At 35.2% G+C, this 72,089-nt stretch overlaps 4 protein-coding genes across 4 annotated transcripts in view; 2 read left to right on the top strand and 2 right to left on the bottom strand.

Annotated features, from left to right (window-relative positions):
* The first annotated feature begins 8,627 nt into the window (after positions 1–8,627).
* LOC108192313 (protein EXECUTER 1, chloroplastic) lies at positions 8,628–16,546 on the top strand. The gene is made up of 12 exons (XM_064085549.1): positions 8,628–9,049; positions 10,381–10,497; positions 10,593–10,658; positions 11,228–11,334; positions 12,579–12,660; positions 12,913–13,569; positions 13,670–13,790; positions 13,948–14,121; positions 15,421–15,491; positions 15,649–15,735; positions 15,820–15,940; positions 16,215–16,546. Exons 1-11 carry the CDS (start codon positions 8,747–8,749, stop codon positions 15,925–15,927), a joined length of 1,893 nt encoding a protein of 630 aa, XP_063941619.1. The 5' UTR covers positions 8,628–8,746; the 3' UTR covers positions 15,928–15,940; positions 16,215–16,546.
* Positions 16,547–32,175: 15,629 nt separating this feature from the next.
* LOC135149479 (uncharacterized) lies at positions 32,176–35,394 on the bottom strand. Its single transcript, XM_064085205.1, has 5 exons — positions 35,110–35,394; positions 34,522–35,035; positions 33,895–34,308; positions 33,215–33,825; positions 32,176–32,238 (listed from the first exon to the last, which is right to left on the bottom strand). The coding sequence occupies exons 1-5, from the start codon at positions 35,392–35,394 to the stop codon at positions 32,176–32,178; spliced, it is 1,887 nt and encodes a 628-aa protein (XP_063941275.1).
* An 8,170-nt stretch (positions 35,395–43,564) lies between these two features.
* LOC108204125 (uncharacterized) lies at positions 43,565–46,604 on the bottom strand. Its single transcript, XM_017373425.1, has 6 exons — positions 45,849–46,604; positions 45,563–45,805; positions 45,183–45,341; positions 44,464–45,096; positions 44,307–44,369; positions 43,565–43,957 (listed from the first exon to the last, which is right to left on the bottom strand). The coding sequence occupies exons 1-6, from the start codon at positions 46,602–46,604 to the stop codon at positions 43,565–43,567; spliced, it is 2,247 nt and encodes a 748-aa protein (XP_017228914.1).
* A 24,611-nt stretch (positions 46,605–71,215) lies between these two features.
* The window catches only part of LOC135149480 (uncharacterized), a 1,488-nt gene continuing 614 nt past the window's right edge, over positions 71,216–72,089 (top strand). Inside the window, exon 1 of the mRNA XM_064085206.1 lies at positions 71,216–72,089. This exon is cut by the window's right edge and continues 614 nt beyond it. Within this exon, the coding sequence (XP_063941276.1) occupies positions 71,216–72,089 (874 nt within the window).

A 72,089-nucleotide genomic window follows, 5' to 3' on the forward strand; every position in this document is an offset into this window, starting at 1 on the left:
TATATGCAGTTAGACATGAAATAAAATACCAAATAATAAAGCATTAAATATCCAACACAAATAGTTATGCTTCGAGTATATACACTAATATAAATGGATTCAGCCTAGAGAGAATCTAAGTAACTCCAAAAATACTAGTATATCATGACTAATTCTAACTAGATTCTAACCACATACCAATTACTGATACAAGTCATAAGTCTAGAAACAAATAAGTCATGCTACAGATCATATACAAATATAAGTGAGTTCAACCTAGAAGATAATCCTAAGTGTGTTCACAAATACAGATATATCGCAACTAGATTATGATAAATTTCTCTACTAGATACCAATTGTTAAAGAGGTATAGATCAAGAAAGATAACATAATTAAGTCATGCTTCATGTCATCTCTAATCATTTAAATCATGAACAAATAAGTCACTTAATTGTCATGCAACACAATTTAAATAATTTGAAATAGCAAATACTCATGCTAAAACATATAATCACCATCTAAGCATGCAAATCAATAAACATGGCAATCATATAAAATAGCAAAAAGCACGAGGTACTGGATTTTAAATAAATTCACAAGTCCTATGTATAGACAATTTAATACTCATGAATTCATTTAAGAAATACGATAGACATGCTCATGAAAGAAGTAATACCTTATAGAAAATATAGTATGTGATCTACTTGCAGTTAAGTAAAGTGATAAGTTGAATACCTCTGAGACTTGACATTTCAGTTGATGTACCTTTTATTGTACTGATCAAGTTCAGTGGTTGTTGGTTTAAGTCTTGGCAGGTCTATAATCTTCCAAAATGCGCATATTCAAAAGATTCCTGACTTCCTTTTATTGCCATCACTCTTTAGGCTAACTAGTAGACCATAAAGAATTGCAACTTTCCAACAAACTCATCATATCACTAATCTACATTCACTTAGCAATTATCTTGCACAAGTAACATTAGTCCACATATAATATAATCATGGTATCACAGCACATATAGTCGTATTGTCTGTGCCTTGTATCATGAAAGGTAATAATTTGGATACCAAATATGACTCTAGCAAACAGATATTAAAATAATATGCTAGTCAGAAGTCATACCATGTTCGTGACGATCATCAGGTGTTGGACAGCAACTCATAGAGAGCTGGTGAAGAAAGAGAATACAAATTCCGTTGGATCTGCAACTGCAAAGTCCTTGAAATGTTGCATGAAGCTTCATCTTCTAGCTCACTGTAATATCCTGAACCCGAGTCTCGTCAATGGTGCCTTAGTTCAATCATGAAGGTCGTTGAGTCCCCTAAGATGTAGAGTCCTGAACTTGAAGATTATATTTCTATCATCTTCATAACCTTATCCTTTGAAGTAAATTTAAGCAACCAAATTGGCTTGTCCCTCGTAACAGAGCCAAAAACATCCAGTTGGAATCTAAATACCCGACAAATACTAAGTACTGAATTGTTATTAGGTCAGGGTATCAGACTCCGCATAATCTGCTTTCAAACTGACTGAGATCATCTTGCTGTGCAATCACTCAATCTGGATCCCATTAAGAGCTTTTGAATCTTCCCCAAGTTTCACTTCAGATTGAAACCCAAAGAAATAACATCCTTTCACCATAGCTCTCCTAGTCTTCACTTCACCATTAGGAACATTTAAGAACTAGAACCCGAGAATGATATTGATTTCAAACCCTTTGTCTAAGCAGATACGTTCTTGATATGTCCTGTTCATCTTCAATTTGGTGTTGAGTTTGACTAGTGGATCCACCAAATGCTCCCCCTAAGCTGTTGTTGGGATCTCCTTAATAATCCTTATCCTTGCAAAGAGATTCTGCTTGGATATGAATCATTATTAAACCAATACTATCCCCTTTAACAGCTTGGAGCAAAGTGTTGTTCAACGTCCCATCCAGACTTACAATCACCTTCTGTTGATCAATCATAATCACCCTGTAGACTATAGACTCCATTGAGTAGCTAAGGAAAATATTCTTTGATTTTCAAATGCAAGACTTTCAAAGAGGCATTTTCCTCCAAACACATACCAAGAGTTAGTGTTTGCTTCTGATTGGCCACTGGAAAGAATGGTGTCTTTCTGGATTTATCAATGATCAGGGTTCATCTTGATCAACCTTCATTTGTGACATCTTGTCCTTCGAACACATATGAACAACACAAAAGACTCTAGAGTAGTCAACGATCATCACAAAAAGATATCTGGCTTTGTTGTAGATATAACATTAACTGATCCGTAGAAATCCATATGTATCATCTGAAGCGGCTCAGAAATGTTGATCATATCTTTGCTTCTTTGTGATGCTCCTTCGACTTCCCTATTGACATACCTCATAAGCTTCATCCATATAGAATCCCAGATGAGGTAGTCCTCTCACTAATTCTCTTCTTACGAATAAAAAGAGCTCCTTGTTTTGACATACAAGTGCGAGAGCTTCAAGTGCCATAGCTAATACTCATCTGATGAGGCTTCACTATCAAAACAGCTCACTCCATCTTCAGTTGAAGTTCCATATTAGCTACGAGCAAAATTCACATCCTTCCTGATTTGAGATAAAACACTATTCCATGAACTGACATACTGTCATTTGTCAGAGAACAGTCTGATACTCAGAATTTGTGTGCTTTGACTCTTTTCAAGAAAGATATGCTTCCATGATGACATTCCATAAAACAGGCATGTCCCGAAAGAGAATCTTTGTCGTCATCTTTCAAAGACTATTGACGGAACTGCTCGCACGATCACATTTGCTAACAGGGTACTTTTGTGAATCATATGATTTCAGCTACTCAGAAAATAGAGTGCACCAAAAATCATATGGATCATATGTAACCTGCAATCACAAATGGAAAGAGTTCTATGGTCCCCAATCATAACTGGGTCCGGATGGATTAGAGATTTTTCTTTAACAGTGGTAACAACAGAAGCAACCTTAACATGCTAATTCTTATCTAGACATTGCCCTAATGTGATTCTCAAACATGCTTTTCTAAAATCAATGCAAGTACAAAGACATGCATTCATGACATGAAAATAAACAGACATGATGTTGAGTACACATGGCAAACAGTCAAAGATAAGACAAGAGCAAGACAGGCAGTTATGCAATTCAGAAGATTCAGTACTCTCTACTTAAACCAATTAACACAAGTGCAACAGGTATCAAGTAGAATTACATATATTCAATAATCTTCTAAGAGCATAAGAATCTGACTCCAATCTGTTGTTATATGGCATTATACTATCTCTATTACCTAAGTCAGTTTTAGATCTCACATGAAGTTCTAAAATTTCTACTGACACAAGGTAGACATTCCATCATAGAACAAATAAATTCCTTAACAAACAATTCAGATAAATAAGCAAGTCTAATTGTACTAGGGAATCTGAAAGTAAGTGTTTTAACAAAGTTATACATGCTAGGATCATAACCCCTAAAACTAAGAGTCGTGTTCCAAAGGAAAGCTTCTAATCTCACCATTGCAAATAATCAAATCCTAAATATTCATACACATGTTAAGAATCTGCTAAAGACACATGCACAAGATTATCATCAATCCTAGTTACCAGAACAGTGATCTAGCATACTAGTCCAATCATTATCTATTGTGATGCTATCATGCTTGTGCTTGTGTGTTAAACAATTCTACTCAGAGATTTATAACATGCTTTGAATATAAAGAAATATGTATTGCATAGTTAGAAAGAATTCGTACCTGAGATGTGCAAGTTGAGTCATCTTCAGAGAATGCTAGGATAGCCAGATAACCATAATCATCCTTCTCATCAGCAACTGATCCAGCTCACACCTTTCCTAAAATAGCATAAGAACTTGTTGTGATGTTTCTTTCAAAACATCCACTTGAATTTCAGACAAGCCCTATCATCCTTGTTTGTCGAGGCTTCAATATATATAGCAACCTTCTTTTGCTAAAGATACCAAAAATATTGTGTGCGCTGACCAACTCAGTTTTCAAACAGCCTGTTGAATTGAACCCTGAAGAGTCTCCACTTAAAACCAATAGATTCCATCTGAATCTGACATGACTAAACCTCTCAGACAGTGTTATGCTAATCCTTGAAGTTCTGTCCTCACATTCTTCAAAAGTGTTAACTTTCGTCGACTTGAGCTTCCTCAAATTCAGCAGTTACAAACTCTTCTGTTCAATCCTAAGGTTCTGACATAAATGCACGAAACTGATTTGGTGCGGTAGTAACTCGATAATTATATCCTTAAACCTCCACAGTTCTCTGTCTTTGGTTCAGTTGATTCTGGATGGATTTAGCATTGGTACAATTCACTGAGTAATTGTATATCCCTGAATCACTGAGTTAGATTGAAATCCCTTGAAGATTCTTCTGCAAAAACTTCTCTTTTCCTACTACTAGTGGTGCCATTCAAAGTTGACATTCCGAGCCCTGGAAAGATGCTTCATTGTAGATGTAGCAAATTCCCATCCTGATCTGGTGATCTGATAATCAAGTCGGAGTAATTACTCAGATCAAGGCCTGAAGTACCTTCTTCAAAATCCACTTTTAGTAGTACCAAATTAGTCTTCAATAGAATCTTCTTCGAATCACAATCAGCTTTGTCGAACATAGAAAACTGCTTCTAATAATCCTTTGAGAAATCAATTGGATTGGGTCATCAATGTACTTCCATTACCGGTTCTGAGAATCTGGTATTTGAAAGCCCGGTGTTTGTCTTGTAATCTGTCAGCCTGATCTGTCTCAACTAAATGTCAATCTGATTTGTCTTGGACTAGAATAATTAATAAGGTTACGGGACACTTGATTATTTAAACTATGTTTAAATTATAAAGAAAATAAATTTAAAAATAAGTTTTAAAAGATGAAAGAAAATAAAGTATAAAATAAACTTAGTTAAATCTATAAAGTAAATTTATTTATATTTAAAAAATAAATTCAAATAAATTCATAATAAACTGAATAAGTTTAGAATAAATTTATTTCAAATTCATTTAGTAAATATATTAAAATTTATTAGATAAATTTAATTTTTGAAAATATTCAAGTGTCTCGTCTCCAATTAAATCATAGCTTCCAGAACAAATGAAATTGAACCCTTGAACTTGAACTTATATCCATAATCAGTTAAATCCTCTTAAATTTATATTTTATATTTTAACTTAAATTTAAATCATAAACTATACAAATTTAAATAATAAATTTATAAAAATTTATGATAAACTTGATAAAGTCTAAGAGTAAACTTTACAAGTCTAAAATAAATTTAAGCAAATTTATTAAATGAATTTAGCAAAGTTTATAAAGTAAATTTAATTAAGTTTATAAGATAAATTTAATTAATTCATAATAAACTCAATTAATAAGTTTAAAATAAATTAAGTTAAATTTATAAAATAAACTTATTAAAATTTAAAGTATAAATTTATAAGTCCCGGTCCAAAGTTCAGTATCCGACAGATAATCCTTGCTTAGGCCTACGGACAAATTTAGCAACACAAACCGGAAGAACATTTCCCCTAATCAAATATCAAAAGCTAGGTTCTTGATTTTCCGTACGATAAGGATCCTGATTTGTATATCAATCAGCCTGCTCTGATACCAATTGTTAGGTCCAAAGTATCGTAGAAGGGGGGGTTGAATACGATACTCACTACAATTTAAAATTCTTTCGAATCTTGCGGATAAATAAATTGCAGTCCTGTAATGGGTTTCGTGTTCCGGATATTTATTGGGTCGGTTTATGAGGATATGAAAATATTAAACCAACACACAATATTTTCCAAGGTATATCTGTATATTGATAAATACCTCGAAGGTGCTATAAATCCAAACCCGAAGGTTGGCTACAATGACCACTCCTCTAAATATTACAAGCCCTATCCACTACAAATATTTATGGTACAAAACTAGTCTAGGGTGTGTATATATTTAAGAGATATGTGTGTATATATTTATATATACTTTTATTTATTAATATAATAACAACATAATATATTATATTATATATATTATGCATGCATGTGATGATGTCAGGTGTCAAGGGCACCCTAGGGTTTGCATGTGTCCATGGAGCTAGGGTTTCACTCTCTTTAAGCTCCTGCGTACACTGAAGCCATGCAACGTCCCTGAAGGAGAGACAACAGGGGAATTGATCACTGTATAGCGCAAGTTCAACATGATGGATTTGTTTCTAAGTGGTTACACTCTGAGAGGACCAACTGTATGTGGCGCAAGGTTTGACTGGCGCCATGTTTGACCCTCCTAGGTCATGGCGCAAGTTGCTTGGATTTTTCTAAGTCCCTTACTCATCCACTGTGGAAGAACAACAATGAAGAAGCGCAACATTTGACCCGGTCAAATGTTGCGCCTCTACTCATCTCCCTTGGGCCAACCATTACAACTTGGAATTCTTCCAAGAACACCTCACAGGGACACACTGTACTGGCGCCAACTTTGACCATGGCGCCAAGTTTGACCACAGTAGCATATGTATACATTTGGGGCGCAACTTTCATATATATATATATATATATATGTATATGAAAGTGGCGCCACCTCTTTGTACATTCTAGAGTTAGATTTATTTTGTTAAATCAAATCCGTCCAGGACGAACTCAAGTCGTCCAGGACGAACTCGTTAACCATGGTTAGTTTATGAAAGCCTATAAATATGTGATTGTGGTTCTCACAATTAACATCATCCTTCGGGATGGATGGCCAAGTGCTATGCACAAACTCTCTTAAATATATACACACCCTAGACTAGTTTTGTACCATAAATATTTGTAGTGGATAGGGCTTGTAATATTTAGAGGAGTGGTCATTGTAGCCAACCTTCGGGTTTGGATTTATAGCACCTTCGAGGTATTTATCAATATACAGATATACCTTGGAAAATATTGTGTGTTGGTTTAATATTTTCATATCCTCATAAACCGACCCAATAAATATCCGGAACACGAAACCCATTACAGGACTGCAATTTATTTATCCGCAAGATTCGAAAGAATTTTAAATTGTAGTGAGTATCGTATTCAACCCCCCCTTCTACGATACTTTGGACCTAACACACTATCTTTATTTTATAATAATAGTATAAACACTATTATACCCACTACTTTCCTCCACTATCACAAATCTATAATTAAATACAAATGGGTCCCGCCACTTTACCTACTTTTCATCTAACTTTACTCATTTTTTACTCTTTTTCTTGGTCTCTATGTCCACACCAAATGTATATAACCTGTTGCGACGGAAGAAGTATTAGTTTTGAGATATAGCTAACAATCATAGCTAACAGTATTTGAGCAAAATCACTCTTTCATCATCTATAATATAGCTAATTATTATTATATAATATTTTAGCTAACCAATTTACCTAATAGCATTGGAGATGCTCTTATTCTGTTTGTGGGGGGGGGGGGGAGTCCTTATATTATTATCAAGTTTCTTCCAGCAAGAGTAACATTTTGAAGGGGTTAAATGGCGTTTTGGTCACTAAACTGACCTATAACTTTCACTTGGATCATCGTACTCAAAAAACTGTCAGTCAACTGATTATACTGATAAAAATTTCAATTAGGTCACTACCCGTTAGTAAAGTTAAAATTTGGACGGAAACGATGAATCAACAGGTGATGTGGCTTGTTATTCACCAACGTGGCAGTGTGAAACGTGGCACATTCAAACCCAAGATGATGTCCCCAGTTGCTCGATTCCCATCTCCGCCATTTGATTCTTCACCACAAGTCTCCGATTCAACATCCACAACATCATTAGCTCCACCTCTATTACTGACTTCGTCTTCAACATCGTTTGGTTGAGTAACACGAACCTCGATACCCGATCGATTCCGTACCATGGTTGCAATTAGGGTTTAGATCAGTTAATTTAGGGTTAATTTAGGTGAGAATGAAATGATATGAATTGGGGAGATAGGTCGGGGGTTTTATTACTTGGGTCGGGTCATAAGAAAGTTGGGTGGTTTTATTAGTGGGTGGGTTAACCCGCTGATGTGGCTGCACAGACGTGAGAATTTAACGGAGCACCGTCTAAAGTCAAAAGGATTTAACGGCTGTGAAATTTTTATTATGTTTGATGATTCAATTGAATATTTTTACTAGTTAAGTGACCTGACTGACTGTATTTTGAGTACTATGACCCAAGTGAAAATTATAGGTCAGTTCAGTGACCAAAACGCATTTTACCCCTTTTGAAGGGTATCACCGAGTAGGAATTTACTAAAAATGGGTACTCCCTCCGTCCCCCTCAATTGTTTACATTGGAGGGGGACACGGAGACCAAGACAATGTATGGAAAATGAGTAAAGTTAGATGAAAAGTGGGTAAAGTGGTGGGACCTATCAATATTTAATAATAGATTTGAGATAGTGGAGGAAAGTAGTGGGTGTAATAGTAGTTTTTATTGTTAAATATGAGATAGTGGGGGAAGATAGTGGGTGTAATGATGAGAAAAACTTGCTATTTATAATAACGTAAAGAAATGAGAGGGACATCCCAAAATAGTAACTGTAAAGAAATGAGAGGGACAGAGGGAGTAACTGATTTCGTAAGGTGGACCCCAGTTTACTTATATTTCCCTCCCTTTCAAAAGAAAAATGAGGTGGTTCCTGAACTTGTACTATCAGTAGCAGAGCATTTCCCATTTTATACATACAGTCTGCGAGGCATAATTTTGTTATTTTCTAGACAGATCTTAAACAAGGACCAAAACAATGTATTTTCTGAGAAGGAAGATGTGCAGCAGTTTGAAAACGGCGTCGTTTCATCTTCCCTCTCCGTCTCATGCTTTTCTTAGCTCTACTGTCAACCCTGAATGCTCCGGTTTGCGAAACCCTGACTGGGTTAAAGCTCTGCGTACGACGTCGTTTTGGTTTTCCAGGTTTTCAAGTGCTCCGATCACGGATGACACGAAGTTCGAGGCGAAAGAGAGTTTGGTTAGTGCAGAGGATTGGAACAGGTGGCTTAAGGTTTTTGATGAAAATGATCAACAAGCTAGACTTGTCTCTGATTTGAAGGTACATTTTACATCTCTCTCTCTCCCTCTCCCTCTCTCCCGCTCTCTCCCTCCCTCCCTCTCTCCCTCTCCCTTTCTCTCCCACTCTCCCTCTCCCTCTCTCTCCCACTCTCTCCCTCCCTCTCTCCCCCTCTCCCTCTCCCTCGCGCCCTCCCTCCCTTCCTCTCTCTCTCTCTCTCTCTCTCTCTGTCTGAGAGTGTGGTTAGTGAAGAGGATTATGCGTGTATTTAACTTACTTTTGCTGTTTGTTTAGTTAAATAAATTGATTGTGCATATATATTGTTTCATCACCTGTTATTATGTCTATATTTAACAGATTGTGTTGTGTGTACATTTTTTAATTTTTATTTTGGGGAATAAGGCTTTATAGGAAGAGCGGATAACGAGAAAGTTGCGAGTGAGGTAGCTTTATTTTATCTACTCAGTTTCTTAATAGAATCATATGAGGGTTTGTTGGTGTGATATTACTGGTACGTGAAGGTCGGTTGTTTTGATGAAAACAGACGCTCGAGCCTCAGTTAGGTATTTGTACATCGTTTGCCCTTCTCTTATCCTGTGAAGTGGTATAAACTATGTATGTTTGGCTCTCTGTGGTTTAAACAACAATATTTGGTACTTTCCTTGTTAGGAGAAAAAGAAATCTGGAGTGTCTTGTTGAATCAGATATTTTTTTTGGGAATCAGCTTTTTTTGTTCTTGGTTCGTTAATTTGATACGCTATTCTTGTAATAATCTCAAATTTGTGCTATACTAGCATAATTTCCTGGTGTGAGATTGGAGATAATCAGTTTGTTGAACTTGTTTTTTAGTTAGCAAAAATTATAAAGGAGAAGTTGTGTTTGACATAGCAATTAATGCTAGGAGAGGAATCTAAATATATATAAACTATTTAAAGAGCACATGTTAAATAGATTACAACCTATTTCTTATATAATACAAAAACTTTGGTTGTCAATTGTTATTTCTGATATTATATTTCTCATTTTAGCATTATTCAACTGAATATAGGACCACAATACTCCCTCAGCTCCACTTCTAGATGCAAGTCGGAATTTGTTTGTGCTCCTCCACCCTTGTTTCCTACACTTATGTAGCATTTTGTAGCATCAGAAGACATCAGTTTATATATATTTCACTATTAGTTGTATTGCTATGAATTCTGTCTTCTGACATGAACAAGTCACAAGAAGACTGAACTTTTGGCAATTTTAATTGTACAGCCTCTTAAATGTACCAAGTAAGTTTGACTCAAATTTGGAATATTTCTGGCTATAATTCTGCATGTAGTATATATACTAATACATTGATTTATGCTTACATTCTTAATAAACAGTCACAGTATACTTGTGCTGCTGAGAAAGAAGATTATGAAACTGCTGTTCGGCTTCAAGTAGAAATCACAGCAGCTAGTCAGAATGATGGTGCTGCCAGATTAATGTCTAATCTGAACGTAGGATAATAATCTATTTAAATTTACGACATGTGATCATTTTAGGACTACGTTTAGTTACTTGTCTTATTTTATACATGCAATTTTAATTGCAGAAAGCCATCGAGGAAGAGCGTTATGAGGATGCAACATTCTTGCGGGATCAAACTGGTGCAGGTTTGGTAAGTTTTCTAAGAAATCCCTGAAAGAGTCACCTATTTTTTTAACTGTATTCATCAACCAGGTTGCGGGTATATGGTCATGCATGACCAGTCAGCTTGTTTAAATTCATTATTGAAAAATAGTTTATCTGAACAGTCTCTGTGTTAACCTGAAAATATATTGATACGGAACATGGTTGCTGATATTTGGTTACAAATGTCAACACTGGACGTACACTTCTGTGAGTTTGCAGTTCCACTACTCTCTGACCTTTATTGTATCATTATTTCAATTATACACAATTTTGTGTCAATATCGCCTGCAGCATGGAAGTGCCACTTTCTAGGCATAGATGATACCCCTGTGTTTGCAAAATACGTAGCTACCATGAAGTAATTACTTTCTGTGATGTCTTACTATGAGAGAAGTATAGCACTGTTTTTAAATGTAGCAATTTCTGTTTCAAAATTAGTCACCAGAAACAAATTCCACCTTGTATAAATTCAGTTTAGCAGAAAGCATGTCTATTATTGTCTCTGTTTATATCTGGTATGACATACATTGTTTCTAATTCATGATATTTTTGCAGTTGGGGTGGTGGGCTGGCGTTTCGCAAGATCATAAAAATCCTTATGGTCAGATTATTCACATAAGTCCAGAGCATGGAAGATTCGTAGCAAAAAGTTATAGTCCTTGGTATGGTTAATAATATTGTAATTACTTATATCTATACCTACATTCTTTGACATAATTTATTTCATAGTAACTTTATTACCACAACAGCAACTTTATTATAAAGAGTAATAAACCAAACTGGGTACTTGCAATTCAGAAGTAAGATCTGTGAAAGAGAGATGTACGTTGATCTTTCATATTTTGTGATTAAATTATTCGCGAAAAGCAGTAAAAAAGGCATCAAACGACATTGTGAACAGTAAGATAGAACCCCTTTTGGCCAGAAAGACATAATAAAATTTGAAGTCTACAAATTATTAATTATCATCCACATAATGCACTCCTGATTCACAAATATGGGCATGAGATCATCCCATCCCCTCTGTCCTATATCTATATATATCCTATTTGGGGATAGCTCTCAATGTTTAATTAAATTTTAATTCCCTAGTCTAATGTATCTGAAAACTCCTTTTGGAGTTTATGTTCGTGAAAGATCTAAGGTGCCATGTCCAGTCTCAGCAGCACGCCCAGTCGATACTATCCTCTTTTCTTATCTGTATTGTGCTGCCCTCTGCTGCAAAAATACTGCTATCTTACCTCTGTACTTGTCTTTAATACGTGTCTCTTCAAGTTTTGCTCAGGAAGCCTTATTTTGTGTTGTTGCGCCCCATGGATCACATACTCACTATAATCTCTTATTTCTAGAACTTACAACTTCTACCAAAGCGCTTCTCTAGTGCCCCAACTTGGACCATACAACTTTATTAATAATGTATTAACATATGAACTAATTTTGATAGGAGACTAAGAATTACCAGAGGGAAGTAGGAAAAAGGAAAATGATAAAAATGAGAAGACGAGGAGGCTTAAGGTTTAGAGATTTGTATTTCCGAAATATCTCTTAAGCTTGAAAGGTTCTCTTTTAGAGAGATATATGACCTAGTGATGCAATTTTGATTTATGGATTGTGAAACAAACCCTGAAATTGACCTAATTAATAAAAAAAAAAAGTAGAGAATTGTCTCACCTCAACCACATGTTTAAAAGTATTTGTTTACAGTTACTGTCGCTTATGTGTTTGACTGCCTATACCTCTGAGTACAGCTTTGATGGTTTGGAATAACAATTTTATCTATGCAGTATGTTTATTTTTGCCACTAATTGATTTTTTTAATATCTATCGGAGTATTCTTGTGTTGAATTCGATAACTTGTAATCTGTTTTCGTGATTGTTATATTTTGGCCATTGTGTTGGGTTTCAGGCAGCTTGCAACTGCCAAAGATGGGACCCCTCTTTTTGAGATATATGTTTCAACCGGTAAAGAGGCCATGCACAAGGAGCAGGTAGTTTTTTGTTACAAGCTGAGCCTTTTAATTATATTTAGTTTTTCGCATCAACAACAGTTCCCTCACATGTAGGAGTATTACACAGTATGTAATCTTTGAATTTTTTTTGATATAGGCAGATCTGCAGAATCATTTTAATATTACGTACTAGCTATAAGATAACCAAGGCAGTTCAAGTATATCTCCAGGCCATCTATTAATATTTGCTTTTCCAATCAAATGATACTTCCATATGCACATGTGTTACAGGCTACCTACCTTAAGCATGAGGCAGTTCCTGAAGAATTTCGTGGGGTTGCGGACAAGTTGTATTTAGATTTTCGTCTTTCTCACTTGACGCCCTATGCAAATCAGGACATGTGGGCTGAGACTCTTAGGAAATTTGCGGTAGCATTAGGAAAGGATGCTACAAAACAGACATTTTTAGACATGTTTGAACATAGTCGGGTGAAAGGAAAATATGAAGGCTATGAAGGAAAACATGGAGGTTATGAAGGAAAACATGGAGGCTGCGAAGGAAAACATGGAAGCTATGAAGAAAGATATGGAGGCTACGAAGGAAAACATGGAGCCTACGATGGAAAACATGCAGGCTATGAAGGAAAATATGAAGGCTATTTTCAATTCGGGAAGGGTTCAAAGAATATAGGTGAAGAGAGAACTGTAATTCACCATAAATTTGCTGTTGGTAGCATAGTTCAGAAAGCAAAGGGGAACCTTAAAAATGATTTCCTCCGAGTACCAGCCAGGCTGGATAGAAAAGACTACTTCTCATTCTCTCTGGGTGTGGAAGAAAACAAAGATCAAAAGGTTTCTAGTGACTACAGGCTTGAAGATGATCATACTTGGGACCATGACATCCTTCGTTATGTGAACTGTGTTGGCAGGGGGATGGTATACAATAAGGTTTATTCCACTGCTTTCACATTGAACTTCTTTGCTAATGAAACTACATTTATTTTAGAGACTACTTACTCTAGCAACATATCTTTTTATTGTTTTACAGACTGGATGTGATAAATTACAGTTGTTTGCTCTTAGCCAGGCTGAAAATCAGCAACCTTTACTATCTGGATTAACAACCTTCAACCGAATTATTATTCCAACATCTTCAGATCCTCTAAACGGTAGTGCATTACAATAGAATCTTAAATTGTTTTATTTGAAAGCTATATTATTAAATTTATCTTTTTATCACAGCGCTCTAGTAATTTTCATCTAAATTACTTTGAGATCTCACCTTTGTATTCTACGAAGGTAACTTCATTGATTTTGCTTTCTTAGGGCTGTACATTGGTTCTAATGGTTACCTTGTGACGGAGGTGATTCAGATTAGACGTCAGTTTGGTCAATGGCCAGGAGGTGATGGGATAGATGACCTTTCAAGGCTTGAGCCATGCAATTATGTAGAAGTTGTGAAACTGACTGGTGATCCCAATGTGCCAGCTGGCCAGGCAAGTCTGTTTTCTACCCAGTATATCATGATTCTCAATCTTTTACATTTTTTTTAATATTTATTTCCATGTCACATTCTTTTCCTTTTATTTGTGTGATCAAGTACCATGTTTGGCTAGGAATCGTGTTTTTCTTATCTTATTTGGGGATTAGTGCATTTTATCATGTAAGTTCAACCTAAATGTACACAGGTGATGTATGTGTTCCTTTTAATATTTACTAGCCTATAACCCGTGCGATGCTATAAATTTTTTATATGATTTTATTCATTATTATATATTTATATGCAATTCTAATTGAATTATGATGTATATAAAATATAACTTTTTACTATAATTATGATGTAAGAATTACGCTATTATGGTGTAAAAACTACACTATTCACATTACCAACTCCAACCCATTTACACTATGTATTACTTTACAGTAAAAAGAATCTTTGTCTATAAAAAGACATTTTTCTCCAACTTTTTTAGAAGAAATTACTCTCTCCGTCCCTTTTTAGTTGTCACATTTGGTTTTGTGCTGGTCAAATTGACTAAAGTTTGACTGAAATTTATTAATATTTTATCAATTGACGATATAAAAAAAATATGTCACCGGAAATAACTTTTAATCTACTTTAAGATGTAATTTTCAGTTTTTTAAAATAATGAAAAAGTGACTTATAATCTTTGGTCAAAACGTAGTCAATTTGACCGATAAAAATAGAAATGTGACAACTAAAAAGGGATTGATGGAGTATTTTGTTCAGATATAATAGGATATAAATGGGATACAGGGGAACAAATCTGTTTTCTTAACTAACATGAGGGTATACTTGGAATTTTGAGAGATGGCAACCATTCTAGTGTAGTTAGTTGACTCCAAATTTGTTGTGACACTATTAATTTGGCGTAAATTTTACACTATTATAATTTTACACTATATAGATTATAGTATATATTATACAATAGATTATAGTGTAAACTATACACTATTATAGTGTTTGGTGTTGGGTTGGATATGGTTTTAGTTCTTGATTTCAACACGTAATTTAGCAAAGAGAGATGGATATGAAAACACAAACACAATCAAGCACATGATGAATATGTTGAGGTTTTTTAACGAGGTGACATGAATGTCTTTCTTTTTTCTCTAACAAAAACGTTACAAGAATTTCCACATAAGATATGCGAAGTTTCTACGAATCTACATGGATGCCTTTCTTTGTTATTTTAAAGGACTCTTCATTAAGTATATCTTCTCTTTATGTTTTTTATGCTATAAATTTGCTGCATGTGATATATTATTTACAGGTAGCGTTTAGAGCAAAAGTTGCGGAAAAATACAAGCTTCCTTTGTGGTCCCTGCTAGAAAAAGAATATGGAGCGGTAAGTTGATTTACTACATAGCTTGAAGCTTTAAGTGTTATGTTTATAAGTTTAATATGAAACTTCATGCATTTCTCCACTCGAAATCTAGTACTCTTCCTTAACTTGTCTTCTTTTGTATCTCAATTCTCAATTGCCTTGTGGTCCTCATGGATAGGTTGCTCGCTATAAAGGAGAAGGCAGGTTAACTGGTTTTCAGGAGTCTAAATGGGTTGATGTTGAAATCTTTATTCTCGGGGAAGAGGTTTGGTTCGTTCGTTGTAGTTGATTGCTACTGTATTGAGTTATTCATGGGTTTGTTCACTTCTTCTATAATTGTGTTATGCAGTGTCGCAAAGAAGGATTTGCTATTGGATTTCTTTATCCTACCCAAGATTATTGCTTCCTGAAATTGTTTAAGCAGCTGAGATTGGAAAGCTTTGGGGGACCTCCGTGATCCATATTTTGAAGTACTTCCTTTGCTCTTTTTAACCTTGTATATTTTAAACAAATCCGTTTTGTTTGGAATGAGAGAGTAAATTTAAGTACTTGTTTTCCTCTTGGCTATTCATAATTACGATGTGCACATGAGTCGAGTTTTCAACGAATTATACACCTTAATATTTTTAGACAGATGATAGATGTAAAACCTCTTGGAGCATGCTCAACATAGGTCTGGCACAATTTTTTATGAATCAATATAAACTAATATGTATATGTCCACCTGCTTTTGTTTTGTTGCAGATGAGATCATTTGTTTTTGCGCTTAACCATGGAGTGGAACTGCATGCTGAGCGATGGAAGAATCGTAGATGTAGTATGATCATTAAAAGAACAAAAGCTGGATGGTTGTTTTTGGAGAAAGTTAGCATTTTAGTAGGATGATGAACTTCTTTTTCCCTGTGAATGTACACATATATAGCCTGGGTGCTTAATGTATTGGGATGGTGTAGAAGGGAAGGACAAGGAAGTTGCACACGGGTATGAGTCTATGGGAATTAGTTTATCTGGTAAAGTTTAATTATTGAAAACTATAATCAGAATTAATTTGAAAGTTCTGAACTAAATTCCATTGACGTGCAGATGTAGTATATTTTTTATTATTACATTAGCACTTGTTGCAAAGGAAAAAAAAAAAAAGAAGAATTGGTTGGCGATAGGTTTGACAGGAAATAGAGGTTCATGTTTTACAAAATTCGACGAAGAGAAATTTTTTTTTTGCCCCAGAAAACAAGCAGAAATAGTGCAGTATTAAGTGGTAAGTTAAACGTTACTAAAAAAAAGTGGCAATTAAGATATAAGGTGGCGGCAATTATTAAATAAAATTATATTAATAAGGAATTTAAATTTTGTGAAAGATACATTTTTGAATCAGATAACTAATTTAAAGTGATAAATTGTTATTTTTGAGAAATTTATTAAATATGAAAATAATATTAACAAGATCCGGGATAAAACAAACTGTGTAAATGCATGATATATTCCACATTATTGAAATATATAAAATATGGAATTAACATCTTATTTTAAATTTTTAATAAAATACACATATTTTAAAAATTATAAACGAGTTTAGCACGTAAATTATCATGACTTTTTACCCACTCATGCATGTAAACAAAACTAGACACGTATATTAATATTTTTTATGATATATATTAGCACGACAACTCAACACGCATGCGTATATTTAGAATTATTTTTTCAGTTAATGATAACTGGGTGAAAGTTTATTTATTATGATTATGAAATCAACCATATCATATATAATAAGAAGTCATCTTTACTTGGAAAAGTGTCAGATATGTCTGCAACAATTTTATCAACTTAAAATTTTTTAACATTTGTGACACAAAATAATAAACAATTGTTTGTTGACAAACTATTAAATCTTGAATTTTTTGAGAATATTTATCCAGGTGCGGAGCATCTATATCTATATATATATATATAATAAATCCTGAATCCTCCTGCTAACAATTTTACACCCCATACCCTAAAACTTAATACTTATTTACAGTAGTTGCCATTGGTTTCAAAACAACTACTACAAGCAGTCAAACTTAATTAAAGACATTGACTACCATTTTTGTTTTGTTGCTGCTACTTTCCCCTACTTTTGCTGCGTGTCTATGCATACAGATATTAAATAAATCAAAAATTCCTCAATTGGAAGGATATTCAACTGCTGCAGACCGAGCTCCATATTGTTTTTTCTCAACTACGTTGCTCTGCTGCGTACTACTCCTGATTCAAGCCAGGATTTCAAATTTAGATCTCATCCACTCTTCAACTCCTTCAATATACGAACCCTAATCAGCCATTATTCACAGCCACACCAATTTCTTATTCAAACATGTGAAGCTTCGGGAAGAAGCTCACCGATTCAATTCAAAATCGATGAAATTACTTAACCTAATCGCTGCGCGAGAAATCAGATCGATCGGACCGGTTTTCACCAGTGAAGCTCTGAGGGAAGACGGAGAAAATACAGAGATCTGAAGGTTAAGACGCAACTGATGTGTATGTATAGGTGTATGTATCTCTTATATTTCAAATTTCGAATCTGATTGATGTTTGTATTTTCTTTACGCAGATTCATCCTTCATAAGCTTTATTACGTTTTATTGTGAGGTACGAGAGCTTTTCTCTGTTACTACGTTTTATTTGTTAACTGCTTTTTTAAAAGTTGTGTTATATATTTTGTTTGCACACCATCTGTTTGCTAAAAGTGTTAAAAGAGTTTAAATGTTAATATGTTTGTTTATATGTGATGAGCCTAAGTGACAAGGAGGGAGTACATCGAATTTAGTTTTGTTAATTTGTTCTTTCTTGCAAAATTTTTTATCATTTTTATTTAATGATTCTTTTATTAATTTTAACTTTTACGTGATGTCTTAAGTTCAAATTTTAGGAAGCTATGATGATACCGAGATAATGTTCATCAGCTCTTCATAGAAATTGAACTTGGACATGGAGATACCGAGATAGTGTCACGGGTTCTTAAATGTACATGGATCCATGTACTGAATTATGTATTCAGACTTCTTTGACTTATTACTGTTATTAGTAGTTTTTCTGATTATAATTTTTAATATTATGATTATACGAACCCTAATCACCCAAATTGAAATTACCAGCTCTGAATTTTCTTCTCAGCTAACGATTTTGCCGTGGATTTATGAGAGAGGTATGTATTTTGCTGGCAGTTTGGTACATTGTTCCCTTCAGTTCAGCTCCTTTGCCCATTCCATCTTACGTTTCTGCTTTTTAACTTCTTCAAATGGTCTCTCATCTAAACTTCATCTGCTACGATTGTTTGCTTAATCTGGTAATGTAATATTCCTCCGTTTGTCTTTATTTGTTAATTTGAATTTAAAATTTGTGTATAGTCTATTTTGTATTGAAAATGAGTCTCTTCTCATACCATTCAAATTTTTATGAGCTTTTGAGTATTACACCTCCTCTCAACATGAAAGAGGTTGTCTTCCACTTACGGTCGTTCATTTTTAATTTTCATAAATGTATGTAGTTTGTGTAAGTTTAATTCATCACAATATTGAATTCTTATTGTTGTTTTTCAGCTTAACTATAATCATTTGAAACTTGATAACTTCTCATCCTTTAGCAGTGATTTGGGTATGTTCTTTACTTGCACCTTATTATTGATTTCATTACTTCTTAGAATTTTTTAAAAGTGTTTGTGTTATATTTTGTTAGGTCCTGAAGACCGAAGAAGAAGAAGTTTAGTTCTTGAAGGCAAGGAATCCACTAAATTTAATACTACTCAATTTCAAGGATCTTCCCACACTCGTGCACACTGTATGTAATCTTTCCTGTTCTGTTTTTTTTTCACTGTTTTTCCTTTTATCTTTTTCATTCAACTTTTCTTTGGGTTTGTAGTTGTGCAAGAAAGAGGGAGTGAGAGTACTTGGTGACTGTAACAGAGTAAATAGTGCGCATACAAATCAGTTTTTGGGAACTAATATCATTCCTCCACATTCCACAAGGTAAATTAAGATTTTAAATTTATTATATGTTATTAATTTTGTTTGTGTTTCTTGAAATATCAATGTTTCCTGTCTGGAGCTGATGGTGAAACATGATCAGATTACCATCAACATCTGATTCAATATAGGAATCATATTGAGTCGAATTGCATTTTTAACATCTGATTACCATCAACACCAATGGATTTTGCCGCCGATTTATGGAAGAAGTCTGTTTTTTGCTGTGATTTCTTCATGATTGACTCCTTTAAATCTACTTGATTTGAATCTCACATCTTTTATCTCAAGTTTCAGGCTAATTGCGATCATCTTAAACTTGATAATTCCACCTCCTTCCAATCTGATTGTGGTTAGAATTATGATTTTTGTGCATTTCTATTACCATTTTGTTGTATTGTTGTTATCTAATTTATTACAACTGAAATGCAGGAGACAATGCTCGAAGGAGAAGAAAGATCGATGGGTCCAACAAAGAGAATCATGGTTATTGTATTGCAGTCGGGCTTCGTATAGAAACTGTTCGATTTTCTTTCCAAATGAAAAGAATTGATAACGTATACTATTAAGGTAATCTTTTGTTACTACAATATTTGTTTTGATTAATAAAATGATTATTTTCTATCAATTGAAAATTTTCTTCATGTCAAGTGTTCGTTTTTCAAATATTGATTCATGTAGATAGATTTTTTTTATGAGTGTTATTTAATTATGTTTTTTAGATTATTTTTATGAGTGATTAGGGTCTGCTGTCATAAAGTAGATTCGATTCAGTCAGATGGAATAATTGTTAGTACCAATTTTATGGATAACATCTTGGCTGAAGACTGCCTGTGTATCTAATTTATTGTTTATCCATACTTTTTAATCATGTTTCAGCCAAGATTTGATTCAGTTTAATGTTCTATTTCATTAGTTTGTTAGCTCTGATGTTATTTTTTGTGATATTATGCACAAGAGCTACATAATGAATAAGTTTTTTACACATCTGAGGTGCTTTGTCTAATTAGTTCCTTAACTTTTTGTTGTTATTTATGTGTCTTTTATTGGAATAGACTTGGGGGAAAAAATGAATCATGGTACTCAAAACTGTGGATCTCAAGACTTAGAAAATCAGCTTATTAGTTCAAATGTCTGGTACACAGATGAGGGCCAAAGCCAGCAACCATTTTTTCAGTTCAGTCTCCTCCTGCTGCAGAAACACAGGTTCTTGATTTCTGCGATGAAGAAATTATTATCTGGAAAGACGGATAAGCATAGTGGTAATAAACTATGCTAGACTGACCATTTTTCCCAGAAATGAAAGTAACTTGACTACTGTGTAAATTCCAATAATATGGTACATGTATGATGTACCCACTTTTTCAGGCAGATGATGGCATGGGATTACCAGAGGAGATTCTTTATGATGAATCGAACTGTGCAGATGCGGAGAAATCGTACTTTATGTTCATCCGGTTCTGATCTCATCTGGACCTTAAATTATTTTCCTCTGTTATTTCTCAACTTCTTGGAGGTTGGTCAAGTTCTTTTGTGCTATTAATTTGTTCTCTTTTTATGGTGCTATATTTGCTATGATTATTCACATGCTTCATTTATTCACTACCATCATATATTTATCAAGTCGTCTTGATTATATTCTTGCAGATGCCATTGTCTGGTACACAAATGAGGGCCATAGTTATTGCTATTGTTGTTGGAGTGATAAATCCATAGAAATAATGTTTCTCTATAGAAGTATAGAACTCTACTCATCCTGGATCCTGACTTCCTTTCGAAATTCTGTGTTGCCTGTCATATCTCTTTACTTTATATATCCTCGTGCCTAATTTGGTACAAAATTCTGTAAGTGATTTTCAATAATAGATGCACCTTTTTCTTAGTTGAAGAACTGTTGATCCAGCTAAAATATTAATTTCTCCCCCTGAATTTCCTTCTTTTCTCGGCGCCTTTGGCCTAGAAAATGATAGCTTGCATTATACTGATTAATATGTTGTACCCTGCTGCTAGGAATTTTGCATTCTATATGTTCTCATCGTTAATGTGTGCATAGACCGTAGATAATGAGAAAGAAGGATCTGTATTGCGTATACGAGGAAAAAACATTCTGGAAAATGAGCATGTAAAGGTATATACAAATATTTTCTCTTGCATATAGATGTAATAGTAATATTTGTTGAAACTCTTCCAAGATTTGTAAAATTTCAAGTTTGTAGTATTATTATCTTTTCCGGGATGTATGTTTACCGTCTTATTTTAAAGTAGTGTGAGAACTGTATGATGTATCTGTGTGTATACATTTGTAGATCAAGTGTTTGAAAGTGTTCCACCAGCTATCTGATATAATGCCCAAATCAATTTTATTGACGGATCTAAAAAAATTTACAGCAAAAAGAGTTTAGGTGAATGATAGGCAAGGAAGCTACTAAATGAAAAACTGAATTTGATTCAAAGAGAAGAAAAGGCAAAGAAATTGGCAACATTGGAGGGTTGTTTGGGAATATTAATGAAAAAAGATTCATTTCACCGACTCTCAGATATCGGACAATATCATTGGATTGATATTTGCTGGTCATGATACCGCTACAAGTGTTTTGGCATGTCTGCTCAAGAAAGGTAGAGACTCTTATTTACAGTTTTCGAGTTTCCCAATTCATATTATTTATGCTTTTTTAGCTCATTTATAATTTTCAAGTATTGAACTTGCCACATTTAATCATGCAATGTCATAGTATTAAATTTAGTTTCAACTCATATAGCTCATTGATAGGATTGTAAGTGCTATGTGGATGTAATGATTTTATCTTTGCGTTGTAACGATGTAGGATATCGAACATGTTATGTCAAATAAAGTTAATGGAAAGATTATATGTACTGGCTGCGGAAAACTGCTGGATGTCAAGATTTAGTAAGCGGTGGCAACTTTGAGAGGCTATGGCACTGACTATACCCTGCAGCTTTTACAATATCACAAGAATGGATAAAAGAAATCTGGATTCTGTGTTACCAAAATGGATTGAAGGGCTCATTACAAAAGAAGTAGAAGCTTCAATCCAGGATAATGAAAGGTTTCAAGACCCTGGGACATTTGTATTGCAATCTCCTACATCAACGAGCTGGCTCCATCCAGATGCCGGTAGTTTCGTAATCACTTTGTTGGTTGTGAATTTTGATTATAGTATTCACCACAAGTGTCTCTCGATCTGATCTATTGGTGTGTTTTTCTTCCCTGTTTGTTTTTCACTATTTTTGCCAATCATATTAATTGTGTGTCTAATTTGACCTGAATTATCCCTATTTTTGTTGATTATCTATGGTTCTGAGCTTAATTTTTTCCATTATCAATTATTACAGATTTTAGTAAAGAGTTTTTCCTCTTGACTAATCAGCTCTGGTGCCAAAGAAACAAATGTGAAGTTCACATAAAGAAATGCTACTTGAAGAGCCCGAGCTTTTTTGATTATGGAGGTAAAATTTACTCACTATATATATATAGTTAATACTATTGAGTTCCATATCAGAAGAATTTTCTAGCTCACCTGAGATGTATATATGTACCACTTTTTTGTTGGGGGAGAGTGTGCTCCTTTTTGAGTGGGTAAATATTATGATCTATTATATAAATTTCGGCATCATGGTTTTGTGTTTTTGCGTTCTTACATTATCTCCTTGCATTATTTTTCATATTCTGATTGTTTTTAGGTTTCATTTAGAATTGATAGTAAAATTACACAAACTACATATTATGAAAAAATTAAATATAAAAGCATAGAAATACCTTAAATTATCCATTACAATTATAATTTTATTTAATATAATCCTATTAGTTATGCAAATCATTTATTTTATTAATTCTTAAACACTTAGTTTATATCACATTTTTTGAATTTGTTAATTCAAATATAAAGTGAAGTTGAATGAAAAATGATTTTATTACCCGGAAAATATGGAAAGCGTAGTAATTGAATAACAATCTTGAGTATATGCCAATTTTCTTATTTCCAGCGAGACGTTGAGTATAAAAAAAGTGTGGAAAATAAAAATGGGTGATATTCATAATTAATAATCAATCCGAAAAAAGTTGACAAAGTTAATGTGAATTTTGTTTTTACATATTGGAAACACAAATGTTTTTTAAAATTTTGGAAAAATATAGAATAAGAGAAATGTCTTACAAAAAAAATGTAAAAACTGGATAAAAACGGAGTAAATATCTCTTATGTCTCTAATAAGTACTCCCTCCGTCCCATTTTAACTGCTTTTGACTTTTTTACACGTAGTTTAAGGTGTTAAATAAATCACCTTAAAACTTAACTATTCCTTATAAAATTTATATCAAATAAAAGTTTAGAATCTAAATTTTTATTTGGTATAAGATTTGAAATTTTTTATTGAGTGTAGATATTATTTTTTTGCACCTCAATATACGTGTTAAAAAGTCAAACATCAGTTAAAATGGGACAGAGGGAGTAATAACATGGAATCTCATTTTTTATATTATATTTTAAAACTCACATTTTATTTAACAATAAAATTTATAACTTTTAAATACCCATGCAAAACGGGCCCGTGAAAAACCAGATTACTAGGTAAAAACTCTCCATGTTCAACATAAAAAGGCAACAGAATTTTTTGCATGTTAAAATCAAAACTCATCCAGGGTATGATATGTGAATAATATGAAAACGGACACAACGTTAGCAAATCTTAATGAAAAATAAAACTAAATTCATCTCAGTTATCATTGCAACTCCAAACCAATAATTACTGTAATAAGCCCATCTGCTGATAAATAACAAAACGCACAGATAACCCAATAATAAGCTCAGTTTAGGAATATACGGACAAATTACAAGGTAGCAACTCAAATAAGCTAATTTAATTTTTTTTAATTATATTTATTTAAATAAATAAATTAATTTTAAATATTTAAAAAGCCTTAGCGAAGCGGGCAAAAATACTAGTGAACATAATTGTTTTAAGCGAAAAATTATGAAAAGAATTTTACAATATTTTTTTGGATCTCATTTCGTTTCGAACTTTTAAAAATAAAAGGTTGATTATTTTATCCATAATTTAAGGTTATTAAAAATTATAATTTTTTTACTATTAAAGAGAACTATATTTTCAAAACTATAATTTATAGTGCTACCTGAGTACCTGCAGAAGAAATCACTATAGCCATCCTTAAGGAGGTCACCAGTGGTGCAATGGGAGTTCGCGAATCCCCGTCCTTGCTTACAACAAGTTGCATGTCATCAGAAGATGATTTTTCCAGAGTTTGAATCTCTGGGAGAGTCACTGAAGTCGTCATTTTAGGCATTAAACTTCTCTGTTGGCTCACCAGTGATATCTGGTTCATTATCAGTAGGTTGCTGACTCACACCTATGTCGAGTCCACTATCCGCAGATGCATCTAGGTTTATTTGTCCTGGGGAGGTAGATGTTGTACTCTTGATAACAGTGACAACAACATCTTCTCCTAACACCTGTGAAGGCAAGGAATCTTTTGAAGGATTAACATCAGATGAGAGCAATTCTAAAATGGATGCTTACTCTTCAGCCGTCAATATCTCCTTACTCCTTAGTGTGTGCAACCTCACTGTGAATAGGAATATTTTGAGTTTGTACAGGTGGTGACACTAATTCAGATGCCATGACAGATTGGTGAATTTCAATAGAAACATCTTGTTGAGAAGATGATTCTAGTAACTATTTATGTGCCTTTTCTACCAAGTCATCCTTTTGAGAAGATGCAAGAGGGTTAACAGTTGTCTCAATATGGATACTACCTTGCTTCTGAGGAGACAGAGCTACAAGTGCTCTCAAATTTCCATCCTTATTTGTTGCACTGAAGGCAGTATCTCCCTCAAAATTCTCATTAAACATTTGCTCTTCAGACACCATGGGTGTAGGATAGAGGATATGTGTATCAGTGTTTGGCTCTAGAGACTGGTTATGCATCTGTAGGTTTTCAAATGCAATGTCTCCCCTAATAGCTTCTGTGAGCAAGTGTGTGAAAGAGGTATCTACCTCTATATCATTAAAGGAAAGAAGATTGGTAAGGAATACAATGTTTGAGCTATGAACATTACCTGTAGACACAGAGGGCCTATACTCACCACCAGGGATATAAGGCTTAACTTCTGATTCTTTTACTTGAGTTTCAGCTTCAGTGGGAATGAAAACTTCTTGTTCTGGGGGCTCATTCTCCACTGGCTCCTCAACATAAGCTTCTTGTTCTGGCACAAACTCATTTTCTTGTACATGTTCTACTTCAGAAGCTTCCTCATCATCATCTTCTTCAGAATTCCCAGCTTCTTGATTGCCAATAGCTTTTTGCTCTTCTTCCAGCAACCTGTCTATCTGTGCAATCACAATTCTGAGATGTTCAGTTAGACGAATGACAGTTCTACCTCCATTGTTGTTAGGGTAAGGCTGTTGAACCAGCCACATAGTGGCAGTCTTCCTTGGAATCCGTGGAGGTTTTTCCATGTGAGTAGTTGGGAATTGAGCTCTTTGCTCATCAGATAGTTTCCTGTTTAGTACAATTTGAAGGAATCTGGCATATAAAAGATATTTCTTCCTGGCTAATTTGTTGGCCAGAACTTGTCCATGAGCATTCTTCCCAGATTGATCTTCAAATCATGAACTACAGCTACTCCAATCTTCTGGACCATTGAATTGAGTCCATGGAACCCTCCAGTCTTGGGTGAGAACACATATGAAATGATGGTGAAAAAGATGTTCCACTCCTTTGGAAGATGATTCTTGTAGAATCTCCTTGGAATCTTGCCATTCTCTAGAGTAGCATGAATGTCTGTGAAGAATTCCAAAAGTTCCTCAAGAGTAGGCTCATCAATCAGATCTTCTCTTGGCAGCTCCAAGAATTCATTCAGATCATCCTCTGATATTCTGATCTCATCTTCTCCAATCTTGAACTTGAAACCTGTGTTTTCCCCTTCTGTAGCTACTTTGCAAGTGGTATGCACATGCTCTAACAGACGTTTATTTAACAAGGTATTTGCAGTTAAAGCATATTTCACATAAGAATGTTCATTCAAATAGCGAATCCACTTACAAAGACGCTTACATCTAGTAGGATTATTACCTCTAATAGACAGATAATTATTCTTTTTAAGGGAGAAATGATTAGCCATTTTAACAATTAAGCACAAAATTATCAATTCACACAAGCACAATTGAGCAAATAATATCTAAAAATTCAACTTTCTCAGAATTCAGTGAAATCACAGTATGTTACTCACTTTGTAATGGCTAAACTGATTATGAGATTATATTCCAAGAATTGTCAATTATTTAGCCACAAATTCAAGTTAATTTTAGAGAAAGTAGTAAAAGTCACACTTAGCAGAACACAAGTAAACCTTACCTAAAATCTGTAAATCTGGTCTTAAAAGATGGGCAATGCAATGGGAATCAATAATCTACCAACCAATCAAAAATCTAGCAGAGTAACAGTACAAAAATGATGCAATGAAAATTCTGAAATCTCAATTCGGTTTTCAGAGAAAAAATAAACTGTTGAAAATGCTAAGTGTTGGAAGCGGCAACTATATATATAATGTCAGGAGGCAGCAGCTTTTGGGCGCGGCAAGAATCATTATAGGGCGCGACACGAATCACGTGGGATGCGACATCAGCCATGTCAGGGCGCGGCACAACTTTTGGGCGCAATATTGACTTGTGGCTGTTGTAGCCTCCTAGATCAACTTGATTCATGCCGCCTCCAAGAGATGTCGCCTCCAGGACTTAGAGAAATGTTAGCCATTTCCAAGTTTAACAATTCCATATATTTAAAACCAACAATTATCATTAAATTGATAATTACTAATTTTCAACAAATAGAATTATGCTACATTTTATTTTACTAATAAAATAACTTCAAAAAATAAATCAAATAATTTGTTTTCTTTAAGGTTATTTTATTTTAAAATAAAGACAGAATAGTTAATGTGCTTAAATATTTATCAAGAAATTATTAGCACATTAATGTTTCAGGTGATTAAAATTCAAAATAATTGTTAAAATATATATATATATATACACATATCTCAACAACTAATTTTGCTTCAATCCAAGGACAATTTGTTATTTAGACAATGCAAACAATAAGTTAGATTGTAGGGGGGGGGGATTGAATACAATCTACAAAAATTTCAATAACTTTTGCACAACAGATTATATTCAAACTACAAGAGAATATAAAAGCTAAAACAGAAATTTAAAGAACAAAGAACAAGGATCTTAAAAATTTCAGGTGGATTGTTTGATCCACCTTAGAGATTTTTATATCAAGAACCTTCCAAGTAAAAATACTTGGCTATTTACAAAAGAATGAAGAGCAGAAGCTTACAATTTCTTGCTAACTTTCTCTAGTGCTTTGCTCTTCAGTTCTTGGTGTTTGGATACTTTGAAATGTAAAATTACAAAGAGAATATATACTACTACAAACAAAACTAGTCTGTAAAAGTATTTTCCTACTCACTTTCTAACTAGTACAAATATAGAATTTCTTGGACTTGATAATGCATTTGGCAGCTTGAAATTCTTGTTGCTTTGCCAGAAATGGTAGGCTTCGAGGTTCTCAATATTTGACTAAACTCCTTTTGGTTTAGCTTCCAAAGCTGGTGCAGCATCTGTCACATCAACCCATGTGAACTTTGTCTTTTACCTGACTTGTTACTGTCAACTGCTAATCATCAATTGCTAATAATACCATGGCCAATATAATTTTATTTAATAATTTCCGCCACCTTATATCTTAATTGCCACTCTTTTTTTTAGTAACGTTTAACTTACCACTTAATACTGCACTATTTCTGCTTGTTTTCTGGAAAAAAAAAAAAAATTCTCTTCGTCGAATTTTGTAAAACATGAACCTCTATTTCCTGTCAAACCTATTGCCAACCATTTTTTTTCCCCCTTTGCAACAAGTGCTAATGTAATAATAAAAAATCATACTACATCTACACGTCAATGGAATTTAGTTCAGAACTTTCAAATTAATTCTGATTATAGTTTTCAATAATTAAACTTTACCAGATAAACTAATTCCCATAGACTCATACCCGTGTGCAACTTCCTTGTCCTTCCCTTCTACACCATCCCAATACATTAAGCACCCAGGCTATATATGTGTACATTCACAGGGAAAAAGAAGTTCATCATCCTATTAAAATGCTAACTTTCTCCAAAAACAACCATCCAGCTTTTGTTCTTTCAATGATCATACTACATCTACGATACTTCCATCGCTCAGCATGCAGTTTGGATCTTATGTTGGCCATGGTGTCATAAGACATTCTAACTTCAAGATTTTTCATATTATCCTCTTTGACATCAGATACTACATTGTGAAGATCTCCAATTTTTTGTCTGAGCTGGGTAAGGTGAGATTTGAGAAGTCTCAAGTTATCCTTCACAAACATAGAGAGAGTTTTCTTCATGGGATCTTCATTTCTGCCCACTCCATGGCTCTTTTGTATTGCCTTAGAATTTCCATTTTAGTGTCACCAAAATTGAAGCTTTGGCTGAACACCCAATCTGGCATTTCTGAAGGCCCAGCTAGTTCTTCATCTTATTCATCATCTTCATCAGCCAGGGAGTCATCATATTTAGAATCACCCTGTGTAGAAGCATGCCCTTAGGAACAGCAGCATGTGCAATTTGTGCTCTCTCCAGTGCTTCAGATGTGTGAAGCAACCCTAAAGTTTCTTCTGCTTGGACATTGGATTGACCAGCCATAATTTGATAGGCTGACACTGGATGAGAAAATTTCGAGGCATCCAAGGGGTCCACAACAATTTCCATCCTTGTTTCTTCTGTACCTGCATTTCTCTCATTATCTCTATTTTCTTGCATCAGGGTTTCACCCTGGCTCACCACACCCTCACCTTCACCATCTAAGGTGGAACACACAATCTCTCCTTTTGTCTGGGAGGAAGAAGTTCCCAGCCTCTCACTCACATTTTCTCCTTTTGCCTGTCTGCAAAACAACCTCTCCTCTAGCTCACTTTCTCTCAGCCCTAAGAGTGCAGTAACAATGATAAGTTCTTCACTAGCAGCACTTGTGACAACAAGATGATCTAATTGAGTTGCATCTGCTAGTGGAACATCTTCTATCAATGGCTGAGGAATAGCCATTGATGCTACATTGTCATTCATCAACGGTTGATTGCTGTTAAGCACATCCGTTGACCGAACTGCACTTACCGATTGGTGAGAAATACCGATCGATGATGTGAAAGGATTAGCAGTTGATGCATTAGCAGTTGATGCATCAACAGTGACAACTAGTGAATCTGTGAAGAGTGATGGATTTGGTAATTCCACAACTTCACTAGTAGTCATAGAAGAAATTGATTGCTGACCCAACAAATCCTGTGAAGGATGATCACCAATTTCAGAGATTGACTTCTCCAAGAACAGAGTTGGAGAATTTGGATGGGGAATGTTGTATAGTAAATCAACCTCCTCCATATGGAAATTTGAGACTAGAGAGAGTGTTTCAACTTGAGGGGACTGTGACTCCACATTTGTTGGAGCCACATCAAACTGAATTTGAGAAGTAGTTTGTACAGTCACAAAATCTGTGATTTTGGACTGTATAGAAGTGTGTGCATCAAGTGCCCTTTTCTTGGTTCTCCTAGAGAAGGTTTTGGGAGGTGTTTGGTCAGTGTCCCTGCTCCTTTTGTTCTGTGCTCTTGGAGGAGAGCTCTTTTCAATAGTGGCATCTTGTTGAGAAGATGTCACTAGAAATGTGTTTGATTCCATATTAATCACCACATCTTTTTGGGAAGATGTGGGATGACTTTGCTGGGCCTCACTCACCTCTCCTTCCTTATTCTGGGGGTTTCTTTGATGATCACCCCTCCCCTCACCACTTACCACCTTCACACTCCCCTCAGGTTGTGTGGTAGTTATTACAACTGATGTCTTTTGGGAGACACCAGAGGTGGATTTCTTAGATTTGGATTTAGAAATTTTCTTGGGTTTGGCAGCTTGGGTAGGAAGTTGGGGGTGTTCAACTTCCATTGCTGCATTGAAAGTAGAAGAAGGTTGAGGATTGGAGGAAGTAGTAGGAACAGAAGATACCTGCATGAGTGATTGAAGTGACAAGGGTACTTGCTCATTTGCAAGTATTCTCATCAAGTCACCACAGACCCTTTTGCTTTGCACCTAGCAATCCAGCTTGTTATCTGGCTGTGCAATGACTAAGTTCTTGACCAGATGGTTAGCAATAATCATCAAGAATCTAGCAAAATAGATATTATTGGGCCTGCCTTCATGAGGACCCAATTTGGCAACAATTTCATACAAAACTAAATTACCAATGTTAAAATAATCATCAGTTAAAAGGATGTAGAACATGGATTGCATAGACATGATGAAAGCATCATAGTTAGACACTTTACTAGAGAAGACCTTAATAAAGGAATCACAAAGAAAACTCCACTCTTTGCGCATATGGCGCCTAAGAATCTGTCCTAAGTTAGATAAATCACCATTGTAGTGCATATTTCTAAGCATGCTAACAATTTCATTATCACTAGGCAATCTATCAGTAGAGTTCCTAGGCAGATTAAGAGCAACCCTAACAGTTTCACCATCAATATTATAGCCAACACCATTGATAGTAACAAACAAAATTTTGGAAGTTTGGTCATACCTGGCAGATGTCCACATTTGCTCAACAATCTCACAGAAGATAGTTGGAGCATGAAGCATGGCATATGAGAACTTGCATTCCTTGATGAAGTCCATCATGGTATGAAAGGCTTCAACATTTTTCCCATCTTTGTCTACATATGCAACATGATTGTTCTGCTCATATATGAACCCAGTGTTGCTTGTAATCTTGACAACAGGCGCTATTGATGAAAAAGCTTAAGAAAAGATTAGGGCTTGTAGGAGTTTGAGAGAGAGGAGAGTTAAGAGTTTGCAAAAGCAGGTGAAAAGAGAAATAAACTTAAAGGCAAACTATTTATACTCTCAGTAAAAAGTAAATGAGGTAACCGTTCAAAAAGTAGCCAAGCGTCATCAATCGATATATACACATGTGTATGTATATATCGATCGATAATTTAATTGGGAACTGGCGGTTACTATTTTAATATATCAATGGCTAAATAAAAGAGCCATTGACGTGTTAAAATTTCATTTACTTATTCAGTGATATGTGACACACCAATTGCTAAAATAACGATCGATAGTGGACATTTAGACTAAGATAGCACAATATCCCATCTGTCACTTATCACAGGCTGCATTAAAAGGGTAAAAATTAACTAGAGAAATTTAACATACCAAGTTCACTTACTAATCTTGAGAATGTAGATTCATCAAGTGGTTTGGTGAAAATATCTGCTAGTTGCTTTTCACTAGGGACAAAATGAAGTTCAATTGTTCCATTCATCACATGTTCCCTACTGAAGTGATACCTTATGTCAATGTGCTTTGTTCTTGAGTGTTGCACTGGATTCTCAGTTATAGCAATAGCACTTGTGTTGTCACAGAAAATAGGAATTTTGGAGATTCTCAATCCATAATCAACTAATTGATTTTCATCCATAAAATCTGTGCACAATAGCTTCCACCAGCAATATATTCAGCTTCTGCAGTTGATGTAGAAACTGAGTTCTGCTTTTTGCTGAACCAAGAAAGCAGCTTGTTTCCTAGAAATTGACATGTACTAGTAGTGCTTTTTCTGTCAATTCTACACCCAGCATAATCAGCATCTGAAAAACCAATTAAATCAAAACCAGAATCTCTAGGATACCAAATGCCAAGATTTGGAGTACCCTTGAGATATCTGAAAATCCTTTTAATTTCTATTAAATGAGATTCCTTAGGATCAGCTTGGAATCTAGCACAAAGACAGGTGGCAAACATTATATCAGGTCTACTGGCTGTTAAATATAAAAGTGAGCCTACCATGCCTCTATAACTTGAAATGTCTACTTTCTTTTCCTTAGTATTCAATTCAAGTTTAGTGGCAGTGGCCATGGGAGTTTTAGCAGTTGAGCAATTTATAAGATCAAACTTTTTCAATAAGTCATAGACATATTTAGTTTGACTTATAAATATGCCATCACTTACTTGTTTGACTTGCAAACCAAGAAAGTAGGTTAATTCTCCCATCATGCTCATTTCATATTTACTTTGCATTAGCTTGGCAAACTTTTTACAAAATTTCTCTTCTGTAGACCCAAATATTATGTCATCCACATAAATTTGAACAAGTATACTAGAACCATTAACATTTCTGTAAAATAATGTTTTATCAACAGTACCTCTTGTGAAGTGATTCTCAAGAAGGAACTGTGATAAGGTGTCATACCAGGCTCTAGGTGCTTGCGTCAATCCATAGAGAGCTTTCAAGAGAAGATATACAAATTCTGGAAAATTTTGATCTTCAAAACCAGGTGGCTGACTCACATAGACTTCTTCTTCAAGCACACCATTTAAAAAAGCACTCTTTACATCCATTTGATAGACTTTGAAATTGGCATGAGCAGCATAAGCCAGAAAGATTCTAATGGCTTCAAGTCTGGATACAGGAGCAAATGTCTCATCATAATCTATTCCTTCTTCTTGACAGTAGCCCTTAGCAACCAGTCTTGCTTTGTTCCTTGTCACCACACCATTTTCATCCATCTTATTTCTGAATACCCATCTTGTACCAACAATTGCTCTATCTTTTGGTTTGGGTACCAGCTTCCACACTTTGTTCCTTTCAAATTGATTTAGCTCTTCTTGCATAGCTAGAATCCAGTCAGGGTCAAGAAGAGCTTCTTCAATCTTTTTAGGTTCTTCATGTGATAGAAAGCTGCTGTATAGACATTCATCCATAGTAGCTCTCCTTGTTTTGACACCAGCAGCAGCATCTCCAATAATAAGCTCAAAGGGATGATCCCTTGTCCATTTTCTTTGTGGAGGAAGATTTGATCTGGATGAACTGGCTTCATTTGTAAAGTCAGTTTCATTTTGAGAAGCTCCCCCTAAGTGTATGGACCTTGAACTACTAGCCATTGATGAACTAGTATTGGATAAATCATTAGCCATTGATGTAGACTGAGTTGTATCAACTGTTGTTCTGGTATTGGGTAAATTATTACCAATCGATGGATGAATCACACCAGAATTTATATTTTCAACACATTCATCATCATCACTTTCCAGTTCAATTATTCCTTCAGATTCATTTTCAAATTGAAAGACATCATGAAATCCTTCATCATCGAAGCCTTGAATTTTCTTGTCATCAAACATTACATGAACAGATTCCATAACAATGTTTAATCTTAGATTATAAACTCTATAGGCTTTTCCAACAGCATATCCAACAAATATTCCTTCATATGCCTTTGCTTCAAATTTACCAAGATTTTCACCTTGATTTCTTAACACAAAACACTTGCATCCAAAGACATGTAGAAAGTTCAATGTTGGCTTCTTTCCTTTAAACAATTGATAGGGAGTCATTCCTTGTGCTTGGTTTATCAAAGAGATATTTTGAGTGTAACATGCTGTCTTAACAGCTTCAGCCCAAAAGTAAGTTGGCAATTTTGATTCTTCAAGCATTGTTCTAGCAGCTTCAATAAGAGTTCTGTTCTTCCTTTCAACTACACCATTTTGTTGAGGAGTTCTTGCAGCAGAGAACTCATGGTGAATGCCTTTATCTTCATAGAAACTCTTCATAACAGAGTTTTTGAACTCAGTCCCACTATCACTTCTGATCCTTGAGACTTTTCTTCCTGGATCAATGTTGTCAACTATCTTAATATGATTGATGATGATTTCACTTGCTTCAATATTGGAATGAAAAAAATAAGTCCAAGTAAATCTTGTAAACTCATCCACAATCACAAGACAGTATTTCTTCTTTGAAATTGACATGATGTTGACTGGTCCAAAAAAGTCCATATGTAGAAGCTGTAGAGGTCTATCAATTGATGATTTCAGTTTGCTTTTGAAAGAGGACTTTCTTTGCTTTCCAATTTGGCAAGCATCACACAGACCATTCTTGGAAAATTCCAACTTTGGCAGTCCTCTAACAAGATCTTTTCTCACAAGATCATTCATAGCCTTGAAGTTTAAATGAGACAATTTCTTATGCCACAGCCAACTATCATCCAAGCTTGCTTTGCTGAATAAGCAAGTGAGAGAATCTGCACTTGTAGAGTTGAAATCAGCTGTGTAGACATTGCCTTTCCTATTTCCAGTTAAAACCACTTTGTTATCTTTCTTATCAGAGATAACACAGGCTTCTGTTGAAAACCAAACTTGATGTCCTCTGTCACATAGTTGACTAATGCTAAGCAGATTGTGCTTAAGCCCTTTCACTAATGCAACATTGTCAATGATGACATTTCCTTTTGAAATAATGCCATATCCCAGAGTAAATCCTTTGCTGTCATCTCCAAAGGTTATACTTGGGCCAACCCTTTCCTCAAACTTGCTGAGCAGGGTAGAATCTCCAGTCATGTGCCTTGAGCAGCCACTATCAAGATACCCAAGATTCTTTCTTATTCCCTGCACAGATTGAAGACACTTTAAATTGATTTTGGTACCCAAGCAGTCTTGGGTACAGTTTTGTTAGACATAACCTTTGGTTTAGAAGAATTAATTTCTTTGGATTTAGAAGGCTTGGAAACAACTTTATCCTCAGAATTAATCTTCTTAACCTTAGGCATCGCAGTAGAATTAGAGGAACCAAAATTAGTAGAGTTCACAGAAAATTGATTTAAATTAGCATGATTCATGTTGACATGAGGATTGGGCACAACAGACATGTTAAATGCACCAAAGAATGGATTAGGCATTAATGGCATATTAACATATTGAATGGGAGCATGTGGAAACATGGGCATATAAGGCATGTGAGAATTCATCATAGGATTAGGCATGCAATAATCAGGTAGAGCATTTTTGCAGTTAACAGCAAGATGATTAACACTACCACATTTAGAACATGTTTTTCTGACAGCATTCTTGTCAGGTGTGTAATCATTCTTTTTGTTGATTTAAACTTTGATATTCCTAGAACTCTTCTTCTTTCCTTTTCCAGCTTCCATTCTTTCTTTACTATGACCAATCCCTTCTTTTTCAATCTTCTTGGAACTCCCAGATTCCTTCATAAAATTCTTATTGATGGGCCCATATTTCTTATCCAACTTCTTGAGTTTGTTTTCATCAACTGCTGTTTGATTCTTTGATGGATAGCTTTCATCCGTTGATTGAGTATCTATCAATGGATGATCACTATCCACTAAGAGATCAGATTCATCTAACAGTTTTTTGTTCTTTTTCCAGGAATTTTTACAAGATTCCTCAAGAACTTGTGTGGAGCACATGTTCTCAAGAACATTCCTAGAATCCTTCCGTTTAGCAATTATCTCTTGTTCCCTTTCCAATTGCTTTTTGAGAATTTCTTCTCTTTTCAGAACAGCCAACAACTCATCTTTGGCAAGCTCAAAAGATTTTTTGATTTTATCCATTTGGATTAGATCAGTTTCAAGCTTTCCATTTCTTTCAGTAAGCAAATCATTAGTCCCTTTGATTCTAACATTTTCTTTTGTTAGAGATTTAAGAGAGACTCTAAGATTATAGATTTCATTAGACATGTCATCAATGATTTGCTTGCATTCAGATTTAGAGAGATCAGATGTGTTGGTGGTCTTTACCTGTCCATTGCTGGTGGTGGAAGAATCAGCTTCATCTCCTATTGCCATCAAGGCAAGGTTGACATGTTCCTCATTGTCAGAATCTCCTTCATCAGCAGCCCAGTCACCATCCTCAGTTATGGGTGCCTTTTCCTTGCTTTGATTGAGTAGATCAAAATACTTTCTTCTGTAATCCACATTTTCTGAGGTGGATCCTTTCTTTTCAACAGAAGATCTTCTGCACCCATTAGAAAAGTGTCCAGGCAGACCACAGTTAAAGCACTTGAATTTTGATCTATCAACCATACCAGATGGTTTGGATTGATTTCTTCTGTTAAAAGGTCTAGAGCTGACAGCATTCCTTTTGAATTTGAGCTTGGAGAATTTTCTGGCAAGAAATGCTAGATGTTCATCAAGATCATCTAGCTCATCTTGAGCTGAAGGTTCTTCATCTTCCTCAATGATTTTTCCTTTCTTCTTTCCATCATCCTTCTTTCCTTCACAAGCAGAGCTGCTTGAGGGCTTTCCAGCAATTACAGACTTTAATGCCTTCTCCTCTTCCTCTTCCTTTTCTGCTACAAGAGCCACAGTTTTCTCCCTCTTGGAGTTCTTTTCTAGTTCTTCATCTTGCTGTATTTCAAGCTCATAAGTTTTAAGAATACCATATAGTTTGTCAAGAGAGTATTCATTAAAATTTTGAGCCTGTCTTAGAGCAACAGTCATAGGTTTCCAATCTCTAGGCAATGCTCTCAAGAATTTGAGATTTGAATCCTTGACCATGTAGATTCTACCATACAGCTTTAATCCATTTAACAGTTTTTGAAACCTGTTAAACAGATCATTTAGAGATTCTCCAGATTTAGAGTGAAAGCTCTCATATTGTTGAAGAAACAGCTGCATTTTGTTTTCCCTAACTTGATCAGTGCCTTCACATAAGGTTTGAATAGTGTCCCATACTTCTTTTGCAGTAGGACAGTTGATAACACTATCAAACATGTCATCATCAATGCCATTGAAAAGAATGTTCATGGCCTTGTTATCCTTGTGCACTTCTTTCTCATCTTCTTCAGTAAACTCAGAAGGATTTTTGGGCACTTCAACATCTTCTGCTTCACTTCCATCAAGTCTCAGGGCAGTGTTAATTTTAACCGGAACATGTGGTCCTTTCTCAATGCAGTTGATGTAGCTAGGATCCAGGGAGAGAAGATGCATCCTCATTTTTACTTTCCAATGAAAGTAGTGTTCTTTGACCAGCATTGGAATCTTGACTCCTTCATCTCTTCTTCCCATTGTTGATTGTCTTTAGGATCTGAAAACTTCTTGTATGTTAGAAGCCTGGCTCTGATACCAATTGTTATTTAGACAATGCAAACAATAAGTTAGATTGTAGAAGGGAGGGTTGAATACAATCTACAAAAATTTCAATAACTTTTGCACAACAGATTATATTCAAACTACAAGAGAATATAAAAGCTAAAACAGAAATTTAAAGAACAAAGAACAAGGATCTTAAAAATTTCAGGTGGATTGTTTGATCCACCTGAGAGATTTTTATATCAAGAACCTTCCAAGTAAAAATACTTGGCTGCTTACAAAAGAATGAAGAGTAGAAGCTTACAATTTCTTGCTAACTTTCTCTAGTGCTTTGCTCTTCAGTTCTTGGTGTTTGGATACTTTGAAATGTAAAATCACAAAGTGAATATATACTACTACAAACAAAACTAGTCTGTAAAAGTATTTTCCTACTCACTTTCTAGCTAGTACAAATATAGAATTTCTTGGACTTGATAATGCATTTGGCAGCTTGAAATTCTTGTTGCTTTGCCAGAAATGGTAGGCTTCGAGGTTCTCAATATTTGACTAAACTCCTTTTGGTTTAGCTTCCAAAGCTGGTGCATCATCTGTCACATCAACCCATGTGAACTTTGTCTTTTACCTGACTTGTTACTGTCAACTGCTAATCATCAATTGCTAATAATACCAGTTGATACTTTTCTGAAATAGCGGTTGATTGTCTTCTTGGAATTATGGGATAATGGTGTTGATGTAGCGGTTGATAATCTTTCTTCCAATCAGCCATTGATACTTCATGATTAGCGATCGATCTTCACTTCACTTGGATAGATTACATGACTTCTCATATTTACAATTATGTCACCCTATCTAAACATCCATTGATAGATCAACTGCTAATCTAAAAGTACACATTATTTTTACATCAACTGCTAAGATACTCCAGCTTTGTTACAGTACCTCATCATCCGTTGATGGGTCAATCTGATCAATTGATACTGCCTTAGCATGCCATCAATTGATCAGCTACATGCAATTTTATTCTAAGTAAGAATAAAATACTTTGTATCATCAAGCATCAAATATTCCTAACACAATTAATATAGGTAAATTTACAAGGCCTCAAAGCATCATCATAGGATTTGTAAATTTTACCCCAATCAAATTGCATCTGTTAATTTCCAATTAATTGGACAAATTTAACATGCCAAGTTCACTAGCCAACTTTGTGAATGTTGATTCATCAAGTGGCTTTGTGAAAATATTTGCAATTTGATCAGCTGTGGGAACATACTGGATTTCCACAGTACCATTCATTATTTGCTCTCTAATAAAATGATACCTGATATCAATATGCTTGGTCCTTGAGTGCTGTACAGGATTATTTGAAATGGCTATGGCACTTGTATTGTCACAGAAAATAGGAATATGATCCAGATCAAGTCCATAGTCCCGGAGTTGGTTTTTCATCCAAATAATTTGAGCACAGCAGCAACCTATTCAGCCTCTGCTGTAGATGTAGATACATAATGATGCTTCTTACTAAACCACAAAAGCAATCTTCTTCCAAGAAACTGACAGTTTCCTGAAGTACTCTTCCGATCAATCTTGCATCCAGCATAATCAGAATCTGTATAGCCAATAAGAACAAATCTAGTGTCTTTAGGATACCAGACACCCAGATTAGGTGTACCCTTCAAATACCTAAAGATTCTCTTGACAGCTATAAGATGTGATTCTCTTGGATCAGCCTGGAACCTTGCACATAAGCATGTAGAAAACATTATATCTGAATGACTTGCAGTCAAGTAGAAAAGAGATCCAATCATGCCTCTATAGTGAGTGATGTCCACCTTTTTACCAGATTTATCTTGATCAAGCTTTGTGGCAGTTGCCATTGGATTCTTGGCGGGAGTTGAATCTTCCATTTCATACTTCTTCAGAAGCTCTCTGATATACTTTGTCTAACTGGCTTCTGATACACTTGAAGTCCAAGAAAGAAGTTCAACTCTCCCATCATGCTCATCTCATACCTACTCTGCATCAACTTAGCAAACCTTCCACAAAGTGCATCATTCGTAGACCCAAATATAATATCATCAACATATACTTGAACAAGTATGATATCATTTTTATGCTTCTTATAGAAAAGAGTTTTATCTATGACACCTCTAGTAAAACCATTCTCAAGTAGAAATTCAGAGAGAGTGTCATACCATGTCTTTGGTGCTTGTTTGAGACCATAGAGAGCTTTGAAGAGAAAGTATACAAAATCTTCAAATTCAGGATCTGTGAAACCAGGAGGTTGTTCCACATAAACTTCTTCTTCAAGCTCACCATTCAAGAATGCACTCTTCACATCCATCTAATATACTTTGAAGTTAGAATGTGCAGCATAAGCTAAGAACATACTGATGGCCTCAAGTCTTACCACTGGTGCAAATGTTTCATCATAGTCTATTCCTTCTTCTTAAGAATAATCTTTGGCAACCAGTCTTGCCTTGTTCCTTGTCACAATACCATCTTCAACAAGCTTGTTTCTGAACACCCACTTAGTGCCAATCACAAATTTTGCCTTTGGTTTGGGTACAAGCTTCCAAACTTTTTGTCTTTCAAACTGAGAGTCACTACTAGAAAAAGTGCAAAAGACATCACCCATTTAAGAGCGATCGGTGATGCCACCGATGTTAAACATGTTTTAACATCGTCAAGTTTTTAACCGATGTTAAAACCATTTCTAGCATCGGTTTATAAAAGAACCGCTGTCTAATCTCCATTTTTAAAAAAATTTAAAAAAAGCGCCCAGTACTTGTAATTATTTTGTCTATCTTATTACACACCCCGCTTCTTTTATTACACAAAATACACCTCCCCGCCCTTAACCAAATATTTGCTCCCCGTTTTCCCCCCTTTCTTCCTCTCGACTCTGCACTGCTCTTTCTCTCTCGACTCTCTCTCTCTCTCTCTCTCTCTCTCTCTCTCTCTCTCTCTCTCTCTCTCTCTCTCTCTCCCTCCCTCTCTCGCATCTCCTCCATAGCTCTCTCCCTCTCATATCCATCTCTGAGCATCTCTCTCTCACCTCCATCTCTCACCAGGCTTGAACTCATCTCTCAGTAGCTGTGGCCAAAACCCTAGTTTTGAATTAGCTACAAATGGAGCTTGCTTTGGGTTCCTAACTTCTTGGTATGGTTTTGGGTCTTTTGATTTTGCTATTTTGCTCTTAATTTTGGGTCTTTTTTTTGCTTGTTTGCTCTTGCTTTGTTTTGTTAATATCTCGCTCTCCTTTTCGACAGATCTGGAAGTAGCTTTCGAATTAGCTTTCGGGTTATTTTAAGGTATGAAGTTTCTCATTTTTTGTTTGATTGATTTGATTTTAAAATTTTAACAGCATGCATTTACATTCTTGTGTTCGATTGGTATATTTTTGTTTGTATATTTCATATCTAAACACCAGGAGATGCTAAGCTTAGCATCTTACAGTTATGTGTACATTTTTATATATCATATATAAACATTAGGAGATGCTAATTTTATTTTATAACACTGAATTTATGTGTTTGCAGGAGCATATTGTTTTAAGTTCGGGAATTCGCTTAAATTGGGAGTATTTTGCGATATATTTGGCTTTAGAGGTTAGCTTGCTTCTCTACAACTGGTTTGTTTACTTGTGATATTGTTTATTATATTTATAGTTGTATGACTATTATTTGGGATTTGAATTTAGGCAGTGGTAGTGAGAATTTTGAAATTATATTTGAAAGAACAATAAAATAATTTAGGATCCTTGCTGGTTTTGTGCTTATTTGTTTTTTGTGAATATGTATTAAATTGTATTTCTTGTGTATGTTTGAATAATAATCAGGTAGGTTGGTTTGGTGATACCTTGTTGTGAAATTTATTAATTGGTCGTGGATTTTGAAAGATAGGGATTCATTAGACTACGAAATAGGGGTTGAAAATTTCTTGATCTTTGCCAAAGAAAATGCAGTTGATTGTAAAAACATTCCTTGTCCGTGTGGTCGTTGTGGTAATTTCAAAAAACTTTCTGTGAAAATCATCAGAGGTCATTTATATGAGAACGGTTTTAGTTTAGGGTACACTGAATGGATTTGGCATGGAGAAAAATGTGTCGAAACTAGGTCTTCAGCTGGTAGTTCATACCCTCCTGACTTGAACAGAGTTGCTGCCACACAAACAAAACAAGTTTGTGAGGCAGCATATGGTACTGGTGATTATGATGAGGAGGCACATGAGTTTAAGAGGTTTGTGGCCGACGCTGAACAACCTCTGTTTGAGGGTAGTGAGTGCACTAAGTTAGAGTTGATGTTAAAACTGCATAATTGGAAATCGAGGTTTGGCATTAGCGATGCTGCCTTTACCGACTTGTTGTCTTCTGTTGGCTCTTTCCTTCCAAGTGGTTATGTTTTGCCTATTAATGCATATGAAGCAAAAAAGAACCTATCTGATATAGGATTTGATTATATAAAAATCCACGCATGTCCTAAGCAACCAGGTGGCCGTGAATGTGGTTACGCGATTATGCGCTATATGAAAGATATAATCGAGGATAAAGAAATGACTTTTATAACTAAGGTATAGATTTGGTGTTCTGATGCAAGTACTTGACTATTATTGCTAGGTTTTTTGTTTTACAGCTGCTTAACTATTATTGTTGTCTGTTTCTTATACTTTTCAGTGGGCTAACAAGAGTCGTAAATCTTACAAGATGGAGGAGCTGGATGAGGTTCGTGCAGAGACGCTTGCGTATATCCAAGACAAATTGTGATAGATATGGCCTCCTGTCCAGTAGCTAGTTGTATATATTCTAGTCTGCTCATATTTTGGTCTAGTACTTGATCGATCTTCAAACATTATGCTATAACATTTTGTGTAGACATGTCGTACTTATGATTCAGATCGATAGGTACTAGTTAATGAGGTTGGTAGTTTTTGGTTGGTTGGAGAAACTAGTGGTATTTGGTTGGTAATTGTTTGGAATTATATATGTTGGATGGATTCTTGAATGGTACTTTTAGAAGATATTGGATGTTTGGATGGAATTTATATAAATGGTGATATTATTGGTAGTTTTTGGTTTGTTGGTTATTGGTAGTTTTTGGTTGGTTGGTTATTGGTAGTTTTTGGTTGGTTTCCTGAATGGTGATTTTGGTTTTTTGGTTCATATATATATAAAAGGCAGGGGTGACTTGTAAACCAAAGCAACAGCGGGCACAAAACAAATCGATGTTGATACATGTAAATGACAACGGTTATAATTAAAAAACAATGTCTTTAAACACAGAACACATCAGTGCATTAGAAGAAGATGATGTTCTATTGAGTTTTTACATCGGTTACTTATAGGCAAACAAGAACCAAAAATTTGATATTACATTGGTAAATCTAAAATAGAGATGTCTTTGTACAATTTTAACATTGATTTCTTAAAAAAAACCCATGTTAAAACAAGTTATTACATCAGCTAACTAGAAAGGGGTGATGTTAAAGGTTCCAATTGACATCATATCGTTTTTAAGAAACGATGTCTTTATCTTATTTTCTCTATAATGTGACATGCTAAAATTGACATATATCAGGAGATAAACCAATATTCAAATAGAAATACTGTCATTAAATGTAATACAATTTAAAAACGACATCAGAAACTAAGTGCGAGACGATGTCTTTGTTTGTATTTAACATTGGCTCACAACCGATATTAAATATGTAGGACCTTTCTCTACACATGCGAAGACATCGTTTCTAAAATTTTTTAACATCGGTTCCTGACCGATGTCTATTGCTCTGTTTCTAGTAGTGAGTTCTATTTGCATAGAAATCACCCAATCTAGATCTTCAAGAGCTTCATCCACTTTCTTAGGTTCCATTTGAGAAGAAACCCAGAATACAAGCATTCATTCATAGTAGCTCATCTGGTTTGAACTCTAGCATTTGCATCACCAATGATTAGATCTTCAGAATGAGATCTATTCCACTTTGTAGCTCTAGGAAAATTTGCTCTTGATGATTCAGCATTGCTATTGTTGTTATGAGTTCTATTCCCAGATCCATGTTCTTGTTCTGCTCCCTCTGAGTTGTTGCGTTCTTAATTTGTAGAATCAAATGATTGAGAATTAGTTCCAGATGTTGTCTCACTGATCACATTTCTGGGACCACTAACATCTTGAATGTCTCCCCCATTTCCATCTGAGTTTGAATCACCATTGTGATTATCCTGTGAATCATCTCCATTATCATTATCAAGAGGCACAACTTCAGGTTCTCTCTCATTATCAAAAAGATCTTCAACATTCATAGTTTCATCATCATCTTCTTTCTGAATACTTGAGGATTTGGTGTTATCAAATGTTACATTAAGGCTTTCCACTACCTTCTGATCATCAATCATAAACACCCTGTAAGCCTTGGACTCTAATGAGTAACGCAGAAAAATACATTCTTCAGCTTTGGCATCAAACTTACCAACTTTCTCATTGTCCTTGAGAACATAGCATTTTCCTCCAAGTTATATGAAAGTATTTGACAGATAATTTCTTGTTTTCCATCAACTCATATGGAGTCTTCTCATACATTTTGTTGATCAGGGTTCTGTTCTGAGTATAACATGCAGTGCTGACAGCTTCAGCCCAAAAGTATGTAGGGAGATTTGCTTCATTCAACATAGTTCTAGCAGCTTCAACCAATGTACGATTCTTCCATTCTACTACTCCATTTTGCTGAGGAGTTCTTGGTGCTAAATACTATCTTGAAATGCCTTTTTCTACACAAAAGTCATTCATCTTAGCATTCCTGAATTCTGTTCCATTATCTGATCTAATGCATCTCACAGGCACTCCAGTTTCTAACTCAATCTTCTTGATATGATCAATAATCATGTTAGGGGCTTCATCCTTTAAAATGTAAAAACAACACCCATGTGTATCTAGAAAAATCATCCACTATCACTAATCCATATTTCTTTTTTGACATAGACATAACATTTACTAGTCCAAACAAGTCCATATGTAGAAGTTGTAATGGCTTAGCTATATCATATATTGTCTTCTTCTTGTGTGATGCTTTCCTTGATTTTCCTTTTTCACATGCTTCACATAGTCCTTCAGGACTAAATTCCATTTTAGGTAATACTCTCACCAACTCTCTTTTAACTGGAGAATTCATAGTTTTAAAGTTTAAGTGGGAGAGCTTCTTATGCCACAACCAACTGTCATTTACAGATGCCTTACCATAGAAACACATTACTTGACCATCTTCTGCAGAATTCCAATCAGCTACAAACAGATCACCTTTTCTTACTCCATTCAGAGCAAGCTTCTCATTCTTATGATTAGTGATCAAAAACTTATCCTGCTTGAAAAAGACATCACATCCTTTGTCACAGAACTGACTGATGCTCAGAAGATTATGCATAAGACCATCAACCAGAGAAATATCTTCAATAATGACATTTTCAATTTCCAAACTGCCATATCCCGTTGTATAACCTTTGCTCTCATCTCCAAAGGTAACAACTAGGCCAGCTTTCTCAACCACCTTTGATAACAGGGCTCTATCTCTTGTCATATGCCTTGAACTTCCACTGTTCAGAATCCACATGACTTTCTTTTGCTTTATGCCCTATAAACAAAGGAGATTAAGATTTCTTTGGTACCCAAACCAAGTTAATTGGCTCCAGGGGACTTAGAAGCATTTGCATATCTAACAGATTTCGTAACATTCTTGACAAGATCAGCATGCTTTACATCATCATTGACTGTTTCCTTATCACCTTCATAAGTACCATTAGCCTTGCTTTTGGACTTGGTGAAAGGAGCATCTTTCCTAACCTTAGGAGGGCTTACAGTCTTTGATTCTCCATTGTTCTTATGCACATGATTAGCATGATTATGACATGTGAGAGAGTGTGTGTACTCAAGATAAGAGTTCATGAAAGATACAACACATGACATGCAAGCAGGCTTATCACATTTAGGAGATTTAGGCATTTTAGGCATGGTATGCATGTTATCACTTTTGACTTTGTCCACTTTAACCTTTCTACAAGCATGAGTTAGGTGTCCAGTGGATCCACGTTATTACACACCTTTCTATAGCCATCTTTTCCTATTCTGCCATTTCCATTCTTTCTATTTTTAGTGTTGGATTTGAAGCCTAGTCCTATAGTAGTTTGTTCACTTTCAGGGGATGCTTGTTTACTAGATTTCTCAGCATTCTTATCTTTTAGCATCTCAAGATCTGCAACAAGCATCTCATGATGAATGAACAAATTATCCTCATCGAAAGGTTCTGAAGATGCCTTCTTGAACAAAGGTTTCTTAGTATTTTTCTAGAACATGTGGTGTATCTGGTGGATTAACAATTTTTATTACAGGTTCATTTTCCACCACATGTTTCTTACTAGATTCTCTAAGTTCATCATAATCTAGTCCAATTCCAAGTTTTCCACCTACAACTTGACTAGATATGATTTCCTTTTCAAGATTAGCAGAATTAGCATAAGCTTGAAGCTTATTTTCTAAATCCTTTATCTTCTCATCCTTTCCTTCTATAGTTTTAATGTGTTTCTTATCTCTAAGTTCCAAATACTGATTTCTCAGCTTAAGGTCTTCTATAGCAACATTTGTAAGAATTAAGTGATCATTTTCATCTTTTATCTTTTCTAGTTCTTTCCTTAAGTCACTAACAGTACCTTCAGAGCATTTTAGAGGTAAACCACAGTTCCTAAATCTTAATCTAAGCACAATGTAGTTTTTAGCAGATAATGTATCATTGCATTCTACATCAGTTCTATCATAGGAAAGTTTATCAGAATAAACTTGAGCAAGTTCTCTAAAAGCTATACAGTCAACATTATCACATATTTTATCAGGAGATGATAGAGATACCTGAGGAGTTGATTCTTCCATTAGTGCAAGATTTCCGTATTCCTCTTTCTCATCATCTATATCCTCCCAGATTTTTCCTTCAGCAATATATGACTCCACTGGATACTTTTTGGATTTGCCTGAATCCTTTTTCTGAAACCTCTTGCCCTTGTCTTTTGTTTGTTGAGGCCTTCTACATTCACTAGCAAAGTGTCCAGCCTCATCACAGTTGAAACATCTGAATTTTCTTCTGTCTACCATTCCAGTTTTATAGCCATAACTGGGGTATGAGTTGTATATTTGTTCTCTGCTGCTGCTTTCAGAACCTTTTCTTTCTTCTGAATCTCATGTTGCCATACAACCCTGCAAGGTTGGCCATAGTTGGATCATCTAACTGTTGTAGCTCTTCCATAAAACAGTAGTCACTAGGATCACCAGACAAATTTCCATCCTCTATTTCAGCCTCAAAAAGAACATTTGTTTAAAGCTTAGGCTTTTCAACAGTGATGTCCAGTTCTTCTCGTTTGCTTGCAACTAATGCAGTTGTTCTCAACAACTCAGGATTCTTAGCATCACTTGATTTGTTTCCATAGATGATCTTCTTTTGTTCCAGCTCCATCTCATGAGTCTTCATTATTCCATACACATTTTCAAGTGACATAGTTGTGAAGTCTACTCATTCACGAACTGATTCTGCCTTGATATCAAGATATGAAGGTAATGTCAACATAAACTTCCTGTTGATTTCATGCTGCTCAAGTTTCTTCCCGTGAAGGCTCATTTCATTCAACAGCTTGTTGAGTCTTTCAAATACTGAGGTTATGCCTTCACCCGGAAGAGATCTGAATGCTTCATATTGAGTGGTTAGCATATCAAGACGGTTCCTTTTTACATCTTCAGTTCCTTCCATCAACAGCTCAATGGTATCCCACATGTGTTTACCACTTTCACAAACTAGGATCTGATGAGACATATTAGAATCCATGGAATCCACTAATATCAGTCGTAGACTATCATCCAAGGCAACCAATTCCTTTTCTTTTGCAGTCCAATCAGATTTTGGTTTAGGAATTGTGTATATGTCATTTTCAGGATCTATCATCTCAGGTTTGTGTGGACCGTCATTAAGAATTTCCATGTAGTCAGGGTTTGTAGCCTTGAGATAGAGAGTCATCTTTTTCTTCGAAAGATTGTAATTTTCCTTGTCAAACCTAGGTACCTTGATACTTTCAACTTTCTGAGAACTCATGATTAGATTATTTAAAATTCAAAAATTCCAAGAGATAGAAACTTTTGAAATTAAAAAAATAGCAAGAGTAAGCTTGTTTTGATCCAAGTCTTCAAATCTTGATTTGTATGTCAATCAACTGCTCTGATACCAATTGTTAGGTCCAAATGTATCATAGAAGGGGATGGGGGGGGGGGTTGAATACGATACTACCAAATAATTCGAATCAACACAAGTTCTAACAATTTAAGTGCGGAATAAAAACAACCCAAGTCGAGGAATATATCTTTATTAATATAAACCTTGATGTTGCTACACTCCAATCAAATAGATTAGATTCTAATGAAAATTCAACAGCATAACATTAGCATTTACAATCTGAAATAAATGGTCTTCAATGCTCTCGAATGTTACTACTTGAAATTCCTTAAAACTGTTGAATGATAATGAACTGCATTCATTTTCATTCTTTTTGTATGGTGTAGACTTTGATTGGATACGTGGAAAAGTAATGGCCACATATTCTTTTAAATGCCTTGGAGGCGACAGGTCTTTGGAGGCGACCCAAGCCTTGGAGGCGACAGGGATCACTTCAGGAGGCGACAAGAACCTTGGATGAATCTTAGAGGCGGCCAAGGTTGTCTTGGAGGCGGCAATGATAATCTTGGAGGCGACCAAGACTCTATTCATTTCCTGAAGGAGACAATAGTCTTGATTTTTCTTAGAGGCGACCTAAGCCAACCTATGAGGCGACAACATCACTTAGGAGGCGACAAGAACCTTTCTAGGAGGCGAAAGAAGCCATAACTCTTGACTTAGCATATTTTCAAGTATACAAGACTTGTCCCTTCTTTATATTTGCAAACCTTTGATCACCTTTGACTCTTAACCTTTTTCTCTTCACTTTGACTTTGATTCTCAGTTCTAAACATGTTGACACCTAGTGCACTGGTCAGGTTCAAAGATGACTAACATAGAACCTTGAATAAAATCTTCTTATCAATACATAGGTTGATCCAATCTTCGGCGGTAAAATCCACTGGAATCCTGTGATTGTTAAAGTCTGAATCCTTCCACTAGCTTCAATACTCTTGACTTCTTTCCTTTGATAATACATAGAGGCTTGAACATATTAATGAACTTCTTTCTATGGTTCTTCAGTGGTCTTCCTGTATCAATGACATGAATGATCTTCTGAGTTTGTTTTGCACTCTTGTGTATGGATTCCTCTGCTTCAATATTAATATTACATTTCCGATTCCAGTCCTATGTTGAGTTAATTCTACTTATTACATTTTGCATTACATTATGCTCTTCACATACGAAACTAAACATGCACTTCATCCCAACTTTAATTACGACACATGCAACGAAAATTTGACATGAACTATTCGCATATAGACCCTATCCTTAATCAACCAACATAACAACATTCAATTATCCTCTCTTATGACATCAATTCCAAAACCCGAACTAATCACACCAAAAACCGAACCAAAACATACCAAAACCGAACCAAAACACACCAATTTACTTAACCACTTAATCACCTTATCGTTACTATCGACAAACTACAATTTCTTCACTTAAAACACATTTAACGAATCAAATATCAAGACTTAAACCAATATACACAATTCTGAAAATTTCTAAATTAAAAAACCTAATTTAAAATATTAATTTAATCACAAAAACACTATTAAACTCATAAACCATAGCTCACATTCAATTTACAAACTAACAAAACCCAAATCTCAACCCACATAGTTTCCATCACATGCCATCTAAAACTTGAATTTACAATCTAGTTTAGGGCTTAAATCATCATCGCCCACCACCGGTTCACCGGAGTTCATCACCGTTGGCGGCAAAAATCCGGTGGTGCCCTAATAATTGGTTTCCAACTTGGATTTCTACCGATATTCACTTAATAGGGACTGGGTAGTTGATTATCATCATAAAAATCAAGGTTTACATCGATTAGGGACAAGATTGCCGAACAAAGGGTTCGACCTGCACACACACACGCACGGATACACACACATGCATAACACAAGGCTACAACATGATATGTAGGAGAGCAAGCCCGTTTGATTTCAACTATAATCAAGAAAAACGAGCAAGAATTGGGAAAAAACCAGGGAAAAAGAGATTACAGGCGAGAGAGAGAGCCGAGAGTGAGAGAGAGACAAGAGCGGGGTGAGAAAAGAAAAAGGAAGACCCCCTCGGGGTCGTATACCCTTGGGGATATTAGTGTCATTTCACAATCCCCAAATAATTTCCTATTTATAACATATACACACATATATATAGCTTTTATTAAAATTTTAAAATTCTAAGAATATAAAAATTGTAGAGTTATGGGTTTATAATTAAAATATACATTTTTAGAATCCTCTTTATATTTTTAAATCATTTTTATCCTTTTTAATGAAATAATTATGATTTATTGAAAATCCATTTAATAAATCCAATACTCTTTGAAAAATCATGGAAAAATACCAAAGGCTTAAAATAATTAATGGGCATATTTTTAGAAAGTCTCTGAATAAATTAGGAAGATTTTAAAATAAATTTCATAATTTTTAAAGATACAGATAATTTTATAAAAATGTTTTAGTACGAGGGTTTCACCTCAAAATCAAGTAAAAATTGTTTTTAGCTAAAATTAATTTTGACTAGGGCTACATGCTGAGGTAGTACCTAATGATGTCAATTCATCACTCATGGGGTTCCTCACTGTTTAGTGAAGATCGTGGAATTTTCAGCACATTTCAAATGCAAGTAGTTTTGCAATGACTACATGGTTTGAGAATGGTATTTTTGAGAGGAAATCATTAAATTCCACTCCAATTCAAATGGAGGTTTAGATTTTAAAATCTAAACAACATACTCTCATAACTATTGTTCTAGGATCTAGATCAGTAAGTTCAACTATTTTGACTTATCAAAATAGGAAATCCACTTAGGTGGTGGTCCCTCACAAAGGGAACCATAGTTTGAGGATGCTACATGTGTGGAAGATACATTCAAATCTCCTCTAGTTCACTGGAGCTTCATGAAAGTGAAGAACACATCCACATAATCATAAGAGAATTCTATTTGTATAGCTTTCTTTAAACTCTTGTGAGTACAACTGTTATTAAGTAACATGAGGTATCACTTAGTGAACCTCCATTGAAATTCTCATATATTTCAAGAGAATTGACAAAATCATCTTACATAAACAATCACTTCATGTTCTTTCTAAACCAATTGGAGTCACAACTCCTTCCAAACCTAATATCCAACTCCCAAGGCAATCTGCTAACAAGCCTAAGGGGGAAAATAGAGAGAAAGGAAGGGAAATCATCATCTCATCTAAGAGAGGGGGAGTGGTGGAAGAGGTCAAGTGCAAAGGATGACAAGAAGGATGATGATAAGAAAGGAGAAAGAGTGAAGTCAAGAAGTGGAATTCAGCAAGCTAAGGACATTTCTAGTAGTGTTTTAACCAATTCACAAGACTCAAAGTCTAGGGTGAACACTGTTAGCAATGATCCATCAAAATCTAATACCCAAGCTTCTGAAACTGACTTGCCAAAGAAAGAAGCCTCAACTATCAAGCCAAAATGAAAATTTAATAAAGTGAAAGCTCATGGAGTTCTGCAGTGGATCAAAAGGAAAGGCAGTAAACAAATTCCAAAGGATGTGTTTGTTAAATATGATTCATCTAGCACTTATGTGCCTTCTCAAGTCAAGAAAGTAAGCTTCAAAATGGCGGCTAGAAGAAAAATGATAACAAAGAAAACTGGAGCAATATCAAAAGTTATATGTCTTGATCTACCAGCTTTAGATGAAGATTATGATCAAGATACAATGATATTTCTTCAAGCTCAAAGAATATTTGAAGTTAAAAGTAGTTGAAGATCATCTAGAAATTAAGTACACTAACGAAAGAGAAAGGGAACTAAATCTATGAGGATGAGAATACTTTCATATCTATGATCTGGAAAGAATCAATGCTCTTCTAAATTATGAAGAACTAAAAGAAAGATTCTGGAAGATTGAAATCGCCAACTTCCTAAAGATGAAGGTTGAACATGAAGTAAAACTGAGGAAGATTGAGGAAGAGAAGAGAATTAAGAAAGAGAAGGAGATGGAGGAGATGGGGGAGAAAACAAGAATTCTAAGGAAGAACGGGATGTGCAGAGTCAAATTCTATACCTATGTGGTGGAGTTTAAAAATCCATATACAGGAAAGAGAGAACTCAGAATGAATCACTTAGACTCATATATGGAAAGCTATTTGCAAACATCAGCTGATGACTTTGAAAGACTCACCTCTGATTGAAGAATTAGAAGCCAGAGTTGAGATACTTGTAGCTCTTGCAAATATTAAAGCAGCAGAAGAAGCTAAAAGAAAGAAAGCATATGATGAACAATTTGAAAATTTTTCAGAATATGGAGCTAAGTTGAGACAAGAAAATTGTTTGTAAGCTTTCATTTTCTTTAAGAAATCAAATTCTTCTTTATGGTGTAATTCTCTGTTTTAGTGCTTTTCATTTTTGGTAGGCTTGTTATCAGACATGAAATTGTGTGTAAGGATCTTACTCAAAATTTGGGAGAGATTGTTGGGCTCAAACTCAAGGCATGTCTGAATACCACAATTAACAAGCCCACACATTGTGACTATGTCGCTTACATGGCCTAGTGATCTTTGTCACTAGGATATAGTATAGGTCTCTAAATGTACTGTCTTGTATTCATGTACATAGGTTATTCTGATTGCTCAAGTTTAGTAATGAGTTTATAATGTTTCTATCAAATAGAATGCATATACATGTAATTTGAAACTAGTCATTCTAGAAGAAGTTCAAGAATTGTTCATGCAGCAGAGTTAATTACTGAGCAGAAATAAAGTGCATAAATATTTCTAAGTCCCCATGTCGAGAATTCAGAATGGTCTAGGTCGTAAAGTGCTCAAAGCTATTCCGTGGAGTGTTGAGTTTGCAAAGTAAATATGCTCAGTCCGTGAAGTCCAGTTTATGCTATACCGCATAGTCCTCCCAGCCATACCGCAAAGTACTTAACATAGCGTTACCGCATAGTCTTCTGCATAGTCATTCAGTAAAGTCCATATCTATACTGTGTCGAGAAGTCTTCACAAAGTTCAAAAAGGCTATGTCGACATGTTTGGAAAAGGGGATGACTGGAGTTCACGATATCAACACTTAGCCTTTTACAACAACACAAACGAAGGTACAAGATAGAGAAAAAGTAGAGACAAATACTAGAAGCAACTATGGTGGTCTGTGGTCAATAAACAGATGGCAAATCTATAGCACAACTTGGAGAGGAAGAAACGGAAAAGAATATGCTTTTGATGGTCCTGACCTGCACAATGTACCTCTACACATTCTGTTAGAGCCGTCATTGTGGTTAGAGGATAATTATTTAAAATGAGAATGTGCACTAGTTTTGTACAAATGATATTTGATATATATCATGCACATTCTCATTACCCAAGAGTGTCGATCATAGTTATAGAAAACCGAACAGTCTTTTCTTTCTCTGTGAGAAAACAAAGAATAATCAGTTCTTTTGTTTTGAAACTAGAATTCTCATTCTGGAGCTGTAGTACTCGATTTACTTTAAGATTCCAGCACTTCTCCTTTGAGGAGGAGTATCTTCGTGTCAGGAAGATGCCACCCTTTAAAATACGACAGATGACTCCGTACTCCCGGACTTCTTAGTATTTTACGGTATTCTTCCTTTGACCGGAGAAGGAAGTCGTTTATTTTTCAGTACTAACAAGCGATTTCGTACTTTCTCTTAACCCTAGTGCTATGAGGTGACACTCTTCTTTTGATGAAATGGGATGACATCGAAACTCGAGGAGCTCGCGTACTTCCGAGACCTCTTGGAGTCATTCATACTCAGGTGACAATCTTCTTTTGAGGGAAGGGGACGACGCCGACAAAACTTTTAATACTTTGGTGACTCGTGCTTCCGAGCACCTCCGTATGATTATTGCTTGAATTGCTTAGGAAGACCTTTAGGGATAATGCTTGGAAGACACTCCAGGGTATAACTTGAAAAGTGGGTTCACAAAATCCAACTTGACAATAAAAGCCGCAACGAGTTTACAAAATTCTACATTCTTGCAAACTTACGAGACAAAATTCTACATTTTTGCATGTTATCTTACTTGCATCTGCATACCTAGTACGGGCACCTACATGCTCCATCTTATTTACTAATATTCTACTCATAGTTATTTCAGTGACTTAGGAAATTCGAAAGATCAAAGCACACTTAGTTCTCCAGTCCATCAAGCTACACTGAAGAACTGAGGTAGTTGTTACGCCACATTTTGGTAGCCTCAATTATCTCCCAATTTTTCCAATATTCATTTATTAATAAGGTATTTAATTCCTAAATTAATTATTTTCTCTCAACGAGGAATAATCTCCAATCAACTATTGAAAATATCTCCCAACAATATCTTTCAAATCCGGATAGTATCCCAATGCTTATATAATTTAACAAGATAAATCTACTAATTCCAAATACATCCCTTAAAATCGCAAAGGATTAAAAAAACAAATCCTTAACAGAATTGCGTTGGCTTGATCCTATAAATATAGATACGCTAACATCTTGAAAAAAGATCCGACATATCTAACAAGTCGAGACACCTTTCAAGTCCAGCCCCAAAAACATCTAAGAATCCTAATCTCCCTATTTTCACATGTTTGTTATTACTGTAACCTCCGAACTTTGTTATCACTAAATTCATCCGTTAACACACTCTTGTGGTGTTACCAATTAGATAACTATTTGAAATATGAGAATGATTGAACCGTATCATATTTACATGTATATATGTTTTATAGTTATAATAATTATATTAAATATTTATATATGATTATTATGTTACTTTTATGTAATATTAAATGTAAAATTATTTAATCATAAGAAATTGCAAAAAAATTAATTTTTAACAAATTTATTACTCCCTCCGTCCCTCTCATTTCTTTACATTATTTTGTCATTGTTTAGCACGCATTTTAAGGCTCATATCTAGTATAGTTCCATAACTTATTTTTAAAATTTCTTTTTTTAATAAAATTTAAGTGTTTGTTCAGAAAAAGAAAATTTTAAAAATAAATTATGGAACTATGCTAGATACGAGCTTTAAAATGTGTGTCGGACACTTTCTTTCAAATGTAAAGAATTGAGGGGGTCAGAGGGAGTAATTACTTAGACAATTAGTCTATATCATATTAAACATATAAAACCTACTAACAAAAAAATTAGACAAGTATTTTATAATTAAATAAAAGTAATGTTTGTTAACTTACTTTATCATATTTATATAATTACAATAACATTATTAAATATATTTTAATTAAATATATGTTTAATTTTCACTCATATTACATAATAAATAATTAATTTATTATTAAAAGAAAGTTCACAACTTTTTTCACTGTAAGATAATTGTTGAAAATTTGAAATAAACAACAAAAACTACTTTTTAAATATAATCAATTTTTGTAATTAAAACAACTAAAATATAATTGCTTATTTTGCATAATATATATTTTACACTGTTTCAAATACTCATAATAGTTGGAAGTGCTCTAATCATCATATACTTATATAAAGGAGAAGCGAGGGGCGTGTAGGTGGCGCCTCTCAGATAGCTCTGTTTTATTTTTTTAATTTTCTGAAATTTTTGGATGAAAGATATCAAAAATAAAAAATAACCTTTTTTACCTTCGGATATATTGGAAGCAGGTTTCAGAACTACTTTTTTTAAAATTTGGAATTTCTGGATGAAAGATATCAAAAATTAAAAAATATTTTTTTAGTTTCGGATATATTGGAAGCAAGTCTCGGAATTACCTTTTTCAAAATATCAAAAATAAAATTTACCTACCTTTTTTACTATCGGAATTATTAGAAGAAAGTCTCAAATTATGATTTTAATTTAAATATATCAAAAATAAAAAATCACCTTTTATTGTTTCGGATATATTGGAAGAAAGTTTCAAAAGGTAGTTTTTCAATATATCAAAAATAAAAACTACCTACCATATCAAATCAGAATTTGAAACTTTTTTTTTAATATTCTGATACTGAAAAAAGACTTACTTTTCCTCTATGACCATATTTTTGGAAAAGATGTATATTAAAAACAAAAAATATTTTTGATAAGCCGTTCTTTTCTCAAATCAACCCCTATAAATTGAGGTCAGACATCATAAAATTTAACATAAACAATTTTTTGTGTCCATTTATCTTCTCTCTCTATTACAATAATGAGCTAGATGCTTTGAATGGACGATCGATAGAGTTGATTGGCCGAGAAGAGTAAGAATTTGTCGGATGGAGGAGTCGATAAATCCAAATACGGGGGAATATTATAGTCTAGACATGATATTGATTGATAAAAAATTTAATAAATTAACTGTTAGTGATATATGATTGTTGGTTATTCGTTTAGAATATTTGTTTTGTTCATTGGACATGTTTGTTGTTGTTGATTTTTATATTGTTTACTTTGTATACCGAATAAAATCATTCATGCAGCACTTCTACAATATATGTTTGCTCGATTCAAGCACCTTTTAAGTGAAGGGTGATTACAGTATTAAAAAAAGTCAAAGTTGTTGCAAGTAAAGGTAGTTATAGACTGCTATCTCATTATTTAAATTGATGTTTTTGTGGACAACCAATCCAAAGAAATTAGAGGAACGAGTCACTAATAGCTCTTACGTCTCGACATGATTAATGTTCGTATTATTGACAATGATATACTCTCAGGTATTTTTATTTCATACAAAATATTATTAATACATATATATGTATGTACTTACAAGATTTTAAACTCCATGTTTTATATAATATTATTTTTATTTCTCTTTATATAGACGTTGTTGGTTGCTTGACATACGTGGGTAACATCAAAACTGTCAGTGACGGGTGGAAAAATAGAGATTTAAGAATCATGACAGATTAGTAAGTCATTGAAAAGTTGCTTTAAATCGTTAATTACATGCAGAAATTTATTTTCATTTTTTCACTCATGAATTATAGGTTTTGCAATTTTATATATTAATATTTGTATTGGATCGAGATGTTTATTATATAAAATTTATATTATTCTACAAATATTAATTTTGAATCACTGATATAAGTTTTATAGGTCACTGTAAATTTATTTTATTCTACAAATTAAATTTGAATCATAAATATAATTTTTATAGGCAGCCCCAACGCGCGGCTCCTCAACTAGTGATGTTTAAAATAAAAATTAGTTTCTCGTGTTAAGGAGAAAGGATATGAGGTTTTGAAATGGTTTTCTCTCATTGGTTGGATTGGAGAGGTGTGGATTGCCAGCGTGGCAATCTTCTAAGGGGGTGAAAGTCATTTTACCCAATAATAAAAAGGAAAAGGCAAAGACCCCTATGTTGTTAAAAAATTTTCCTCTTATCTTATCCTTATATGCTTTGTTTCTCTTCTTATCCTCACCACACATTCCATGGCCAACATCCCTTCGCTGGAACCATTCTTCTAACCAATGATCAACATCTGGAAGCTCTCCACGCAATTCTGAATCACGGGCCTGCTGAGGGGAGCCACATTCAGCCGTTGAAATTCACTAAGTACACCTTTGAGGAGCTAAGACTTTGTTTTGGAACTCTGGACGGTGACTTCCGCCCTCTTTACTTCTACTTCCACTGGCCTGGCCACCCTGAGAAGCTGAACAAAGATATGTCTCAAAAGAGACTGGAACCTCTTGTGGCAAGATCATATTGGAAGCGGTCTGAGTCTATTGATGAGGGAAAGGATGTTTGGGCAGTGGAAGACTACAGATTCGATTATATTTGCTTGAACCCCGCGTATTATTATCACGATGCTATTCCAACTGCTGAGAAGGTAAGAGTTTCTTGATTTTTTCCACATTGATGTTCTATTTTAATTTTGGCCTTACTTTTCATTAAGTAGATGATGATAAATGTGCTGCTTTGTGTTCATGGCTGCATTGTCCCTCTTCAACTGTTAAGACACATTAGTAGGTGTTATCTGTTGGAATAATCTATTCTTGTTTGAAATATTTGTGTTTTTGCAATTTTATATATTAATATTTGTATTGGATCGAGATGTTTATTATATAAAATTTATATTATTCTACAAATATTAATTTTGAATCACTGATATAAGTTTTATAGGTCACTGTAAATTTATTTTATTCTACAAATTAAATTTGAATCATAAATATAATTTTTATAGGCAGCCCCAACGCGCGGCTCCTCAACTAGTGATGTTTAAAATAAAAATTAGTTTCTCGTGTTAAGGAGAAAGGATATGAGGTTTTGAAATGGTTTTCTCTCATTGGTTGGATTGGAGAGGTGTGGATTGCCAGCGTGGCAATCTTCTAAGGGGGTGAAAGTCATTTTACCCAATAATAAAAAGGAAAAGGCAAAGACCCCTATGTTGTTAAAAAATTTTCCTCTTATCTTATCCTTATATGCTTTGTTTCTCTTCTTATCCTCACCACACATTCCATGGCCAACATCCCTTCGCTGGAACCATTCTTCTAACCAATGATCAACATCTGGAAGCTCTCCACGCAATTCTGAATCACGGGCCTGCTGAGGGGAGCCACATTCAGCCGTTGAAATTCACTAAGTACACCTTTGAGGAGCTAAGACTTTGTTTTGGAACTCTGGATGGTGACTTCCGCCCTCTTTACTTCTACTTCCACTGGCCTGGCCACCCTGAGAAGCTGAACAAAGATATGTCTCAAAAGAGACTGGAACCTCTTGTGGCAAGATCATATTGGAAGCGGTCTGAGTCTATTGATGAGGGAAAGGATGTTTGGGCAGTGGAAGACTACAGATTCGATTATATTTGCTTGAACCCCGCGTATTATTATCACGATGCTATTCCAACTGCTGAGAAGGTAAGAGTTTCTTGATTTTTTCCACATTGATGTTCTATTTTAATTTTGGCCTTACTTTTCATTAAGTAGATGATGATAAATGTGCTGCTTTGTGTTCATGGCTGCATTGTCCCTCTTCAACTGTTAAGACACATTAGTAGGTGTTATCTGTTGGAATAATCTATTCTTGTTTGAAATATTTGTGTTTTTATAACGTGTGTATTTGACACGTTGTATGGGTTTGAATAAGTCCAGTAGCAGTTGAGTGTTATTAGGAGTCATGGTGTTTTAATAGGTGTAGTTTGCTTATTTTGTAGGAAGCTATTTTCATATATTCTTGTACTTGTATTCAGTTTCAATTATCAAGTAAAAATAACACTTTAGTTTACCAAACAGAGCGTGTGTATTCCTGTGTTAAATTGCATGATGTGAGTGTGTTTAATCCCGGTGTTAGAGTCTACATTATCAGATTACGTAGATTTTTGGATAGTGAAACGATGTTCAATGTCAAGGTTTCAGTGATATGGCCATTTCTGTTCCTTAATATGAAATTCTGCTGATTACTATTACGACGACACTTGATAGTTGCTATGTGTTATGGTATCTATTAAATTTTATTCTAAAGGTTAGTCTGTAAGTAGAATTTTTCTGGTTGTGATAGTTCCTTAAATTTTATTCTAAATGATACAGAATCTTGTTTGGGTTATAACTTAAAAAGCTTTTAAAGATGTATATTAGCAGCTTAACATGATTAGATCCTTATGATATAGCAATGTCCCCATACTAATTATCTGTTGAAAACCAATTTGAAAAGGCTTTAATGTTAATAGTCAAATATACCAGAGAATATGTCCAATAATTCAAACTTTAGATCCCACTTCAGATTTTTGTTTTCTTAATTGGAGAAATCCACAGCTATGTTTAGACAGTTTTATCTTTAAAAAACGTTGGCGGACTGTGCCATTGATGCTGTGTATTACGCTTTGTATAAATTTTTATCTTGGGAAAACTGTCCCCTAGGCAAGTTAGAGTGTATGTAATGTATTTGGTATCATTGGTATATCATGTAAGACTACTTAAATGATGCAAGACAATCTGTGATGCATGTTGTATGCTATTTGTGTCAATTTTTAATTGTTATATTCATTATTTTTACAAATGATATTTGATATATATCATGCACATTCTCATTACCCAAGAGTGTGGATCATAGTGATTGAAAAATGAACAGTCTTTTCTTTCTCTGTGAGAAAACAAAGAACAATCAACTCTTTTGTTTTGAAACTAGAATTCTCATTCTGGAGCTGTAGTATTCGATTTACTTTATGCAAAGTAGATTGAAATTATTATGTGTGTTCTTTTCTTAGATTTCTGCATGCAAACACACCACATACTACAACAAATTATTTTCAAGAAAAGCTCATAATATTTTTGAAACTATCCATTCACCACCTCTCTGTCTAGTTTACTTGTGTCACTCATCGTTAACACAGAATTCTCTCTTTTGAGGAGGAAATGCTTGAGAGCCTCTCCTTTGAGGAGATGGTAACACAATATTTGGACACCCCGTACTTCCGGAAAGTCTGAATGTTTTTGGCGCTTCTCCTTTGAGAAAGAGTTACTTCCTTTGAGGAAGATTCCAGCACTTGTACTTTGAGGAGGAGTATCTTCCTGTCTAGAAGATGCCACCCTTTAAAATACGACAGATGACTCTGTACTCCCGGACTTCTTAGTGTTTTACGGTACTCTTCCTTTGACCGGAGGGGGAAGCCGTTTATTTTTCAGTACTAACAGGCGATTTCGTACTTCCGCTTGACCCAGTGCTATGAGGTGACACTCTTCTTTTGATGGAAGGGGATGACATCGAAACTCGAGGAGCTCCCGTACTTCCGAGACCTCTTAGAGTCATTCAAACTCAGGTGACACTCTTCTTTTGATGGAAGGGGACGACGCCGGCAAAACTTTTAATACTTTGGTGACTCGTGCTTCCGAGCACCTCTGTATGATTATTGCTTGAATTATTTAGGAAGACCCTTAAGGATGACGCTTGGAAGACCCTCCAGGGTATAACTTGAAAAGTGGGTTCACAAAATCCAACTTGACAATAAAAGCCGCAACGGTTTGACAAAATTCTACATTCTTGCACACTTACGAGACAAATTTCTACATTCTTGCATATTATCTTACTTGCATCTGCATACCTAGTACGGGCACCTACATGCCCCATCTTATTTACTAATATTCTACTCATAGTTATTTCAGTGACTCAGGAAATTTGAATCATTAATATAATTTTTATAGGCCGCCGCAACGCGTGGCTTCTCAACTAGTGATGTTTAAAATAAAAATTAGTTTCACGTGTTGAGGGGAAAGGATACGAGGTGTGGATTGCCAGCGTGGCAATCTTCTGCGGGTGTGAAAGTCATTTTACCCAATAATAAAAGGGAAAAGGCAAAGACCCCCTATGTTGTTACAAAATTTTTCCTTTATCTTATCCTTATCGGCTTTGTTTCTCTTCTTATCCCCACCACACATTCCATGGCCTTTAATCCCCTTGTTCATCTTCCTCAAGAATTAATAGAGGCTCCTCAACTTCCTGAACTAATCCAATATCCCTTCGCTGGAACCCTTCTTCTAACCAATGATCAACATCTAGAAGCTCTCCACGCATTTCTGCATCACGGGCCTGCTGAGGGGAGCCATATTCAGCCGTTGAACTTCACTAAGTATACCTTTGACGAGCTGAGACTTTGTTTTGGAACTCTGGATTGTGACTTATGCCCTTTTTACTTCTACCTCCACTGGCCTAGCCACCCTGAGAAGCAGAACAAAGATATGTCTCAAAAGAGACTAGAACCTCTTGTGGCAAGATCATATTGGAAGCGGTTTGGAGCAGAAATGACTGTTGATAATAATTTCGACTACTATGGTTCGAAGATATATACCTATCGCTTGTTTGAGTCTTTTGATGAGGAAAAGGATGTTGGGGCGGTGGAAGACTACAGATTTAATTATATTTGCTTGAACCCCGCGTATTATTATCACGATGCTATTCCAACTACTGAGAAGGTAAGAGTTTGTTGATTTTTTCCATATTGATGTTCTATTTTAATTTTGGCCTTACTTTTCATCAAGTAGACGATGATAAATGTGCTGCTTTGTGTTCATGGCTGCATTGTTCCTCTTCAACTGTTAAGACACATTAGTAGGTGTTATCTGTTGGAATAATCTAAACTTGTTTGAAATATTTGTGTTGTTATAACGTGGGTTTGAATAAGTCCAGTAGCAGTTGAGTGTTATTCGGAGTTCTAATTATCTATTGAAAACCTATTCGAAAAGGCACCAATTTTTAAAGGCTTTAATGTTAATAATCAAATATACCAAAGAATGTGTCTTATGGTCCAAACTTTTACATCCCACTTCAAATTTTTGTTTTCTTAATAGGAGAAATCAACGGCTATGTTTGGACAATTTTATCTTTAAAAAACGTTGGCGGACTGTGCCATTGGTGCTGTGTATTACGCTTTGTGATAAATTTTTATCTTGAGCAAACTGTCCTGGGCAAGTTCGAGATATGTAATGTATCTGGTATCATTGGTATATCATGTAAGACAATCTGTGATGCATGTTGTATGCTATTTGTGTCAATTTTTAATTGTTATATTCATTATTTTTATTTTTATTCTAAAGGTTAGTCTATTAGTAGAATTCTGTTGGTTGTGATAGTTCCTTAAATTTTATTCTAAATGATAAAGAATCTTGTTTAGATTATAACTTAAAAAGCTTTTAAAGATGTATATTAGCAGCTTAACAGGATCAGATCCTTATGGTTTAGCAATGTCCCCATACTAATTATCTGTTGAAAACCAATTTGAAAAGGCTTAAATGTTAATAGTCAAATATACCAGAGAATCTGTCCTATGATTCAAACTTTTAGATCCCACTTCAGATTTTTGTTTTCTTAATAGGAGAAATCCACAGCTATGTTTGGACAGTTTTATCTTTAAAAAATGTTGGCGGAATGTGCCATTGATGCTGTGTTTTACGCTTTGTGATAAATTTTTATCTTGGGCAAACTGTCCTGGGCAAGTTGGAGTGTATGTAATGTATCTGGTATAATTGGTATATCATGTAAGACTACTTAAATGATGCAAGACAATATGTGATGCATGTTGTGTTAGGTCCTGATATAGGGAATAATTAAGCTAGAAGGGGGGTTGAATAGCTTAATCGCCAATTTAAAAATAGTAGTGTAGTTTTAAAAAGTTTATCCCCTTTTTAAAAACTTGTATCGAGAGTTTAGGCAGTTATGATGTGCGGAAGTAAATGAAAAGAAAAAAATACCACACGAGCGATTTTATCCTGGTTCGCGGTGGCTAACTCAACCCTCTGAGTCCACTCACCCCTACTCCGGTCCCCAAGCTCCTCCCCGGACTCGAGATTTTCTCTACTATCAAGAAACTCAACTACAGTAGGCGGAGAAGCCTTTACAAATATATATATCTTGGAGCGTAACTTCCCGTTACCTCCGAGCTATAAATGTAAATTACAAGACTTATCTTGGAGCATAACTCCCCGTCACCTCCTCAAAATCGTTGTATCTCCAAGTGTGTAGTCTTTGTTCTTCTAGCCTTAAGCGGGTCTTGGATCTTAGGTCTTAGGTCTTAGGTCTTTTCTCTTCCTCACGGTGCGAAGACGACTAACTCCCAGTTAGCTTGTCTAGGACTTGGGTCTTGGAACGAAGATCACCTCACTTCACTTCACCTCACTGCAAATTCTAGAAAACATCTACGAAAAACAACCTTGGTTATAAAAAGAGTTTTGGATAAGATTCACTAGTCCGAGTGTATCAGTAATATTCTTGGTCTTAGAATATTAAAGATCAAGTGTTCTTTAAGCCTTTTTAAAGCTTAAAACCTTGAGAGTATTCTTTTTCGATAGATTTGTCTTTATAATTGAAGAATACGTTTATCGTACAAAATCCTCCAAATATATAAGATTCGAGTGTCTTGGAGTTTGTAGATAAAATAAAGTTGTTTTAAGCACTTTTGGCTATATGGACTAATATACTTGTCTTTGACTAAGCATATAAAATACTTCAGGTATGATAACCATCAAAGTGAATAATACGAAGTGTTTTAATTTACAACTTCGTTGCAAGATAACTCCTCTTTAAATATTAGAACCATACATGATGTCCTCTGTCACATAGTTGGTTGATACTTAGCAAATTGTGCTTACGACCTTTAACTAATGCAACATTATCAATGATGACATTGCCTTTTGAAATCAATCCATATCCCAAGGTATATCATTTGCTGTCATCTCCAAAGGTAATACTAAGGCCAGCTCTTTCTTCAAACTTACTGAGCAGGGTAGAATCTCCAGTCATGTGCCTTGAACATCCACTATCAAGGTACCAAAGATTTTGTTATGTGGGAAGATTCATTTATGCATCAGGAGGTCATCACAATGAAGCAACAAGGAACAATACAGTTGACAGAAATTGATGGCCGTATCAGCAACTGATGGAACCGCATCAGTAAAAGATACTTAATCAGTGTCGAGTATAATCAGTACTGGAGATTGAGTTTGAGAAGGAAAGAAAGAAGATCGATATGATATAGCTTATTTATAGATATATACTTCTGTTTGAGTAAATCAAGTCAGTAATTGTAGAAGCTGTGTACTATATAAACACAGATTATTAGGTCTTACGAAGAGAAGAGTAAGAAGCACAACACGAGTGATATTTGTGTAACCTAGCAGCTCTTGAGAACATTTTTCTTGGGAGAGTATTGTAACAGTTCTTATAGTGATTAATAAGAGCTGAGTTTATTTGGATCTTGTTTGTTGCCTAATGAAGCTTATCCGACATTCGATTGATCAATGGATAAAATTCCTCTTAAAGTTTATTGAATAAATCAAGGCCTAACAGATTCTTTCTTCCTCCCTGCACACATCAAAAATACCTTAAGTTGATTTTGGTACCCAAGCAGTGTTGTGTCCATTTTTGTTAGAAACCACCCCTTGGTTTAGAACCATTGTTTTCTTTGGATTTAGAAGGTTTTGAAAGAACTTCATCCTTAAAATTATGCCTCTTTACCTCAGGCAGAACAACAGAACTAGAAGAACCAACATTAGCAAAATTCACAGAAAATTGATTACCATAAACATGATTCATACTTCGCATAGCATTCATGTTAAATGCACCAAAATATGGATTAGGCATGAATGGCATGTTAACATATTAAACAGGATTATTGGAAAACATAGGCATGTAATGCATGTGAGCATTTATCATAATATTAGGCATGCATGGATCAGATAAGATAGTTTTGCAGCTATTTGCAAGATGATTAACACTACCACACTTAAAGCATGTTTTTATAACAGAATTTCTATCAGGTGTGTAATCATTCTTTTTATTGATCCCAACTTTTCCATTCCTAGAAGTCTTGTTCTTGCCTTTTCCAGCCTCCACAGAATTAGAACTGTGACCAATACCTCCTTTCTCAATTTTCTTAGAACTGCTAGATTCCTTAACAAAGTTTTTATTGATGGGCCCAAATTTCTTGTTAAGCTTCTTAAGCTTCTCTTCATCAACTTTTGTCTGAATCTTCAACGGATAGCTCTCATCCGTTGATGGAATATCTGTCAAAACATGATCACTATCCGATAAATGGTCAGTTCCATCTAACACCTTTTTCTTCTTCTTCCAGGAATTCTTGCAATTTTCTTCAAGAATTTGAGCATAACACATGTTATCAAGAACATTCCTGGATTCCTTCCAATTAGCAATAATCTCCTTCTCCTTTTCCAATTGATTTTTGAGAATTTCTTCTCTTTTCAGAACAACCAACAACTCATCCTTAGCAAGCTCAGCTGACTTCTTGAACTTATCCATCTGAATTAATTCAGTTTCAATCTTTCCGTTTCTCTCAGCAAGCAAATCATTAGTCCCCTTAATCCTAACATTTTCTTTTGTTAGAGATTTTAAAGAGACTCTAAGATTGTAAATTTCATTAGACATATGATCGATGATTTGTTTGCATTCAGTCTTAGTGAGATCAGATGTGTTGGTGGTTTTTACCTGTCCATTGTTGGTTGAGTTGGAATCATCTTCATCTCCAATTTCCATCAAAGTCAGTCTTAGTGAGATCAGATGTGTTGGTGGTTTTTACCTATCCATTGTTGGTTGAGTTGGAATCATCTTCATCTCCAATTGCCATCAAAGCCAAATTGACATGTTCTTCATTGTCAGAGTCATCTCCATCAACTGCTCAGTCAACATCCTCGGTTATGAATGCCCTTTCTTTGTTTTGTTTGAGCAAATCAAAGTAATTCTCTTTGTAGTCCATATCTTCAGTTCTAGAGCCCTTTTTCTCAACAGGAGGCCTTCTGCATTCATTAGAGAAATGCCCAGCTAAACCACAGTTAAAACATTTAAATTTTGATCTGTCAACCAAACCAGAGGGCTTAAATTGACTTCCTCTTTTGAAAGGTCTAGAATTAGCAGCATTTCTCTTGAACTTGAGTTTGGAGAATTTTCTAGCAAGAAAAGCTAGATGTCCATCAAGGTCATCAAGCTCTTCTTAAGTTGAGGATTCATCATTGTCCTCAATGATTTTGCCTTTGTTTTTCCCAGTTTCATTCTTTCCTTCACAAACATTACTGCTTGATGAAGATTTACTAGCAATATCAGAAGCACATTTTAATGCCTTCTCCTCTTCTTCATCATTTCCTACAACAAGGGCCACAGTCTTTTCCTTCTTGGAGCTCTTTTCCAGTTCCTCATCTTGCTGAATCTCAAGATCATAAGTTTTAAGAATACCATAGGGTTTGTCAAGAGTGTATTAATTAAAATTATGAGCTTGCTTCAGAGCAACAATCATAAGTTTCCATTCTTTGCGAAAGGATCTAGAAACTTGAGATTTGAATATTTAACAAGATAGATTCTTCCATAGAGTTTTAATGCATTTAACAATTTTTGAAATCTGTTAAACACATCATTTAGAGATTCACCAAACTTGAAGTGAAAGCTTTCATATTATTGAACAAACAGTTGCATTTTGTTTTCTCTAACTTGATTAGTGCCCTCACACAATGTTTGAACTGTGTCCCACACTTCTTTAACAATGGTGCAGTTGATAACACTATCAAACATCTCAACATCAATACCATTAAATAAAATGTTCATGGCTTTGTTGTCATTGTGCACTTCTTTCTCATCCTCTTTAGTAAATTCAGAAACAGACTTAGGCACTTCAAAATCTTCAGCTTCACTTCCATCAAGTCTGACAACAGTGTTGATTTTAAGTGGAACATGTGGTCCTTTCTCAATGCAGTTGATGTAGCTTGCATCAAGTGAGAGAAGATGCATCATCATCTTTACTTTCCAGTGAAAGTAATGTTCCTTCACAAGCATTGGAATTTTGACACCTTCATCCATTCTTCCCATTGTTGATCATCTAAGATCTTTAAGTTCTTGTATGCTAGAAGCCTGGCTATAATACCAATTGTTATTTGACAATGCAAACAACAAGTTAGATTGTGGAAGGGGGTTTAAATACAATCTACAAAAAGTTTTGAACTTATTGTTGTTTAATAGATCATGTTCAAAACACAAGAGTTAATTAAAACTAAACAGATATTAAAAAGAACAAGGATCTTAAAAATTTCAGGTGGATTGTTTGATCCACCTGAGAGATTTTTATATTAAGAACCTTCCGAGTAAAAATAATTGGCTACTTACAGAAGAATGAAGAGCAAAAGCTTATAATTTCTTTCTTGCTACCTCTACTGCTTTTCTCTTCAATTCTCAGTGTTTGGATACATTAAAATGGAAATTACAATGTGAATATATACTAATACAAACTAGGATAGTCTGCAAAAGCATTGTCCTACTCCTTTTCTAGCAATTATAAAGAAAGAATTTCTTTGACTTGATAGTACATTTGGCAGCTTGAAATTCTTGTTGCTTTGTTAGAAATGGTAGGCTTCGAGGTTCCCAATATTTGACTAAACTGCTTTTAGTTTAGCTTCCAAAACTGGTGCATCACCTTTCACATCAACCCATGTGCTTTTTGTCCTTTACTTGACTTGTAGCTGTCAAAATGTATTCATCAACTACTTGGAGAATTCAACCGTTGATAGTACTTTTGTTACCGATTGATAGCACACCTTGATTAGCCATTGATGAAATTGATGTAGCGGTTGATAGCTTGTTTATTTAGCCATCGATGCTTTTTGACTAGCCATTTATATATTATTATACTAAATATATAATTAATAAATAGATACCTTTTATAATATTATTACAATTAAAAAAAATCTTTATTTATATTGGTTGATTATAATTATATTGGCATATAATATATTTTAAAATTTTAAAATTGTCTTTTATTTATTTTATATATGATTTGATGTTGAAAATATGAGATAATATAATTTTATTAGTATATTAGGAGTTAGTAGTTTACTTTTTAATAAAAAGTATATTATATATTATAAAATTATTACTTTTTATTAAAAAAATTACTTGAATACCCATGGGGATCCCCGTTCCCCGTTCGTGGCGGGAATCGTAGAGAAACAAATTCCCATTCGGGATTCGGGGCGGGGTCGGCGATGAGTATTGAGTTCGAGGATCGGGAGCGGAGATATCACTCCCACTCTCAACCTAGGAATCAGCTTCATCTCCTTTTTCCATTAAGGCAAGATTGACAAGAAGCTCATCATCAGAATCTTCTCCATCAGCAACCTATTCTCTACCCTTAGTTATGAAAGCTCTTTCCTTTTGTTTCAACAACTCAAAATACTGTTGGGTTTGTGGAGTCAGATTCAGAATAGGATTATGATTTTGTTAGAAATATTCGACTCCAATTAGAGTTAGGTATTTTAAAATTAGACTCCAATTTTGGTTAGGCCAGTTTTTTCTCTTATAAATACTCTCATGTAATTGTAAAATCACAACACAACATAATTATGAGGGATCAATAAAATTAGTGTGGCTTGTGGAGTAGGATTTTTCAAACCACGTAAATCTTTGTCTTGTGTGATTGTCGTTTATTTTTCTTGTTCTTGTTTATTCACTTTTGGGCTTTGCTTTCATTGTTGTATACTTCACAAGTACTTCTTTCTGTAATCAACATTCTCAATTGATGAGCTTTTTTTCTCAGCAAGAGGCTTTCTACATTCATTTGAGAAATGTCCAGCTAGACCCTGAAGTATTTATATGTTGATATGTCAACCAAATTAGAGGATTTTGATTGACTGCCTCTTCTGAATGGTCTAGTAACTGAGCATTTCTTTTAAATTTGAGTTTAAAGAATTTTTTGGCCAAGAAAGCAAGATTTTCATGATATCATCCAGCTCGTCCTGAGTTCAAGATTCGTCATTTTCTTCTACAAGCTTTCCCTTGCCTTTTCCAATTTCAGCTCTACTATCACAAGCATCCCATACTTGGTGTAGTTTTAGCAAAACCAAGAGATTTAATTACATTCTCCTGTTCTTTATCCTTCTCTACAACCAAAGGCACAATTCTTTCCTTTTTGGATCCTTTATCCATTCCTTTATCTTGCTGAATCTCAAGTTCATAAGTCTTAAGTATACCATAGATTATATCAAGAATATACTCATTAAAGTTTTGAGTCTGCCTTAGAGCTACAATCATAGGCTTCCATTCCTTAGGCAGTGATCTCAAGAACTTGAGATTTGAATCTTTCACAACATAGGCTCTACCATAGAGCTTTAAAGCATTTAGTAGCTTTTGAAATCTACTAAATACATCATTTAAAGAGATCACCTGATTTAAAGTGAAAATGCTCATACTGTTGAACAAACAATGCATCTTATTTTCCCTTACTTGTTCAGTGCCTTCACACAAGGTTTGAATTCTTTAGCTGTAGTGCAGTTGATAAGATTATCAAACATATCAGTATCAAAACCATTTAACAAAATGGTCACGGCTTTCTTGTCCTTGTGCACTTCTTTTTCATCTTCTTTGGTGAACTCCGATATGGATTTGGTCACTTCAACATCTTCAGCTTCACTTCCATCAAGTCTAATAGTAATTTCAATTTTGTCATGGACATGTGGACCTTTTTCAATGCAGTTGATGTAGTTGGTGTCAAGAGATAAAAGATGCATCATCATTTGCACTTTCCAGTGAAAGTAGTTGATAGGGGTTGAGTTGATTAAGTATTACAACCTGATCCAATAAAGGCCCGTATAGCCGGATTAATTATGCGGAATTCCGCTTTGGCCCAATGACGCTCCGAACCAGATATGTATGGGCCGTAAAGAAGACTTGGATGGGCTCGAGGCCCATACAAAGGTTCATATACGAAGCTAAGTCCTATGATACAACTAACTCTCGTGGATAAACGTCCCGGAGTTCTTGATGAGATAAGAGTTCTGTCTTATCTGTTACTCCGAAGCATACTTTGATACGAAGTCTGGAACGTGGAATCATACTTCTATCCAGCTTCTGACTCCGAAGCGCCTATATAAAGGGCTCTACCCCTCATAACTAGAACTACGTTTTGGACTTGATTCTTCCCTTAGCAGAAGATACGTAGGCATCTCGCACCAAGACCAGTCCGAAGCATGAATCGCTCACCCCTTTCGTTTTCTGTTCCATAACATTTGGCGCCGTCTGTGGGAACCGAAATAACAATCATGACGAACCCAACCGGACCACGTTCTGAAATCCATGTTCCACGCAGCCGAACCACCACCGGGGTCTCGACTGAATCAACCCCTGTAACTACCTCCCTCCCGCTCGGTACGACCATTGCTCAAACCACCGCTCCCCTGACCTTTGGCTCGTTGCCCCCTATGACCCGAGTAATTGAAACCATTACCGACACCGGTACGTATTACTCGACTGTCACGACAACCACCCGTGGAGGCACGGGAGATGACTATGTGCACGTAACTGATTACGACTCCTCTGAATCGGAGCAAGAGCATGATACCCCCCCTCGAAGGAGGAGAGATGCTGACCCTACTCGACACCGACGACGCCGCCATAGGCAGGAGGCTAATGAGCCCCGAGGAGCAACGAACCAAGCCTATGAGGATCGAATCCGTGCTTATGAGGAGGGGATCGCACGATTGAAAAGGGACCAGGCAAGATTACCGCCTCCGGAACCAAGGGATGAAAACCCTCGTCAGACCGTCATGAATCAGATTCACTTGTTACCAGCAGGCGATCCCGATAACCCGGTTCCCCCTTTTACGCAAGAAATTATGGGTGCAAGGATTTCCCGAAAATTCAAGCTCCCAACCATTAAAGCTTATGATGGCACGGGTGATCCCGCTAACCACGTTCGGACCTTCATGAACGCTCTGTTGCTCCAACCCGTCACCGAAGCAATCAAGTGCCGTGCTTTTCCTCAAACCTTGAGCGGGATGGCCCAACATTGGTACAGTCGTCTACCCCCAAATTCTATCTCTTGTTTTGCTGACTTGAGTAGGGCTTTCATAGGGCAATTTGTTGGAAGAAAAACACATGCTAAGAGCTCTGCCTCTCTAATGAATCTACATCAAGGTAAGAATGAATCACTCCGGGAGTATATGAATCGTTTTACCAAAGAAGCCTTGAAGGTCCCAGACCTAGATCAAAAGGTAGCCATGATTGTGCTCCAGTAGAGTACCACTGATGACAACTTCCGCCGGTCTCTAGCCAAGAGGGCACCCGATAATATGAATGACTTGCAAGAGAGAGCCGGGAAGTATATTAAGGCTGAGGAAAGTTTGAGAAAGTCCCAGAACAATCAAGGGCCGAATACCAACTTCAAGAAGCGTGGAAGTGACACGGAGTATAACGCTGAGAATAAATACTCCAAGAAAGACGATGATGAAAAGTCGCCTACTAAAAAGAAGTTAGGGCCGAGGTTTACTGAGTATGCTAGACTCAATGCCCCCAGAAGCCAAATCCTGATGGAGATTGAGAAGGAGGAAAATGTAAGATGGCCGAAGCCTATAAGGACCGATCCGAAGAAACAAAATAAAGACTTGTATTGTCGGTTCCATAAGGACATTGGACATAAGACCGATGATTTCCGACAGTTGAAGGACAAAATAGAATTCTTGATCCGAAGAGGTAAGTTGTCTAAATTTACTAAGGATGGAGACAAGAATTATCGAGACAATGACAATCGTGGAAGGGACAATGATGACAAGAGAACCCAGCCTAGAGGGCCTGTGATTAACGTGATCTCCGGAGGGCCTACAGCTGCCGGAACCTCAAGTAATTCAAGGAAAGCTTATGCGAGGGAAGTGATGAGTATAGTAGGAGAACCCCCGAAGTGGGCAAAAATTGACTATGCAATGGCATTCGATAACGTCGACCTCGAGAAAGTAAAGTTCCCCCATGATGACCCCTTAGTAATTACACCAGTGATTGGAAACTCGTCCGTAAAGAGAGTGCTCATTGATAATGGAGCCTCGGTGGATATCTTGTTCAATGATGCCTATGAAAAGATGGGATACTCCGATACTCAACTAACACCCTCGGATATGCCTATATATGGCTTCAACAATGTGGAAACCAAGATTGAAGGCATGATCCAACTCC

Source organism: Daucus carota, chromosome 9, assembly GCF_001625215.2.
Source record: "Daucus carota subsp. sativus chromosome 9, DH1 v3.0, whole genome shotgun sequence".
In the NCBI taxonomy this organism is placed as follows: Eukaryota; Viridiplantae; Streptophyta; class Magnoliopsida; order Apiales; family Apiaceae; genus Daucus; species Daucus carota.

Excerpts from the sequence above, each read along its gene's own strand:
- LOC135149479 (XM_064085205.1), bottom strand. The coding sequence starts at position 35,394 with ATGAATTCTCACATGCCTTATATGCCCATGTTTCCACATGCTCCCATT. Across the intron at positions 34,309-34,521 it reads GTTGGAATTTTCCAAGAATG|CAAGTGAAATCATCATCAAT; the intron begins GTCTGTGTGATG and ends CCAATATTGAAG. Across the intron at positions 33,826-33,894 it reads TTTTGTGTTAAGAAATCAAG|CCTATAGAGTTTATAATCTA; the intron begins GTGAAAATCTTG and ends CTGTTGGAAAAG.
- LOC108204125 (XM_017373425.1), bottom strand. The coding sequence starts at position 46,604 with ATGGTAGACAGAAGAAAATTCAGATGTTTCAACTGTGATGAGGCTGGA. Across the intron at positions 45,806-45,848 it reads ATGTGGTGGAAAATGAACCT|AAAAATACTAAGAAACCTTT; the intron begins GTAATAAAAATT and ends CACATGTTCTAG. Across the intron at positions 45,097-45,182 it reads TCAAGAATGTTACGAAATCT|GGCATAAAGCAAAAGAAAGT; the intron begins GTTAGATATGCA and ends CTTTGTTTATAG.
- LOC108192313 (XM_064085549.1), top strand. The coding sequence starts at position 8,747 with ATGTATTTTCTGAGAAGGAAGATGTGCAGCAGTTTGAAAACGGCGTCG. Across the intron at positions 10,498-10,592 it reads GATTAATGTCTAATCTGAAC|AAAGCCATCGAGGAAGAGCG; the intron begins GTAGGATAATAA and ends TTTTAATTGCAG. Across the intron at positions 11,335-12,578 it reads GCAAAAAGTTATAGTCCTTG|GCAGCTTGCAACTGCCAAAG; the intron begins GTATGGTTAATA and ends GTTGGGTTTCAG.